Consider the following 69,912-nt stretch of genomic DNA (forward strand, 5'->3'; position numbering starts at 1 on the left):
GAGTTGGGGGAGGCCTGGCTGTGGCTTCCGTTCCGTGACAGGTGGGGGCTAATGGCCGATAAGTAGAATACTAGTCAGGTTGGCGCGCTACGCGCGCCTGTACCAAAAATGTGGATCTAAAATATTAATAGAAAGATATTATTCGTTACTATGTTCGAAGCAATATCGTATCGATGTATTGAGTTAGATATAAAAATTACAGTAAAGCGGGCATAGTAGTTTTGTGTCTGAGAGCGCGCAAATCTTAAGCATTGTAGTATAGAGGTACAGGTAATTTTTCCTTAGGAATATTTTTTTGGTGTCAGTAGGTATAGTTTAATTACTTTAGTAGGAAAAAAAGTTAGATTAGAAATGAATGAACAGTTTAATTATATTTTGTGGGTTTACGGAGGGAAATCGAAGCCCAATAAGTAGTACAACTACCACATGTAAATGTAGTATACAAAATTTAGTTATTATTTTTTGTATGTAGGAAGTAGTTAAATATATTTTGTATTGTCAAATAATGGAAGGAAAATATTTTTTAAGATAAAAAACTAACTTAATAGAATCGTGGGCCCCACGTGGGTCCCGCCTGAATAGTACATGGGTCCCGCGCGGGTCCTGCCTGAATAGTACGTGGGTCCCACATGGGTCCCGCCTGAATAGTACGCGGGCCCACGTGAATAGTGTGGGACCCGCGTGAACAGTGCACGTGCCCCCCGTGGGCCCGCAAACAGTAGCAGGGCCCCTGAGAGCGCGCCAATTCTTGGCACTTTAGTATAGGTACTCAATTCCAGGACGTGACTGGGCCAGGCCCAACTACTATGTTTCAATTTGACCATCGTCTTAGAAAATGGTAAGAGCCTAAAAAAAACTTAAAAAATTGTAAGTCCCGGCAATTAAACTCTCACCTGACTATGGCATAAATCCTACATATTTGGATAACATGGCAGATATCCTTTCATTAGCTTTTCTTTATTCAATTATCCTCTCTCCTTTTTATCTAAATCTTAGTGAGGAGTGTCATAGCACATAGCATAGCTACCAAGACTGTGAACTAGTAATCAAGCTGGACATGACAGAGTTATTACAAAGAGAGACGAGAGTGTCATCACCTCCCTAAAGTAAATTTAATATTTATGACGCTTCACCCATTAAGATTGCCAAAGAGCACACACGATCTATGTTGGAGGTGGCAATTGGTGATTAGAATGGGCAGATCCATTTGTGAAGCAAAGTAAGAGAAATTAGGTGATTTTCCGCGCATTGCTGTGGGATTTGAGAGAGTTTTTTGATAAGCTATGAAAGGCTGAGCGCCTTTTATAGTTGCATGAAGGGAACATAAAAGTCAGAGGATGAGCTGAAAAGTTGTCAATAGTGGCAGTCGAGTTATGATCATTATGGATGATGCTAGTGAAGGATTATAATCATTATGGTTGATGCTAGTGGAGGATGAGGGGGATGATAAATGGACGGATGGATTTTAGAGGACACCCTGACGATAATGAAAATAGAAATGACGTGACTTAACATGGTCATAGAGAAATAGAAGTAAATGACTTTTAGTGGGTTCCGTCTATATAGATTATATAAATATAAATTTTGGTCCTTACATACTACTAGTGAGGAAGGTATGTGTCATAGTCATGTATTTTTAAAAATATAATAAATAAAAGTTTATATTTACATTAAATTTATAAATATTGGATGTATTAAGGTAATATCAAGTAAACCTGCAACTCTTCAAATATTTCACCAATTAAGTAGGAGTTTTGTATTAAATTGGATCAAGCAACATTTGAACCAATTGTTTTCGAACGTTAATAATCATAAGCGAATCATTAATTTAGAAATTTAGAATTAAAAATTTTATTTTAAAAATCATTTGATGATATGACGCACAATAACTTTACAAAAAATCTCAAGCAAGACTTGAATCCATACTGTCGGTACCCTGTAGTAGGGGTACCCACTCTTATTGCAGCAAGACAGGACCCTCGTAGTTATCCGTAACTACGCGTAAGGACGGAGTAGCCAGGCTCCACCGGACAGGCTCTTCCCTCACCAGGCCAACGGCCCCGGACCCGTTCCCCGCCTGGGGATGGGTCCGGAGACGCCACGTGTCTCTAAGGGATGGAAGCTCCGAGCTGACAGCCAGGCCTCGGACCCCCCATAGGGGTCCGGGGCCTCCTGCGCCGTCCGGACCCCCTTACCGTGCGGGGGTCCGGAGACGCCACGTGTCCCGGGGGCACGGGCGCGGGCTTATGCGCGAGTCCTCCGCAAGGGGGACTCGCCCACCCACCACATTTAATGCGGATGGTTGACGCATGCTCTGCGCCCGCAGCACGCGGGACAGCCTTTGACAGGCCCCGCTGTGCACCGCGTATTACCAAGGTGCACAGTGCAGCCGCCTGTGCCGCGCCCGCGCAAAGCCCGTCAGCCGCATTAAATGGATACGACGGCACGGCACTTTTCCATCATACCGCCTACGCCGCTCCCTACACAGCCGTTCAGCTACGTGGCAGGCGACGCCGCTGGCTACGACGGGCGCCGTTCCGACAAGACAGCGCCTAGACATGCTGAACGGGAGACTCCAAGAGCAGGCAAAGATATCCAGAGAAAGATCTCCTTTGCCTGCAACGCCATAATGATGAACAGTACTATATTTTATACTGCATCGCTGGGCCCACTTGTCGGGGTCCCGGCAGCCATGTACGCGCCTCCCTTGAGATATAAAAGGGAGGCACTCGCTGTGTACAGGACAGCTCCAGACAAACACAAGCTCTCACACTCTTGTGGGGAGGCAATACAACACCCAATGGACGTAGGGTATTACGCTCCGGCGGCCCGAACCACTCTAAATCTTGCTGTGTTCATCGTGTTCTTGAGGAAGATCGTTCTGGGACTAGCTAACCCCCGAGTGCACACCCTCTGGGCTAGGGCGGGTGCCTTCCGCCACCCGGCCGTGGTTGCAGCTCCACGACATTTGGCGCGCCAGGTAGGGGCTTTCTTTAGCTGGTCACAGTTCCTCTCCTCATCGTCCCCATGGTTCGTGTGGACGACGTAGAGATGACGGAGGGTGTGGCGTCCTCTACGCCACACGCTCCTCGTGTTCCTGCTCCAGGGGCAACCGTGCCTGTGGAGCAGCCACCGTCGGCAGCAGCGCGCGCTGCTCGCCGGCAAGAGTCAGGGCGCCCATCAAAGGCCCCCTCACAAGCTGCGAGCGGCGGAGCGCTGACAGCGGCTAGGGAGTTGCTTCGCAACCCCCCGGCTGGGGCAGCCTCGCCAGACGCCCTGAAGCAGTGGCGGGATGACGTTGACCGTCTCCTCCACCTGGCTCAGGCCTCCCCCAGTTCTGCAAGGACTGGGCAACGACCTCCGCCCGGCAATGCGGTGGTACCTTACCACCAGCGTCAGGGTGGTGCGTCGGCGTCCGTGTGTTCCCCTACCGTGAGGGGTGCATGAACAGAGGACCTGCGGGCGGAGCTCAACCGCCGGCGCGCGGGATAGGATGCCTGCGTCTCCGTTGAGAGGGCGCGAGAGCGCCGTCTTAACATTGAGGGCCGTAACCTCAACGCCGACTTGGATGTGGTGGCACCCAAGCCCCCAGTGAACGCCCGGATCCAGCCAGGCGCACCAGTTGCCGGGGTGGGCTGCGCTGCACTGGCGGACCACCTCCGAGCGGTGGCATGGCCATCCAAGTTCCGCCCCCACCTGCCGGAAAAGTACGACGGTACCACTAACCCGTCGGAGTTCCTGCAGGTGTACGTTACTGCCATCACAGCGGCTGGTGGTAACGGCGCCGTCATGGCAAGCTACTTTCATGTAGCCTTGTCTGGGCCAGCCCGGACCTGGCTCATGAACCTCACACCTGGGACGATCCAGTCCTGGGAAGAGCTCTGTGCAAGGTTCACCGCGAACTTCGCCAGTGCGTACCAGCAGCATGGCGTGGAGGCGCACCTCCACGCCGTGAGGCAAAAGCCCGGAGAAACGCTCCGGGCCTTCATCTCGCGCTTCACCAAGGTACGGGGTACCATTCCTCGTATCTCAGATGCATCTATTATCACTGCTTTCCGCCAGGGGGCACGTGACGAGAAGATGCTCGAGAAGCTGGCGACGCACGAGGTGGAAAGCGCCACTACGCTCTTCTCCCTGGCAGACAAGTGTGCCAGGGCCGCTGAGGGTCGTGCATGGCACTCAGCCCCCCAAAGCGGAGACGCCAAGGCTGGCGGCTCCAGTGCTACCGCTCAGGGCAGTGGCAAGAAGAAGAAGAACAAGAACTGGAATCGCGGGGAACTGCAATCTGGTGGACCAGTCGTTGCAGCAGCAGCGCCAGCAACGACGCCGGCTGCGGCAGCAGCGGCTGGGGGCCAGAATGCACACGGCAAACGCCCTCGCCCGCAAGGTGGAAGTGGAGGTTCATGCCCAGTGCATCCCACCACTCGCCACAGCGCCGCTGACTGCCGCGAGATCCAGAAGCTCGCGAAGCGGGTCAGTGGGCGGCGTGAGCAGTCCTCCAAGGACGGTTCATCCCCTCCTCGCCAGCGGGCCGGCAAGGAGAAGGCCTCCGACAGCGGGGCCGCCGCCGGGGAGAAGGAGCTGGGGTACCAATCCCCCGCTCGAGAGCTGAAGGGTGTCTACCACGACAACGACTCCGATTCCGACAACGGCGACCGCCGCAAGAAGCTGTATGTAATGTACGGCGGAAGCTGGGAGCTTGTCTCCCGACGGGATGTGAAGACCCTTCGCCGGGAGGTCCTCTCGGTGAATCCGGGGGTCCCGAAGGCGGTGCCACATCAGAGGTGGATGAACAGCACCATCTCTTTTGGGCCATCTGACTGCCCGGAAAATATGGCCGGAGCTGGTGTACTACCTCTAGTCACCGCTCCTGTCATATCCAACGTAAGGCTCTATCATGTGTTGATTGACGGTGGGGCAGGCCTCAATGTCATCGGCTATGCGGCGTTCAAGCAGCTACAGATCCCGGAGTCCAAGCTGACTCCCTCTCGCTCATTCTCTGGAGTGGGCCCACACCCGGTGTTCCCCCTGGGGAGCATCACACTGCCGGTCACGTTCGGGACCGAGGAGAACTTCCACACAGAGAGCGTTCTGTTCGATGTTGCAGAAGTAAACCTCCCGTTCAACGCCATCATTGGCCGGCCGGCGCTCTACCGCTTCATGGCCATTGCTCATTATGGGTATTTGGTCTTGAAGATGCCTTCTCCTGCCGGAGTCCTCACCATACAGGGCGACCGCACCGCTGCCATCGCTGCAGTTGAGAGGCTGCATGCTCTGGCGGCAGAGGCTGCGCGTTCCGAGGAGGATCCGTCCACCTCGCAGCCCAAGGCGCCTGCAAAGGCTCCCAAGGTCCAACCGTCCGATCCGGACCATGTTTTCCGTGAAGACGGTGCAGATTGGAGCGGACTCCACCAGGACCACCCGTATCGCGGGGAACCTGGAGGAGAAATAGGAAGACGCGCTCATCGCTTTCCTCCGGGCAAATGTCGACGTGTTCGCCTGGGAACCGTCACAGATGCCCGGGATCCCCAGGGAAGTGATCGAGCACAATCTGAGGATCTACCCCGACGCCACGCCGGTGCGCCAGAAGCCTCAGAAGCAGTCCGTGGAGCGACAAAACTTCATCCGCGAAGAAGTCCACAAGCTCCTACACGCCGGCTTCATCGAGGAGGTCCACCACCCCGTGTGGTTGGCCAATCCGGTCGTCGTCCCAAAGGCCAACGGGAAGCTTCGGATGTGCATCGACTACACCAGCCTCAACAAGGCATGTCCTAGAGACCCCTATCCTCTACCACGTATCGATCAGATCATGGACTCCACCTCCGGGTGTGACCTTTTGTCTTTCCTAGATGCATACTCTGGTTTCCACCAGATTCAGATGTCTATAGAGGATAGGAAGCATACTGCCTTTGTAACAGTAGATGGGCTTTATTGCTACATTGTCATGCCGTATGGTCTAAGGAATGCCTTACCCACGTTTGTACGAACTATGAACAAAACCTTCTGTAATCTGATTAGAGATGTTGTTGAGGTTGATGTCGATGACATTGTGGTCAAGACTAAGATAGGGTCAACACTAATGGAGGACCTGTCCCTCGTCTTCGACCGGCTCCGCGCCACACGCACGAAGCTGAATCCCGAGAAGTGCATCTTCGGCGTCTCAGTAGGGAAGCTGCTGGGTTTCCTGGTCTCACATCGAGGCATCGAGGCAAACCCAGCCAAGATCAAGGCGATCGAAGCAATGAGGCCTCCTGGCCGCATCAAGTATGTCCAGAAGCTCACTAGATCCCTCGCTGCTCTTAGCCGCTTCATATCGAGGCTAGCTGAGAGGGCCCTCCCCTTCTTCAAATTATTGAGGAGGTCCGGTCCATTTACTTGGACCAAAGAGGCTGAACAGGCCTTCCAGGAGCTGAAGCAACACCTCATCTCGCTGCCAGTATTGGTGGCTCCAGAGCCCGGTGAGCCGTTGTTTCTGTATCTTGCTGCGTCTGCGGAGGCAGTCAGCATGGTGCTGGTCGCCGAGAGGGCGGAGCAAGCTCGCCAGGGGGACACCAGGGTCTCCCCGGCCAAAGATGGTGAGCCGGACCCCGGACACGGGGGCCCGTCAGCCTCACCTCTGCCTGAAGCCCCGGGCCCCGCACAAGGGGGTCCGGACGAGCCTTGCGCCAGTGGGAGCCCGGAGCCGCTGGGGGCCCAAGGACCTGATGTGGTGGATAAGGGCGTGCCGGACCCGGTAATCGGGATCCGGACTGTCCAAAAGCCGGTTTACTACGTCAGTGAAGTCCTCCACGAGGCGAAGGCCATGTATCTTGAGACGCATAAGCTTATCTATGCGATACTAATTGCGTCTAGGAAACTGCGCCACTACTTTCAGGCACATCGAGTTGTCGTAGTGATCTCTTACCCGTTAAGAGCGATCCTGCACAACTCCAACGCCACAGGCAATATCGCCAAGTGGGCGGCAGAGCAGGCAGAGTTCCAACTGGACTTCCAGCCACGCCATGCAATCAAGAGCCAGATCCTGGCCGATTTTATAGCGGAGTGGACACCCTCCCCAAGCAATCCTGGGGGTCCGGTCGTCAACGCCGGACCCCCGGAGCCGGAAATCAGGGCACCAATCTTCACCGAACCCCACTGGACACTCTTCTTCGACGGGTCCGCCCGTGAAAAGTGGGCCGGAGCTGGTGTGGTCCTCATCGACCCAAATGGAGATCAGCTGAAGTACATGGTGCACCTTGAGTTCAAGGCCACCAACAACATGGCGGAATACGAGGCGCTGATCTTTGGCCTGACGCAAGCCCTCTCATTGGGGGTCCGGCAGCTCCTGGTGAAGTGGGACTCCCAGCTAATCATCAAGCAGGTCCGAGGGGATTGCAACTGCAACAATCCCCAGCTCGCGGCATACCTCATACACGTGAGGAAGCTCGAGAAGGACTTCGACGCCTTGGAACTACAGCACGTTCCCCGCGAGCACAACTCAGCAGCAGATGATCTCTCTGCGAGAGCATCTACCTGGGCTCCCGTGCCTGAAGGTGTCTTCGAAAGACGGCTGCAGAGACCTACCGCCCAGCCTGTCGAGCTGGGTGAAGGGGATCAAGCTAGCACCTCAAAGCCAACAGTCCCGGCAGCACTCCACCTGTGGTGCCCAACCTGGGCCGTGTGCCCTGTAGAGGATCCTGGTGACCTCTCAGAGCCACACCCACCTTCTCAGGGAGCTCCCGATGCATGGATCTCCGAGATCCTGGACTACCTGAAAGATAACATCCTCCCTGATGACGATGTGTCCGCTGAGCGCATAGTCCGGTTGGCTAAACGCTACGCGGTGGTAGAAGGGGATCTCTACCGCCGTGGCGCCAACGGTGTCCTCATGCGGTGCATTTCCCAGGGAGAGGTCCGCGAGTTGCTCGCGGAGATCCATGGAGGTGAGTGCGGAAGTCATTCCTCCTCTCGCACGCTTGTTGGCAAGGCCTTTCGGCATGGCTTCTACTGGCCAACAGCACTCCAGGATGCGGCTGAGCTGGTAAGGTCCTGCAAAGCATGTCAATTCCATACAAAGCAAATACACACCCCGGCTCAAGCTCTGCAGATGATTCCGCCCTCATGGCCATTCGCTGTGTGGGGTGTGGAAATCCTGGGGCCATTCCCCCGGGCTGTCGGCGGGTACCGGTTCCTCTATGTCGCCATCGACAAGTTCACCAAGTGGCCGGAAGTTACGCCTGTGGTGAATATCACTAAGAAATCGGCAGTCGCCTTCCTCAGGTCCATTGTGTGCAGATTTGGCGTCCCAAGCCGCATCATTGCGGATAACGGGACCCAATTCAAAAGCAGACTCTTCCAAGAGTACTGTGAGGACATCGGCATCCAGCTATGCTTTGCGTTCGTAGCACACCCCCGCAGCAATGGACAGGTTGAGAGAGCGAATGCAGAGATCCTCAGGGGACTCAAGACCCGCACCTACAACTGCTTGAAGAAGCATGGTGCCAAATGGGTTGACGAGCTTCCATGCGTACTATGGGGCAACCGGACCACACCCAGCCGAGCCACCGGCGAGACTCCGTTCTTCCTGGTCTACGGGGCTGAAGCATGCCTTCCCCCAGAAATTCACCTGGGCTCGCCACGGGTTCAGGCCTTTGACGAATCCATGCAGGAACAGCTGCGGCGCGACGACGTGGACTTCGTCGATGAGCGAAGGTGGCGAGCAGCAATCCGAAATGCACGCTACAACCAGGCGCTCCAGCGCTATCATCAACGGTTCGTGCACAGTAGGGAGCTCCGGGCTGGCGACCTCGTCCTCAGACGAATCCTGAGCCGAGCAGGGCTTCACAAACTCTCCCCCAGCTGGGAGGGGCCCTTCAGGGTTACAGAGGTATGCCGGCCCGGATGCGTTCGCCTCGCCACAGAAGATGGGGTGTCGCTGCCCAACCCATGGAACATAGAGCATCTGCGTAAGTTCTACACCTAGGCAGAGCCGGAAATAATCCTTTCCTTTGTAATAAGATAGAGTTACCGTGCGGCCCAGAGCGGTTGGGGGCCACCCTCGTAAACCCGACCTCTGGCATCCATCGCACCGTCGGCTAACGCGCGGCCCAGAACGGTATAGGTCCGACCTCGTAAACCCAGTCTCTGGCATCCATCGCGCAAGCCATGTACAACAAGATTGCGAAGGAAATAAGTTCTCCCAGTTCTGTCTTGGTGTTAAAATTTAAATTCACATGCCGATTCTCAAAGTTTTTACCTCTCTAACCCCCGCGGGGACCTCTGCCCTTGTTGCTACAACTAAGATCTGAGCTGAGTTGCTGGACTGCCGTACAGATCCGGACCCTCTTGCTGCTGGAGAAGAGTCCAGACCCTTAGGGACCTACTCTGGAGAGCGGGTGCTTGTTTCCTGGGGTGGTCCGGAGTCCTGTGTAGCCGCTTAGCTGGTTCCATACCCAAAAGTCTACACACTCCACCACCCTGTAACAAGTACTCTAGTACCCGGAGTCAGGTAATTAAGGGCCCGGACCCCGTTCCAGCTCAAGAGTTGGTTTCCTAAATCCAACACGGCATGCCCAGTCCTATAACTCAAAAGATCGAGTACAGCGAAGTGATCTTGCCACTGCTGCGAGAGGCCTGGGATGATGAAGCCAGGTCCGGGAAGATCGTGCTATTTCCTGGAATGGTCCGGAGCCTTGTGTAGCGCCTTAGCCTGGTCCCGTACCCTAAGCCTACACACTCCACCACTCTGTAACAAGCGCTGATCAACCTGGACCTGCGCATCTAGAGCCCCGGACCTTGTACCAGCCTGGCACTGGTCACGGACGAGTCCCGCGGGCCTGTTACTAAGCTGTAAATTTGAAGTGGTACACAGGTTAAGCCCTGATTGGTGGTAGCCAGCCTCAAACCATTGAGCCTACCTACCAGGGGGTCCTAGCATCTGCTTCAAAGCCTTCATGCAGATCAAGATCCAGTCTCAATGGTAGACAGACTCAAAACAACTGAGTCTATCTTCCAGGGGGCCCGGAGCATCCGCTTTGTTCCACACATTACGAACGGATTCTGCATGCGTCAAGCAGCTAAGTTGCGATATCATTGCTACTGTATAAGTGAGCTTGATTCTTTTCTCTGTAGTCCTGTATACTACATAGGGAACAAGGCGCTTGCTCGTCTTACAGACTATGCAGCCCAATGCCAAGGAGGTCCAGAGCATCTCCTACGGCTCACGTGGCAGACAGGTCCAATCAATTGAACCTATCCGCCAGGGGGCCAGGGCGCCGGGGCGCTGCATACCGCAAATCAACAGACAAACAGCTAAGTTGAAGTTTCTTCTACTTCAAAAATTTTCAGCTAATACAATGTTTGTTGCATAATGCAAAAGGAAAAAGGTACAATGCCCCGCTCAAGGGTCCGCAGGTTCCCGCTTGAAGTAGGCGGCAACGAAGTCAACGACCTCTCGCACGCTGTCCCGAGCGGCGGCCTCCGTCTCCGCTACAGGGCCATTGACCACGGGCGCCAGTGACATGGCCAGGTCATGGCTCCGGAGGCAGGTCAAGATGTGCTCCGCCACCATTCGGATCAGCTCGCGACCCTCGGCTTCAAGCTAACCAGCAAGGGCTGGCTCCAGACGATGGAGCCTATCCGAAGAAGAGCTCAGCACTGGGAGAGCGTCAGCTATCGAAGCTGGCGGCTCCGCCACCTAGATCGGGCTCATCCCCAATGGCACCAGTGCGAGGCTCGCTTCGGCCGCCCAGTCAGCGATCCGCTGGGCTCCCGCGCGCTGGTCCTCCTGGTGCTTCCGGACATCCTCCTGGACCGCCTCTTGCACCCGGGTGTCCAGGGCCGCCTTGGCCACCTCCACCTCGCGAGACCTTTCCTCGAGCCCGCGGGACCTTTCCTCGAGCCTGCGGGACCTTTCCTCGAGCTCGGCCTCCCTCTCCTCCGCCCGGTCCCTCAACTTCTTGAGCGACTCACGCTGGCGCCCAAGTTCTTTCTCTATGCCGGTGGCGTGAGCCTCCCGCTTGGCGAGGGACTTCCGGCCCTCCTCCAAATCCGCCTTGTCGGCAGTTAGCTGGCGGGCTCTCTCCTGCAGTTGTTCACGCCATCCCTGCAGAGTCGCAGAGAAGACGTCGAGCTCCTGCCTCCGGACCTCGAGGTCCCCGCTGCGAGCCTCCAGCTCGGACTGTTGAGCTGCGAGGTGAGCCTCGAGGTCGGACCGCTGAGCAGCGAAGCCAACAACCTCCAGGGTGAAGTCCTGCTCCCGCTGCGCCAAGGATTTCTCTCGGTTTGACACTGCGAACTCTCGGTCAAACACCTTCTTAAGGTTGGCTCCGTAGGCCTCTTGGTCCGCCTTGAGTTTTGACCGAGTTTACGCAGCGAGGGAGGCTTCAGCCTTCGTGCGCGCTTCCAGGCGGGTGTGCCAGTCGGAGAGGCGCTGGCGTTCGCTCTCCAGGGCAGACCACTCCCGCCGGAAGGCCACCTCGGCGGAAGAGGTTGCCTCCTCGATAGACTGCCGAACCTGCAACAGCACCTGGGGAAGGGGAGTCGCATCCTCCTCCGGGAGTTGGAGCTGCAGGAGCCGCCGGCCAAAGACCACCTCCAACTCCTCCTCTGCAACCGGACCGGAGCTGGAAGTGGGGGCTTCCACTGTGGCACTTGTCTCCGGCGCCCCCGCTGCCGTCGTGTCGGGCGCGGCTGTGCCCAGCTCCGGCACCCCCGCTGCCGTCGTGTCGGGCGCGGCCGAGCTCAACTCCGGTGCCTCCGCCGCCGCCGCGTCGGGTGCGGCCGTGCCCAGCTCCGGTGCGTCCACCGCCGCCGCGTCGGGTGCGGCTGCGCCCAGCTCCGGTGCCTCCGCCGCCGCCGCGTCGGGTGCGGCTGCGCCCAGCTCCGGCGCCTCCGCCGCCGCCGCGTCGGGTGCGGCTGCGCCCAGCTCCGGTGCCTCCACCGCCGCCGCGTCGGGTGCGGCTGCGCCCAGCACCGGCATCTCACCACCGCGTCAGGTGCGGCTGCGCCCAGCACTGGCGCCTCCGCCGCCGCAGCGCCGGGGGCCGCGGCGCCTAGAGCCGGCATTTCAGCCACCGCGGCATCGGGTGCGGCAGCACCCGGCACCGGCGTCTCCACTGTCGCCGTGTCGGGCGCGGCTGCACCCAGTACCGGCGCCCCCGTCGCCGCCGCCGCGTTGTGCGCTGCGGAGTCTAAAAATGACACGCCAGTCAGCATCACGTCATACGCCACGAAGCTAGCAGCAGGTCGCCGTACCTGTGGGTACCGCATTTGCTGTCGCCGTCGCTGTCGACGCCGAGGCCGCCGACGCCTGGGCACCTGCCGATGTGCCGGCGACGGTAGAAGAGCCGCTGGGGCGAGGAGCCCTGGTAACAAAGCAGAAAAGTCTTCAAAAAACAAAACAGAGCACCAGCGCAAGGGAAGAGAGCAGGATGACACTAACCCAGAAGTACCGGGTACCCAGCGTCCCCGGAGCCCGGGCCTCTTCTCTTGCGGCTGCAGCTATTGCTGTTGCTGCTGCTGCCCTTGCAGCTGCGATGCAGGCGCAACCCGGGCTTGCTCCCGCTGCTACTGTCCCTGTGGCTGCGGCATGGGCGCAACCCGGGGTCGCACCTGTTGCTGCTGTTGCCACCCACGTGCCTGCTGCCACTGCTCTTGCGGCTGCTGCTGCTCTTGCTGCCGGCGGGAGGAATTCCTCGGCGGCGATGGTGGTAGTCCAGTCGCCCCAGAGGGCCCGTGGGGGCCGGCAACCCGGGAGCTACCCTGGCCTGCACCCTCAGAAGACCTCTGGCGCTTCGCGGCGGGCTCCGAGACCAGGGTCCCGTCGCCCCGGAGTAGCCTGCGCCGGCCTGCGTCGCCCGACGATGCACCGGAGCTGCCCTGTGCCCGGCTGGAGCCGGCTGCGGCCGCGCTGCTAGCCGCGGCCTGCTTCCCCTTCGTGGTGGCGCCGGGTCCCGCAGCGCTCAGCGTGGCCTGATCCCCGGATGCACCAGGGATCCGGAGCCCGCGGTTCGCGTAGCCTCCGGTCTGGCGTGGGGCCAGTCCCCCGTCGTCCAGAGTCGGCAAGGTTGCCAGCACCGCCACCCTCGCGGAGTCCTCGCAGAGGGGGACTACGCTCTGCGGGAGGATCAGGTTTTCCGGGATGAAGGTGTCCCCAGTCATGTTCCGCACCAGAACCTCCAAGGCCTCCTGAGTCAGGTCACTCCCCTCACCGCGTTGGGTCCTGCTGCAGTCGTTGAGGCCGGTGAAGTTCCACGTAGGACGCGGCCGCTGCTTCAGGGGAGCGATCCGGCGCTTCACGAAGTCTCCGAGCACGTGCCACGAGGTGAGGCCGCTCTCTGCCAGTGACCTAATCTTGTCCAGCACGGAGTCGAACTCCGGCTGCAGCGACGGCTTGGCCCTCCAGGATGCCTTGTCGGAGGCGGGCCCCTCGGTCGGCAGGGCGAGGCGCTCGTTGGCTTCAGTGGTGGCGATCACCCAGTCCCTGCGCCACTCCTCCCACTTTCCGCCAGCAAGGCCGGGAATGTAAGGAGTCGCCAGGTCACTCCTCACCTGGAAGTAGTACCCCCCCACCTCGTCCTTGCTCCTTCCGGACCTTACCAGAATGAAGAAATAGCGGAAGAGGATGACGCAGGGCCGAACTCCCACGAACATCTCGCATAAATGCACGAAGATGGACGTCAGGAGGAGGGAGTGCGGCGTCAGATGCTGAAGTTGGAGGCCGAAGTCTTCCAACAGCAGCAGCAGGAACGAAGAAATCGGCAGTCCCACGCCGGTGGAGATGTGCGAGATAAATAGCACAAACTCCCCGGCGCGGAGGTTGCCAAGGGGAACCGAGCCTGCTCACACCCCCCAGCCGGTCTCCTGAGCACTCCATCCCAGCAGACGGCGCACTGTGTTCAACTCTCCCTCGGTCTGGTAGCGGCGGGGATGAACAAGGGATGCCATCTCTCGGTGGAGTAAGAAGCGACCTGTGTGGGGGAGAAAGGGGCGAGGAAAGCTCGAAGGCAAGGGGCGCAAAGGTTGGAAGGAAGAAGGCGAATGCGGGAAAGTAACCGCGGAATGCGGATTCATCCCATTATAAGCCCGATTCAACCGACGCACTCCGGAACCGTCGCCAGAACCCAAGCGACGCCCGCGCCTGGAGTTAACCGCCCAGTCCATGACATGGGGGCCCAGGCCCACCTGGCGGGGTGAGCGGGTAACGAATAAGGGTGCGAAAAGACGGGATCTGAACCGTTGCCCACGCGCGCGCGGAGCGAGGCGGAAGCCGAGCTGACGTGCGCGCATTAAGCGCTGGCGTGGCCGAGCTTTTCGGGAACTGCGCCGGTGGTAAATGATCCGTTTACTCTGGCCGCAAGAATGCCGAGCGTCGCGCACATGACTAGGTGTACCACTGTGCGTGGGGGCCACGAGTCAATAAGCCGTTGCGATGTGATGAGGCAGCGAACAATCCGATGGATGGTCAAGGCCGGTCAAGACCTCTGCAGCAAGAAACTTCAAGCTATGCAGAGCCAAAACGCAGTAGTGGCCCCACCTGCGGGTTCGTACCTCCCCCAAGGTGGGCCCGGGGGCCACTGTCGGTACCCTGTAGCAGGGGTACCCACTCTTACCGCAGCAAGACAGGACCCTCATAGTTATCCGTAACTACGCGTAAGGACGGAGTAGCCAGGCTCCACCGGACAGGCTCTTCCCTCACCAGGCCAACGGCCCCGGACCCGTTCCCCGCCTGGGGATGGATCCGGAGACGCCACGTGTCTCTAAGGGATGGAAGCTCCGAGCTGACAGCCAGGCCCGGACCCCCCATAGGGGTCCGGGGCCTCCTGCGCCGTCCGGACCCCCCTTACCGTGCGGGGGTCCGGAGACGCCACGTGTCCCGGGGGCACGGGCGCGGGCTCATGCGCGAGTCCTCCGCAAGGGGGACTCGCCCACCCACCACATTTAATGCGGATGGTTGACGCATGCTCTGCCGCCGCAGCACGCGGGACAGCCTTTGACAGGCCCCGCTGTGCACCGCGTATTACCAAGGTGCACAGTGCAGCCGCCTGTGTCGCGCCCGCGCAGAGCCCGTCAGCCGCATTAAATGGATACGACGGCACAGCACTTTTCCATCATACCGCCTACGCCGCTCCCTACACAGCCGTTCAGCTACGTGGCAGGCGACGCCGCTGGCTACGACAGGCGCCGTTCCGACAAGACAGTGCCTAGACATGCTGAACGGGAGACTCCAAGAGCAGGCAAAGATATCCAGAGAAAGATCTCCTTTGCCTGCAACGCCATAATGATGAACAGTACTATATTTTATACCGCATCACTGGGCCCACTTGTCGGGGTCCCGGCAGCCATGTACGCGCCTCCCTTGAGATATAAAAGGGAGGCACTCGCTGTGTACAGGACAGCTCCAGACAAACACAAGCTCTCACACTCTCGTGGGGAGGCAATACAACACCCAGTGGACGTAGGGTATTACGCTCCGGTGGCCCGAACCACTCTAAATCTTACTGTGTTCATCGTGTTCTTGAGGAAGATCGTTCTGGGACTAGCTAACCCCCGAGTACACACCCTCTGGGCTAGGGCGGGTGCCTTCCGCCACCCGGCCGTGGTTGCAGCTCCACGACACATACGATAAAGAGTAAATTGCACCCATAATATATTAACTTATGTGGTTGTATCACTTTAGTCCAATAAATTGTAAATAGATACATGAACTTGTCAAAAGTGTGCACCTACAGTCACACATACACCACAGAGCGTATTTAGATCACAAGCTTTAATGTGGAGAAGAGGGAGGGCCCTAATGCAAATATCTCTTGGTTGATGTTGGTCTCCGCCATGTGATGATGCTCGCGCTATCCGGTTCGATCCGTGATAGCTCGTTACACATGATCATATATCTGTTGTTTGTTTTTGTGGCCACTCTTGATAGTGTGACATCAAAATTTAATGTTCTGAATTCTTGAGGCCTACAATATTATAAGCAAATGCACAACGAGTTGAAATAAAAAACAAACCAGAATATTGTAGTCCGAATAAACACTAACAGTACTAGAAATTCATGCCTGGTCCATAATAATCACACGATAAAAATAGATTGTTTCAAAAAAAAAAGACTCTCATAATGGTCTGGGTGCCTGCCTTGAGTTGGCGTGTAACATATATAAATTAGATACTATTGGCATTCACTTTTGCACTATTAAAAATGCGTTAGTGCAAGTAAAAAGGTACTAACCTCATTAATCAAATTGAAGATCATGCTCTCCGGATATTTTTTTTTTGAAAATAGCTATCTAGATGTTTTACTCGGATCATTTGAAGGCCGCCGATTAAAGGGAAACACATGTTTGCATTATGGTCCTCCCTCTTTTCCACATTAAAGTTTGTGATCTAAATACGCTATGTGATGTATGTGTGACCGCAGATGCACACTTTTGACAAATTCATGCATCAACTTGTACATTTTACAATTTGTTCAACTAAAGTGATACAACCACATAAGTTGATGTATGATGGGTGCAATTTACTCTACGATAAATGTTAAAACAACAGAAGGCCTACAAACCGTTGGGCGTGACCCTATTCACGGTGCAAGTTGGGCTAATCGGCAAGGCCTCCGAGTGGACGAGGATGAAGATGCAGGTGAGGGTGAGGACTATAACAGCCCAGCCCGTGTGGTTGTCAGTACTAAAAAACGATTTGAAGAAATACTATATTTTTTTAGAAACAGACCGAAATTTAATCTGTTTTTACAAATAGGTGAAGGTATTGTAACAGTTAACTCTCCTCTAACAATCGGACGGCCCCATTAGCCGCCCCCTAAAAATGAGGTCATTTTCAGGGGATCAAAATCCGGTGGCGATCGAGCAGCGGCTCTTGGTTCCAGATACACAGTAGTCCCACACAGTTATCTCTCTCATCCTTATCTCCCACGCATAGTCCTCTCCCTCATCTTTATCTCTTCGATTTCTCCACACCTAGCCTCTTCCTCTATCTCCTTCCCTCGGCTCCCATGGCGCATCCACAACTACTACGCTCCCACGCACGCCTGAGCTCCGGAGCGGGGGAGGAGCAGCGGTGCGCAACGGGAGCGGCAGCAAGCAGTGGCGGCGGGGCCGCGCGTGCGGCGGTCGGAGCGGCGCGTGCGGCGGGGCCAAGCAGCGGGGGTGGGAGCGGCGATGGCGGTGCCACGCAGCCGCGGCGGACGCACAGCGGGAACAGTGCCAAGCAACGGCAGATGCGCGGTGATAGCGGCGCCAAGCAACAGCGGTGGACCCACAGTGGCGCGCAAGAGCGACACATACGGCGGCAGCTTAATGCGCAGCTGGAGCGGTAGCAGCTCCACGCGGTGGCAGTGGTGGCGGCTTGGGGCAGCTCGTGGTGGCATCGGTCCCACCTTTTTTGTTTTTTAGATCGGTTTGTAGGGGCGGGTGACCCCTTCATCCGTCCCGATAAATCCATTTTATCCACTCTTATAAATAATATTTGTAGCTACGAGAAGTAGGTGTGTATAGTGCATCTGTCTCTAAAATTATGTTTCTACTCGTCCCTACAAATCACTTTTGTAGTAGTGTGTTGGGCCGGGTTCAATAAACGTACTAGTGCTGGACTAGCGGCCAGCCAAGGAAAATAATAGTGTCACACTGCTTAGGTAAGAGGAGCTAGACCAGATTAAATAGGTGGCTTGAGAAAACTATTAATTCTAGTTGTAACTTTTTTTGTGAGCGAGGACGAAAGCACAAGAGAGTTAATTAGAATGTGTGGTCCGGTGATAACAGTTTGAGGAAACTTATTCGGGTTGAAGCGGCAACGAAGAAGATTGGAGTTTAGTCTTTACTTTCTTTCTTTGTTTTACATCTTTTTTCTTGTATTTATGAAATTTTTTATTTGAGATTTAGAGTTTTATAACTCTTGTAACTCTTTTGGCTGTAATCATTCATATATGAATGATCAAGGCCAGAATATTTTTCCCTAATCTAAAATATTGGACCTTAGATGGTACTGCACGACAGAATGACGAAGGGAGGGGGCTGGTGTCTCAACAATTTTTTTTGCTAATTAATATATTTAACACTCTATTCTACTGGCTGCAGCTGGTGGCTGCGGCTGGTGGCTGGTGCTGATTTGTTGTGACAGAAACTTACTGCTGGTTGGCTAGTGGCTGGTGGCTGGTGCTGGTTTGGTGTGAGAGAAAAATACTGTTAGTTGGCTGGAGAAGTAGCTAGCACAACAGAGTATTAGCGGTAGAGAGATCTTACTAATAATATAGAGGAATATACTAATAATATAGAGGAATATGTGGTTGCTCTATTGTTATTTTGAACTGTGACTCTAGGTATTTATACATAGAGAGCCGCATGCACTCAACAGCCTCTATTTTATCTTAAGTTTAGAAGACTAAAAAATGCACTCTAGCAAACATTTTATTTTGGGGAGACCTTGGTATCTCCTTCTCCACCCTCTATTCCTAAATTCTCTTCTCCACCCTCCATTCCTAAAGGGTATGTAGGAGCCCTCTATTATAAGTTAATTGAGAGTTATTGTTGAAGTTGAAGCAATTTTTGAAGCCCCTATAAAATAGAGGCATCCCCATTTAATAGTTAGAGGGTCTAATTTAGGGGTCATTACTGGAGTTGCTCTCAATTATATGAATAGCTGATCGGAGAGTTCTATAAATATTTCCAAATAGATGGGATCATTATTATAGAAGTTAATCCCCGTACATGGTCGGATTAAAAAGGATTCATTGGCTGGTCATTCCTTTTCTAATTGAGATGAATGGAATGTTTATTTATCTGAAAACAGGTAAAAACCAGTCAAATTGCTTTGATTGCAAATATCATAACATATATACACTAATACAGAAAGTTCATGTTGTCCCAATTTCCCGGTGACTAAAGGGTCCAAGCTACAACCGGGACTAAGGAGTCTGTGGCACTTAAAAAAATTATGTACCTGGCGAGATTTGAACTGTATAGCTTCCTTGCCACCCCACCTACACAACACATTTAACTCTAGTAGGGATACTATTTTTGAACTAACCCGTGGAGGACCCTTTAGTCCGGATTGATAACACCAACTAGGATAACACCGATCCGGATAAAAGAGTAACCTTTTAGTCCCAATTGGAGCCAAAAGTCCCTCATTTCCAATTGGTACAAATGAGGGACTTTTGGTCCCAGTTGGTAGCTCCAATCGGGACAAAAGGTCCCTGACCCCACGCCCACCGGCCTAGCCGTTAGACCTGGAATTAAAACTTTCATGGATTCCGAACCCAACGACGGCTGGGATAAATGTGCGGACCAAAGACTGTTTGTGTAGCAGTGATATCCTTGCCTTACTTTTACAATGGCCATATCGCACCACTTGCCGGATCCATGATATGGTTGCTGCTACCTAATAAGACATGCTTTGTCTGTAGTTAGTTCCCTTATAATTTTTGTGTAGACTCCAAGCCAAGCTAGTCATCTCTAGACAGCTTTGCGGCTCAAACCGTCGCCACAAAGGGTGTTCAAGATCTCCAGCCGTTTCATCCTACTCAGCATCAGGCCCTCCAGCTCCGTCGTTGTATCTTGCAGATGCCTTCAGTACCTCCATCTGCACGTGAGCTTTCTCCGCAGTACTGGACTACCGGTACTGCACCTACCAACTGGGCACAGATCTCTATCCAGAATTCTACTTCCAGGGCTATAGTGAATTTGTGATCTCTAGTGAATGTCTCTACATTTTTACTAGTACATGCTGTTGCGTGCTGCTACACACGGGTCCGCGAATTCGACGTTATTTTCAGACATAGAATCCCAAGAGATTTTTTGTGCGTGTTATAGATTTTAATTTCACGTAGTCAAATAAATGATTTGGGAAGCCAGTACTAACAAAGAAACTTTTGTAATTCAGTTGGAGTTTGAACGGTCCAAATTAAAGCTAAACAAAACTACAAAAGAGAAAGAGACAGTAAAACTGTTGCTAGACAATGCAAGACCCTACGGGCAACGAGCCGACGACGACTATAGGGAAAATCGGGTACATACCTGCGGAAGCTAGACCAGGAAGGTCCACGGGCAGAGAGAGAGATACGATGCCGCCCCCCCCCCCCCCCCCGGGGGGGGGGTGCGCCCGGGAGGTCCCCGTGGCCGGCCGGGCCCCTCCTCCCCCGTGAGCGACGTTAAATTGGCGCCATCGCGCGGCGTCCATCACCTCCATTACTGCCCCTCCTCGCCGCTCCCCAGATCGGCAGGAGATTTTACCAGCTTGTCGCCAGCCGGGCGGGGTGATCGCGCGGGCAGGGAACCATGGGAAAGAAGCACGCCGCAGGTAGCGGCGGCTGGTTCGCCGTCGTCAGGAAGGTGTTCCGGCCGTCGTCATCGTCCTCCGCCACCACCTCCAAGGACAAGGACACCGTGCAACATGGGAAACAGGTAGGCGCCCGCACACGCCAGTGCGCGCGGTTGCCACGCTGGCAGCCACCAGGGCTGTTCTTGCCACGGCATGCTGCTGAGTGCTGATCGATCATTTCATTTCATCAATGGCGGTGGGTTGATGCGGTCATGGCATGCAGCAGGACAGCGCCGGCGAGGAGGCGGAGGAGGCCGCGGCCGGCGGGGCCGAGGAGGCGGAGGAGGTGCTGCTGCTGGAGCACTTCCCGGCGTCCGAGACGTCCGCGGAGGCGAGCAACGAGGGCGGCGACGCGGAGTCGTTGCTGGCGGCGCCACCGCCGGTGCGGACGGCGGAGCACCGGGGGGCGGGCAGTGGTGGTCTCCGGGACCACGAGGAGGCCGACGACGACGACATGGAGCGCGCACGGGCGCTAGCCGCCGCAGCCGAGGCCGCCGTGGCCGCGGCGGCCAGGGTGGTCCGGTTGGCGGCGCTCCGGCGCCTGTCGCGGGAGGAGCGCGCCGCCGTGCGCATCCAGGCCTACTACCGCGGGTACCTGGTACGTAGCACGCTCGCATATGCCCAGCCCAGCCACACTAGTCGTGTACTCGTGTACGTCGTCTTCATGTCTCGCTACTTGCATCTCTCGATCAAATTAACCTCGCAATGCTAACAATTACTCAAGCAAGTATATTTTTCCTTAAACTTACTGATCATGCATCATATAGAGTTGATGCGAGCATAGGATCCCGATATATTCTTTTATCTTAATTAAGAATTAACCTCGCAATGCTAACATTTACTAAAGTATACTTTTTCTTCCGCTGGTATATATACTACCTCCACCCAAAATTACAATTTATTTTAACTTTTCTAGATACATATGTTATGCTCCATCCTAAATTACAATCATTTTAGCTTTTAAAGATACATATATTATACTATGCACCTAGATATATACCGTAGACACGTTGCAAAAATTATGTATCTAAAAAAGTCAAAACGAATTGTAATTTAGGTAGTAGAAATGAATTGTAATTTGAAACGGGGGAGTATATACTAACATATCAATATTAACTTTTAGTCTCTCACTCGTTAACATGAATGCTCTGGATGTATTGTGTTAATCATCATCATTCGCAGCTGAGATTGCATTGTAATTAAGGGATTTTATGGTCTATTTGGATGGACTAAAGTTGAGTACTTAAATTTAGCATTTATTATCGTACTTTTGCTAACATTTTTTTTAGTTCTAGCTAAAGTTGAGTGCCAAACTTTAGCATCTATTAGTCCCGGCTAAAGTTTAGCCCATCCTTATGAGCAGCTCTGTTTGGACGGTTTAGTGCTAACTTAGTACTTGCACACATTCACATTTGGATCCAAATAGAACCTTAGCTAGCAACAACCTTCTCGCATTAATTGGTACACCGGCACGTAGAACTGTTAAACTAAGAAAAAATACTAAGAAAAAACAAGCAGGAAAAGGTGAGTGGTCAGTGAGTCCCGTCGCGGTAGGTGGCGAGCCCTTGTTTTTGACAGGGTGGACCGGGCAAGAAGTGAGATCCGGGGTTAAAATCAGCCGGTGACTTTTAAGGTGGCCGGTCTAGGCAAGGCAGAGCCCAGAGGGAGAGGCCGCATCATATCATCGAGGTCCAAGATCGCATCCATCGCTTGCTTAGCGTTTAAGCAGAGGGATTTATTTGGCGACGGGGAATGACAGCACGGTGACCAGACTAGCTTGGTGTGTGTGGAATGTAATCATGCATCATCAATTCCACGGGTGGTGATTAATTAATTAGGTGTGCCCGTACGTCGTGTACTAGTGCTAGTGTGCTTGTTGGGACCCAATACAATCACCCAACGCATACATGCGGCACCTACCGAACCAGCCCAGCCGAGCTCAGCAACTGCAGCGTTAATGGCGGTGGCGGGCACGGCCGCTTGCTTGTCCGGGTGGATGGCTGCTGGCCGGCGACGGTGGTGCCACCGCAGCTTTGCTCGATCTCTGGCTCACATGGTCTGCCGTTGCAGTATGCCGGGCCTGTTTTGGTGTGTCTAACTGATTCTACTGCATCTATAGTGTTTTCTTTTTTCTTTTTGCATTGTCTAGGCTAAGTCATGGATATATAGATTACTGAAAATTATTCATCCGTTTTAAAATGTAGGTCGTTTTGCCTTTTCTAGATTCATATATTTTGCTATATAACTAGACATATGTCATATCTAAATGCATAGTAAACACTATGAATTTAACAATGCCAAAACGACCTATATTTTAGAACGGATGGAGTACTTAGGATCTCTCTATATATAGGAGTGTAGGAATATAGTTACTAATTAATTAAAAACTTGATAAATTAATTAGTAAAGAGAAACACGTGCTTCATATACAAAGAAGTGCACCAGCAGGCTGATACACAAAGGGTTAGGTACATTAGATCAGTTGTGGCGACAACCAAACACTACCCAATTACAAGACTGTGCAATGTCTACTTTAACCTGGACGGGACCGATGAACAAAGAAGCCTGGATTTTCCTTGGCGATCGTACTGCTTATGTGTACCGAAAGGATGTGCTGTGTGGACTGTGGTGCTCGGTGTGTACCACATAATTAATTAACATGCCTTTATTGACCCAACAAATCCCGATCACTATGAACAAGAGGCACGCATGCTAATTCTGTAGATACTATTCCCTCCGTTCTAAATTATAATTTGTTCAACTTTTTTAACCCCAAATTTAACCACTCACTTTATTCAAAAATATATACAAAATATCACTTCTTTTTTGGCGTGGTTTGCTTTATTAATAAAAGTTCTTCAAGAATAACTTAAATTTGATTATATTTGCATAATTTTTTTTAAATAAGATGTCTCGTCAAATTTGGGGTTAGAAAAGTCAAATGAATTATAATTTAGAATGGAGGGGGTACTAATGCTATAGCGTAGTGCTGATCCATGATTTCTACACCAGCCTCCATTACGAGTGTGCAACGGAAATGAGTGCTCAAGTTGGTTCCTTCAATGCTCATTTATCCTCCTCCTTTATATTAGACTAAAATGCACTGGCAGTCCTTAAACTTGTGAGGGTATATCACATCCATCAACTCCGCAAATGTATTTCTAGATTCATAAACTTTTTAATTGTTCATCACAGGTCCATGTATGCACATAACGCTGACATGGTGCCCTTAGCTTTCTCCTTCACCATGCCACCTCCCATCTCTAGTCTTCCTCTTACCTGGTGGGTCACTGTTGATCCACCCCATTTGCTGGGGCGCTCGATAGCCCAAACAGGGTTGGATCAGAGAAATTGAAAGAAGAGGGAGATAAATGGGACGAGAGACGTATAGTCAGCATGCCATGTCAGAATTGCATGCACATGTGGATATGTATGGACCTGTAGTGAATAACTTTACAAGTTTGTAGATTTAGAAATGCACTTTCGGAGTTGGATCTAAATAACGTACCCTTACAAGTTTATTATGGACCGCCGATGCATTACTCTTTAGATTAAGGGATAATACAATTCCAAACTATAACGGCTTCCGTTTCATCCATCCTAAACTCTACCATCACATAAGACTAAGGCTCACTGTATCGCCAAACATATATATGTTCCTTGAAAAATACAAAGTTCAAAATTTATATGAAACTTCATTTTAATAAAAATTGGTCAGTGATCCAAAGAAAAATAAGCAGGCTTTTCAAGTTTTCAGTGGGTAAAATTCTAGACTGGGTAGTGTATCCATGCGCAGAACATTGGAAATATCAAATATGCATGTGCTCATTATATTTTTTTCGTCTGGAAAAAGTCATTTAATTTTGGACCTGTTTGAATAGGCAGCAACATTATGTATGTGTATACTACAATGGAGTTCCTTTGTTATAAGGGAGTTTTTCAGATGTGATAGTAGTGGTCGAGTATGCAAGTATTATGCATGTGTATATTACCAGCGTCTGTGTTAGTATGGTGTTTCACAAAAAGATAAATTAAGAGGGACCTTACAACTTTTCTTGGGATTGGGAATGCTATACACAAATCCCTTCTCAATTTAGTTATTATCCCCTTCAGTCAAAATTAATTGATGTTTTGGACACACCACTACCTCAACACTACCTTGCTTTGGCCATTCTTTTCTACCGTAACATATTTACAAATCTAATGAATTTATTAAACTAGGACATCATTTTTCAGGCAAGGATGCTTTTATGTATTTCCAAGCTAAATACGTTACAAAGTTTCAAACGTTTGGTAGACAAATTCTTAAAAGATTAGTAAGATCTTGTCTAGTGCCAAGTGTTTCATACCGGAAAAGAGTAGAAATATTAATTAGTTATAAATCAGTCTTACGATTAATCTGGCTGTAGAGCAGTGTTAGTCTAAACAGTAAACGCTAAATAGTTGGTCGCCTACCGTTTAGCTATTTATTCGGAGTAAACAACCGTTTAATCGGATTAAACTTTCATTAAACAGGATAAACAGCTGATTAAATGGACACGATTGGCCACAGTGAACCGTTTATACGGCGTGTACACAGGCTAAACGGCCATATAGGCGAACAGTGCTGCAGAGTTGAAAGTGTGTTTCCGTTTTGGATAGAATCCGACCACTCTTCCAAGAAAATGAAATCAGTTGAAAGTTGGATTTGCAAAGTAGTACAGTGATTTCATCCTCGAACAAAAGTAGGGATATTTTTTTTGAACAAACCAAAAGTAGGGACATGATTTTGTAGGTATCAGATGAGTACATCTAATGTTGTCTCTTTTGAAGAGTTTCTAATGTTGTCTCTCTCTGCACTTTTTGTTTGGGTCCTCCAGGCCCGGCGAGCCCTGCGCGCGCTGCGCGGCCTGGTGCGGCTGCAGGCGCTGGTGCGCGGCCGCCAGGTGCGGCGCCAAGTGCACCTCACCATGCGCTGCATGCAGGCCCTCGTCCGCGCCCAGGCCCGCGTCCGGGCGCGCCGCCTCGCCGAGCTCCCGCTCCTCCTCCCGCCGCCGACGCCTCCGGCCAGCCGCCCCTCCCTCTCCCACCAGCCGCGCCTCGACCTGGCGTTGGTGGGCGACCACCACCAGGACGCCAGCGACGATGGCGACGTGGCGGAGGACCTGCTGCTGCTGCAGCAGCGAAGCAGGAGCAGAGCAAGGCTGCGCCGAGGCGACGGCGACAACGGCGGCGGGAGGAGCCCCTCCGCAGGCTGGGACGCCAGCAGCCGCACCCTGGAGGACGCCCGGGCCGAGGGCGCCCGCCGGCACGACGCCGCCGCGCGCCGGGAGCGAGCGCTCGCCTACGCCTACGCCTACCAGCAGGTACGCCGATCGCCGATGCGTGCGGCCATGGCATCTCAGGGTTCCTTTCCATCTGACGATGTTTTTTTGCGGGCGTGAGCAGCGGCAGTGGCAGCGGCAGGAGGACGAGAAGGCCAGCCTGGGTTACCACTGGCTGGAGCGCTGGATGGCCGCCACGCAGCCGCAGCAGCGGCCGGACGCGCCGGACCACGTCAAGACGACGTACCAGGGCGCCGCCGCCAGGACGGCGTCTTACGCGGCGGCGGCCGCTGCTCTCCCCGTTGGCGTGCCGGAGAAGACGGTGGAGATGGACATGTCGTTCCGGAGTCCGCTGAACCAGGCCGCCACGCCCGCCGCGCACGGGCGGCCGCCGGCGATCCCAGGCTACATGGCCGCGACGAGATCGGCGCGCGCCAAGGCGCGCCCCGCGCCGCCTTCGCCGACGCACGGCAGGAGACCTTCCGGCGACGGGATCGCCGGAGACTCGTCTAGCTCGGAGCAGAGCGCGGGGCAGAACGGCGGCGCAATCGCCGGGTACAGCCCGGACTGGAGCTGCACGGGGGACTGGACGCCGCCGCGGCTCGGCGTCAACACGCGCACCAGCAGGGTGGCCTATACCTGAGCATGGCAGTGACAAAGTCCGGTGCATCGTCATGAGCGCGGTTGAGATGTGTTCGCGGCTCATTTTTGAACGCTTTTGTTGTTCACAATGTGTATAGCTTGCTATGTTTGCGGCCAATGCCTCTGTAAACGCCCGTATACTTGGCCAAAGGATTGCGAATAAAAACTCAAGAATTATAAATCTTTTGTTATGCCTGAACTGAGATCGAAGATTTTATTTATCTGTCCAGAAAAAATTGTATGCTAGTCTGTTTCCTTCTACTTTCAAATATTATTTGGAGATCAAAGTGACATCTTCTGAACCATTTTTGCTTTCGGTTGTTATGACTTATGCGCAAGCGAGTCAAAAGCGAAAAGCATTCTGATGAGAAAAAAAATGTGTACTTCATTTATGTTGAACAACAATACAACCTCACTGGATTGCAGAAAATGACTTGCCTCTCACTCACAAAACAAAGGGGGCAAGTTACAAAACAATTCCATGGAGGACCAGTCTGTCACATCCAGACTCTGCAACAGCACTTTTGCCGGAAGTACACTAGCCCCGTTTGGTTTTGTAGCGCGCTAGTAAATAGTGACACTTTGACCGCTTATTACGGTGTCAAACAAAGTCAGTTTACAAAATCAACTTCAGAACCCCCGCGCTAGTGACCCTGAAGGATCTAATGAGGCATTTGACGCGCGATTAGAGGATGATTACTGTAGCATCACTGTAGCAAATCATCGATTAATTACCGTCATTAGATTCGTCGCGAAAAGTTACACCATCCCTAAAAAGGTTTTGCAAATAGACTTCATTCAATCCTTCATGCGGGAAAGATTCTCTTCTAGCGCTAAGATTCTAGCTGCATCCAAACAAGGCCACTATCTCTGAATTCACACTTGTCCAAAGAACGAAGAACTTCCACCGTAATCTTTCACTGGCTATTTACTCTGCAAGATAAATTTTCTTGTCAATTCCTAGTTTCCCAATAGCAGCTTTATTCGGAAATTAAAGGAGTATCCCAATTCAAACGGTGTTTACCTATAGCGTGGAAGCAGAAACTCTGATAGGCTTCAAAACTCTTAGGGCCCTCCTTGCGTGCTCAAGAATAACGTAGAACACTCCAAACAAAAAGAGCAAAATGAGATGGAGCTTCCCGAGTAGGTTGTATGTAACTATGAGGTAATTCACCCCATCACCACCTCGCTTACGGAGAGAACCAGCTGATCCAGCAAACACCAGAAGTCACTTTGGTTATCTAGTTTAAGAAAAAGATTTATGTTGATGTTTTTACATTCATATCAGAGTAATCCAATATGCGATTTTCCATTAAGGACCTACCATCAGACTTCTTTGGAAGGTTTGACCACTCCTCCAGGTCTGTATTCGATTTTGATGCCTTAATCATCTCCATGAGGGACATATTAACCTGCAAGAAAACTTGTCAGTAAAAAACACTTCCACAAATTACATTTTTTTTGTGATAATCTGGAGAAGTTCTGTGAAGAAATCAACAAACGGTGAAGTCTGACAAATCTATGTTTACCTCAGCTGGTCTTTCATGACTCACTAGGTGGCCTCCATGTAGCTCAACCAGTTTGGCAGCAGGCTGGAGCTTTTCTGCAAGCATCCTTGCATAATACAACTGAGCAATAACATCATCCCTGGAGAAATGCCACCACATAGGTGATCAGTATTTTGTCGATCATCGGGCAATAATGGGATTACCTGAGCTTTCAGTTACCTTCCATGAATGATTAGAACAAGGAAACCTGCTAAGCGAATTCTGTCTAATTCTTTTGTTGAGAGCTTATGTGTCCAGCAAGCATTCAACTGCCCCTCAAATCCATGTCTGGATTGCATGCCACCAGATGACAAACCTTTCACGTATTCCTGAAAAGAACAAAAAAAAAATTCAACTTGTCAGATACGTGTATATGAAAAATGGCATGTGCAGTATATCTAATGGGTTATTTTGCATCTTTAGCTTCTATGCGTTCTTGTTCATGTTAGTGCTTCAGATATCATAAATGTTGTGGCATCTCTGTCACGACCTATAATCTATTATTTGAACAGATAGGGGTTAGCGCTGACCTCCTACACTGTGACAACCCATGCTACCTTGTCCTACAATGCTTCTAAATTTCTTACCTGATAAAGCATTTGTCTTCTGGTACTTGATCCAACAACTTCCTCAAGGTATTCCTGCAGTGTGATATAATTTGTAAATTAGTTTTCTTTTGCATATACAATGAGCAGGACTATTGGTAGAAGAAAAATTGGTGATCACCAACCCTCGTATAATGGACTTCAAGATCAAGAATCGCTCTCTGCTCAGGAGTTCTTGCCCGTAGAAAACGATAGGCGAGAGATATCGTGTGCCAATCGATCTGGAAAGGAAAATGTCATTGACATCGATCAGGATCAAGTTTATATTTTTTTTCCTCTCTCCTAATAGCCAGGCCAGTGCAAGCACAATGACAGGAACAAAAAAAAAATAGTTCTTCACCATACACAACTTCTGACCATGTCTAAACATAAACAAAAAGTCTGGCTGACCAACTTATAGAATAGTTCAATGGGCTTTGTTGTGAAGAACGTGAACAGTTTTGTTTTAGTAATTTGAAAAAAAATACAGAACGTACATGAAACCTTTTCCATGGCTATGTGGCCACTCTAACTTGGAGCAAAATGACAATGGGAACAAGATCGTTTCCAAAAAAAATCCATATGCTACAAAAAAGAGTCCACATGTAGATATCTCTGTCCAAGGTGCTCTATCCAAAAAATTGTCGAAAACTTTAAAATCTGAGTGGTGTACTCAAATACAGTCCAGATAAGTCGCAATCATATAGCAAAATATTTTATCCTTCCATCAAATATCAATAGTTTATTGAAATCACGAGGTAACTTGATTTTGCCTTTCTTCAAAAAATATCCAAATCAATTTTGATGTTTGTCCACCATCAAAGATGTCAATTGTACCACTGAATTCAAAGCGACCAAGCAGAAGCTTCACCCATGCTTCCCTTCCGCATGACAAAGTCATTACCAACTGTTGATTCTAGCCAATTTTGACTATTCCTTCCGTGCTAGCGATGTCTTGCCTGGAAGATTTTGATTTCACACCTTAATTTTATCGTATCATGTTTCGGTTGATTTTTTCAACCCAATAATAGGCAGTCCAGAAGCCGGAGAATGAATTGCAGAAAGCAACAGTGTACACACAACAGCAACAAAAAAAAAAACCACAAAAATATCCCCCGTCTGATTGCGACTGAAGTTTCAGACAAGCGGAGCTTTTTCTGAACCGGTTGGAAAGAAATGCTGAAAAGTGAGACGATTTGCAGCATGTGAATGGCTAGGCGACCACACCTACCTTTGGGATGCACTGGTAGCCTCCTCCTGTCGTGTTGAGCAGCGCCAGCGACGCGACCCTGTCCGGCGCCATTGCGGCCAGTTTGGAAGCAATCATGGACCCTGTTTCAGATACAGTTTGTCAGGCAGGCGACGCTCGTGGACTGGGAAATCTTCAGCAACACCAATGACGGAGGTTGAATGAAATGTGTCTCACCCATGGAGTGGCCGAAGACATGCGCTTTCCGCCATCCCAGGTGATCCATGAGCGCAAGCGCGTCCTTCGCCATGATCGCCGTCCTGCCAAGAAACATCGTCAGGAACATCGAGCCGGCAATGGAGGAGAGTAAGAAGAGGGAAACGTGGTGCACAACGCACGTGTACTGCGATTTCTGCTCCGGTACGGAGCTGCGGCCCATGCCGCGGTTGTCGTAGCAGCAGACCTCGACGCCCTCCGCCGCGCCGGAGTCGTCGCCGGCCGGGGCCTCCTCGTCGACGGGCTCCATGGCGCCGGTCAGGCCCTTCACCTGCGGGCCCCACGACTCGTACGTCCCCGCGAAACCTGCGTTTCGTCCGATTGGGTGGAATTCTCAGGAAAGTCGAATTTGGGACAAGAACAATTGGAGAGAGAGAGAGAGAGAGAGAGAGAGAGAGAGAGAGAGAGAGAGAGAGAGACGCGCCGTACCGATGATGAGGAGGACCTTGGTTGCGCCGTGGCCGTACCGCTGGTAGAAGATCTGCACCTCCTCCTGCGCGCCGGCGACGGCGGCCATCGCCGCCGCCGCGGTCACCACGCAGTACGGCATCCTCCTTCCTCCTCGCTCCCGGCAACAACAAGATTACAGGAATAGCCGGCGGGGGCTCTGGCTCGCCTCCTCGATCACTTCGCCGAGATCACCATCAGCCAAGCGCTCCGAGGCAGAGGGAGGGGCAGGGACAAGATTGTTAGTATTTGTGACGGCCCGTCCGGCCGCCTTGGCGGATCCAATCACGGATTCCAGGACGAGGCGGAGGTGGGGAAAGGCTTCTCTTTACGAAGCCCAGGCGGAGACGGAGGTGGAGAGGATTGGCGGGAGCGGGAGGAAGGAATGGCGGCGGGAGCTCTCTTTGTAATCGAAGAGAGAGGGGAACACGACGACCCGGTGTCCGACTCCGGAATACTGTAGTATGAGTAAACCCATTGTCTTGATGGGGGATACTGGAGTCAAACTATTATTTGACCGCGTGTGCAGCCGTGGTGGGTCCGGGTTCCCGGATCCTCTCTGCCTCTGGGATGTGGGCCGGAACCGGGTGGAGACTGGTTCAAGTCAAGCCCGACATGCCTGTTCAGGGCCTGTTTGATTTAGTAGTGGTAGGTTAGTGTAGCAAATTTTAACCATCATCATTTGGTGGTAGTAAATAAACGCAGTTTACAAAACTAACTCCACAATCCCTACACTACTTCGCGAGACGAATATGAGGCCTTTAACCGTATAACCAGAGGATGATTATTGTAGCATTACTGTAGCAAATCATAGATTAATTAGTCTCATTAGATTCGTCGCGCAAAGTTGCGTCCATCTGTGAAAAGATTTTGTAAACAAATTTTGTTTAATACTTCATGCATGCAAAATTCACTTCTAGCACTAGGTGTGCTAGCGTGAACAAAACAAGGCTGACAAAGTAGAGTACTTTTTAGAACTAGTGGATTGCCCGCGCACATAATTCATTTGTAATCTTAGTGGTAATTATCATTATATGATATAGTAGAAGATGTTTTGAAGTACATGAAGAAATTAAAAGTAGTATGTACATTTTATAAAATCTGATGAGGAAATGAAAAAGGAATGTCGAAGTTATAGTTTTAGAAATTTCTATTTTTTTCCAGGTGTAACCTAATAAAATTGTAACGGATCTCAGTTCGTGAAAACAGCCCAGATAGCAGATGTAGCCCAGATATACTTAGGGTAGTAGTGTGCATACATTGAACTCCCAAGCGCACACCAAAGCTAAGAAATCATTATACACATGAATTCTTCCAAGGAAACAAAATATAAATGGGCAAATGGCTTTGATACACGGGAGTCATTGCCTGATCTCTTGATAATAAAAGAAGAGAGGTGCACAATGTTTGATAGTTACATTTAAATTTAGAAATTATATCTCAATTTGGGTTTAAGAGTCCAAGTCATTGTATTTTAGGGGCTATATGCGTGTTATTTAACTCCATGCACTGGGCAAACACCACGGTTGATTATTTTCACCTACAAAGATGAAAAGATTATTTCCAGTACTCATAAATCGACCAAAAGATTAATATCGATTGAAACAACACAATTCAATAAGGACAATATGAAACTTTCTTTGCTTGTTTGGCACGAAGGACAAATGCTTGTTGCCATGGTAACTGTAACACCCCTGTGTTAATCGTGCTCGCTAATACCGAGTTAACCCGCTAATCGTGGACTCGAGTTCGTCGTTAGCGTTAATCGGGTTCGCATAGTAATCCTTGTTTTAGCGATGTTCGATCTCGTTTTTGTCCTTGATCTGAGCTCCAAATCAATTTTCGCCCAAAACAAAAGTTGTAGATCTTTTCTTCCTCTACAACTTTTATTTTGGCCAAATTTCATGTTCCCATATCAAAAATTGAGTTCTAGCGGGTCAAACTGGAGTAAAAATCATTCAAACGAGTCAATAGTGAGAGCTCCAGCGTTTTCACTGTTTTGCCCATACCGACACCGGCGACCGTCGGCGCCGGCGAGCTCCTCCACGCGTCGCTCATCCCGGCGTTCCTCGGCGTCTGGGCGCCGCCCTTATCCTCTCGCGAGCACGGGAACCTTCTCCTCCCTTCTAGCCCTTCTCCTTCCTCGGAGCTAGGTCGAGCTCGAGCGAGCAGAGACGAGTTCGAGCCGTCGTCGTTCGTCGCACCGGCCAAAGCTCATCACCCCGCCTCGATTCGTCGCGCCCGGAGCCGCGCAGACTCGCCGTCCACCCACCCCGACCATCCGCGAGCGCGGCCGTGCACAAATCCGGCCGAAATCAAGCTCAGACCGCCGCTCGCCATCACCGTCCGACCGCCGGAGTTCGCCCTCTCGTCGACGACCCATCTCCGGCCCTTCCCCGCCCAAAACGAGCCCCCGGTGAGATCCCCTACGACCTCCTCTCGCTCCCCGACCCTTTCCCCAATCGGTTTCGGCGCCGCCGCCGTCGAATCACCGCCGCGCCGCCGTGAACGCGCCGGCCGCCGCGCGCGCACGCCGTCCGCCCCCCTGCTCCAGCCCGCGCGCCGCTGCAGCGCGCCCTAGGGCCGCCTAGACTCCCTGAAGCCGCGCCGCCCGCTCCCGCCGCTGCCGAGCTTCGCAGCGGCCGGAACGCCGCGCGCCGCCAGCGCCACCACCGCGCCACCCCTGCTGCCGCCGCGAGCCGCCGCCGCCGTACCCGTGCGCGCCCCTGGGCCCCGCCCTGTGCGTGCCGCCTGCCGCCCCGCACCTCCGGCCGCCCCGGGCCACGGCTCGGCCAGCAGCGCCGCCGGCGGGGAGCGCCGCCGCGGCTGCCTGGCCGTGGCCCCGCCCCTGCGAGCAAAAGCAGAGGAGGGGGAGGCTGCTGGGCCGGCGCCCACTGCCAAGTGGGGCCCGGCTGTCAGCGCCCCCCTTTTTATCTCTTGTGTGTTCTTTTAATTATTTCGGATGAAAAATTCTTAATTGCCTAGAAATTCACAGAAAAATGCGAAAAATGCCAAACAAATTTTGTTAGGTTTCTAAAATCATGATCTTCAGAGGAAAAATGCTTAAGCATGCATTTTATCATTTTTGCTCTGCTGAAAATTCGGTTTGCGTTAAACCTAGTTTATTTATTGTCGGTAGTTCCATGGCTCTAAAAATTATGAAAAATTCGCAGTGGCTTACTCATTTCATGTATAGACCACTGTAAAAGTTTCATGACCAGTTGCTATGCACTTTTGGGTAGATCTATTTATACTTCGTTTACTTGCTAGGGTTAATTCAATGTTTTGTTAGCAGCTTTAAATATTGGGAAGGTTTGGGTGTCATGCCGTATTGCTTTCACGTTGAGCTGGTACCTGGTGTTGCTAGATCGTGTATGCAAGTTAGGGTTTTGCTTATAGTTTGCCCTAGCCATGCTCTTTTCTTTATAGAAGGTTGTTAGTAGTTGTTCTTGGAAGGAAACACTTCAGGCTAAAATGAGTTCTTGCATCGCATCATAAGCACTCATGCATTGCACTATATCCTAACTGTTGCATGGTGTATTTTTATTCGTGTAGACGCCGCGAACGAAGTCGCCTACGAGTTGATCGCTGAGCCGGTCTAGGAGCCACGAGTAGAAGAGCCGCAGAAGGACGCCGTTGAGCCCGCTCCAGAAGTCCTCATTAACCCCGCTGACCTGCAAGGCAAGCCCCGGAGCATAACCATAATTTAAATTATTCAATATTTATTTAAGTATTTGTGCATTTAAGTTTTAGGAGTTGTATGAAACTCTAGTATGCATGTTCTCCCTAGGTACCTATGAGTCCATACTAGTGTGCAGGTATCGTTAGCTATGCTCTGCTAAGTAGGATTTCGGTAGAAGTCGAGTGATTGCTGTCACTCGCGAGTTTTAGGATCTTGTTTCCTTAGCTGTGGCTTTGAAATGAGTTGTTGAGTAAAAGGAACTGGAGACCGGGCGGAAATGAGTTGGATGAATGGTATAGAATGGATGAAAAGAAATCTCTGCCTGTGTCGATTGAGGACCGTTCCGTTGTTGGCAGTGCTGATCGAGGATTGAACAGTACTAACCACATACCGGAAGTAGGAGGTAGTCGAAACCGGTGAGCTGTGTACCACTTTACAGCGGTGATTTGAATTCCGTCATGCTACGCTGGGCGTGGGAGTTGGCGGGTGTTGGATAGGATGCCGCCTCCGGGTTCTCCGGGAGTTCACCGCGAGGGGCCCATCACCTGGGTTTTAGCAGGCGTAGTTCAGATGCCGTGGTAATGATGGAAACAGTTGACGCGCGTAACCCGACGGGGTTTACATGCGTCGTGTGAGTTAGGTCCACCTTGCAAGGTTAAATCGGATCGATTCGCCGTCTCTCTCGGTTAAGAGAACCTTGGTCACTGCGTCACATCGTAGTAAAAGATTGAAATGAGATTGGAAAGTTGAGATTATGAGATATAACTGTGGTACTCTAAAAAGATAATATGATCAACCATGCGTGCTCTAGATATTCAGACAAACCTAGATGGTATTTGTATGATAAATTTGAGCTAAAATATTGAAAGTAAGGATCCACTATTAGTAGCTTTTGAACAAAATAACTCCAGAGCCAAAAAACTTTGCATGTCTAGATAGTGGGCTAAGTATACCCATAGTCGGGTAAGTCTTGCTGAGTATTAGTATACTTAGGGTTTGTTGTTACCCTGTTTTCAGGTATTTTTGTTGCTGGTTGGAGCTATCCAGGATTCACGTCGGTGGGCTCGATGTGACATCCTCACGTCAGCGTAGTTATCGTTGTTTGTCTAAACTAAACTTCTCTTTAATTTCCGCTGCATTTTGAACTCTGATATTTTACGTAAACTTGTTTGTAAGTTCTGCTTGTAAATGAACTTTGAGAACTTTAGTCTGCTTGTAATCATCTGTGCTCGTCTTCGTGCGAGACTTCCGGTGTTTTCGATCCTTAACCCAGCAGGCTGCCGGATTACACCGTTTTAAGTGCGCAGTGGCTTGATTAATACTTAAAATGATAGTTAGCGCACTTAAGCCGGTTTAATTTGGGCGGTTCTGCTACAGTAATAGAATATTTTTTCGTTAAACATGCACCATACCAACATTCTGAAAATAAAATTGAATCATATAGAGTACTAACACAGGGAGTTCATGTGATTAACCAAAAAAGGTGATTTACCTAGAAAAACAAATAATATAATAATTTGGTATACAATATGTTGACAACTAGCCCGTAATGACTGTAATCTGCTAAACTAAAACTGTAAATACATTACAAGAATAGAGCAGCTTGCAAAGATGATCGTTCATACGCAAAGATTAAGGATTACTCTGCAGGGCTCCAAAAGAATTAACGATGTCGAGGTGTGACTAACTCCAGCAGTGGTGGCTATAATTCTACATCGCATAATATAATCCGATCATCCCCAACTTCAGTAGTCAAAGATTTATGTGATAGACAGTACTCAGGGCAATCAGAACAGTTTGAATGCAAAGTATATTGATCCAATTATATTAACTTTTATCATGCAATCAAATCAAATTAGGTCAGCAATTAGCACAAAAAAATCTATTGGCAAACCTGATCAGTATCTTTCAGGTGAATGAATATCGGGCATCTAGCACCAAATTTGGATTCGCAAACATGGTCAGCATCTCTCGGAGTCTTGGGTGAAATAATTTCAAGCAGTAAAGAGCGATGTCACTAGATCTGATATTTCTCTAGAATGCTTTGCAACTGTTAAGATGAGAAAAATTGTTCAGGTAGAGCAAAACAAAAGAAAAGTAGCCCCTAATGCTGGCGAGTTATCAATTATTCTAATACATAAGCATGCTCCATTGGTTCATCTAAAGAATCTGAACAAAGGTAGTTTGTCAAGAAAGAAACATTTTCAGATTGTAAACTTAATGTAACAATGCATATCTAGATTATGAACAGGTACTCATCTAAACAAATAAAATCATCAAATTATTCATAAGGGATTATTCCATACTTTTGAACAGCAACAACTTGCGAAAAGAACTCAGCATACTGCTCCATGCATCTCTGTTAGTGGAAGAAATAAAACAAATATTGGCATAATATTACCTAACTCCGCATTTCACTGCTAGTACAACTCATGAAGCCAAGTTGCAAATGATTTAAAACGTTGGAATCCAAATGCAACAGGACAAATCTCAACTATCATTTACGTGTAGGCAACGATCTAAAACAGTTACTGAAAAAGGGGGAAAACACACATATGCCAAGAAGAATATTAATATGCTATACCAATAATAGCTAGCATCGCGTATAGGAAAATATATAGAGTCAAGTATAGTTTTTTTTAGCTCCCTTCATAGCTAATTACGTCGGCAAGGCAACACTGAAATAGTAGGTAGTAGCTGTAAAATATAGATCTAAATATGTAGACAGTAGTTTTCATCGGTAGTAGACCTTTTGGCGGAAGAGTGGAGCACAAAAATGTAGTAAGCAAAGGTTGAAGAGTGGAGCACAAATTATGATGAGGAAAATTGAGAGAATGACCTCTATGTCAGCAGATCCATCAAACTCTTTCATACATACCTTGAATCGAACGTTATTACTAAGCAGCTGCCTCTCATTGTTGCACTGAAGAGTTTGATGGATGAGGTTCATTTTGGCTGAAATAGAAACGTCGAGTGCAACAGTTTATTATTGCAGCAGGGGGGGCTTGTCCTTTTTCTCTGCATTCAAGCACTTCTCTATAGCCATTTTCTGAGTCTACCATTATTGTCTAGGCTCTTTATTGTGATCTGCGAGACACATAAGCAATTAAATTCTCAACTGCTCATCTTTGCAGCCTACCATTGTTTCAGCTCTCATGTAAGAACACATTCTTTTTTGAGATGGTGCAAATATTATCTTGCCCAGCAAAAATGGTGAATTTACAATTTACTATTGCGGTCTACCATATTAAGCATATGAACATAGCATGAATGGCGCGGCATGAACGTATGCTAAGATGGTGGCAACAATAGTTTATTTATATGCTAATGAGAAAAAGAAAAGTACTAACCACAATAAGGTTAGCAAAAGAAGAATCGTTCTACTTTTAATTTGTTGCACAAATAGTAACTCCCTGGACATGAGAAACGCACTAAGAAAATAATTGTTGGTAAGCAGGCCAAAATCAGAGTTGATAGTATAAACCAAATATGTGATTTGCATAATAAAGATTTACAAAAAAAATTGATTTCCCACAAAGTGGAGGAGCTTATTAGCAAGCTCCCTTTTCCCTTATCTGCCACATAAAAAACAATAGGAAACAGTTTTGTTGGAAAATACATCCCTTACCATACTGAGGTTTTCATGATTATGTTGAACCAATCGTGTGAAAGATACCTGAAGGTGCAGATACCAATCTGCATATGTATATATCTCAATCAGCTATAAAATTAGATGTAAACATCGGATATATATTATTTGCGATTTAGCATTTAACAAAAATCTTCATTAACAAAATATTTCTAAGTTTCCCTATGGACACAAAAAGAAATGTCACCATCTCAAGCTCTGCCGTTGAATCCCTAGATCTTCAGATGCTTCATCCTGCACACAGATTTTCCAGAGACGATCAGCTCACCAGAGAAAAACAAAAAGCTACAAGCTGGTCAGAACGAGACGGTGCTGAGCTAGTTAGCTCGCCGTCGAGGTCGGTCACACGTCGTACCTGTCGGCCTCGTAGCCGAGGGCGCCGGCGGTGGCCGCCGGGGCAGCGGTAGGCGGGGAAGGGCACCTTGCCGGACTCGATGTGCTTGACGTCCTCCTCCAGCAGCTCGTAGGAGCGCCTGACCTCCTCGGCAGACTTGCCGCCGATGGCGCGGGCGATGTTGTGCCACCGGTCGGGCGTGTCCTTGTCGTAGGGTGCTCATGCCAGGCTCCGTGACTGACATCCGCATCCCGCGGCTGCGCATATACCAGTGCACCCACTTGCCACGGTCCAGAGCACCAATTTGCACGCATGCAGTGAGCGCTGAGACCAGCGTCGCTTCACCGACGGCGGCACCAGCTCTCTGCATTTCGTCGAACAGCGTCAGTGCCTCCCTCAACTTGCCCACGTGCATGTACCCCGCGACCATGGCATTCCACGCGACGTGATCCCGCAGCGGCATTCCGTCGAACAGAACCCGTGCGGCGTCCACGTCGCCACCTGCGGCGAGCGCCCCCACCATCGCCGTGACGCACACTAGGTCCGGGCACGCGATCTTCGCGAACGCGGCCCGCGCGTCGGCGACGTCCCCGAGCGTGGTGTACTTGGAAACGACCTCGCTCTGTATGTGCGGGTCCGCCGCGTGGCCCCGGCGCACCGCGGCGCCGTGCACGGACACCGCGAGCAGCCTCGCATTCAGCTCACCCGGCACGGGCCGTTCCGTCGCGGCCGAGGCCGCTAGGGCTGTGGCGGCGTGGACGAGGAAGTTGAGGGAGTAGTGGTCGGGCGGGAGCGGGAGGTCGCGGAAGGCGCCAAAGGCGAGGCCCGGGCGCGCCCCGCGGGCGAGGGCGCGGAGGAGGGCGTTGTGGGCAAGCAGCGTGGCGGGGCGCCGCGGGAGGACGAGGCGCGCGTACGCGAGGTGGCCGGAGGAGGCGAGGCTGTTCCGCCGGTCGAGGCCGACCCCCGCCCGCCGCGGCGCTGGGAGCAGCGTGGAGGAGTGCCGGCGAGGGAGGGGGTGGAGGAGCACCGGCGCAGGGCGCGAGGTGGGCGGCGGTCCCCCAGGCCGCCGCGGCCGCCACGCCGTGGTCGCCTCGCCGAGGCCGCTCCGGGCTGTGCGCGCGCCGCCTTGGCCATGGCCCTCGCGAGCCGCAAACAGGGGAGGCTGACGTGCTCGAGCAGGGGCCCCCGCGCCTCGATCCGTTCCTCGCCAGCCGCGCACTGCTCGGAGGATGCCCCTGCTCGCCAGCGCGGGAGAGGAGGGCCGCGGCCGCTGGGGCGCCGGGGCGGAGGGCGTGGCCGCCGGGACATGGGGGAGCAAGGGCGGCCGTGGACGCGCGCCGGCGGTCCCGCCCCGCCGTGCCGCGCGCCGGCCCCCCGCCGTGGCCTCGTGTTGCAGGTTCTGCTGACTTGAAGCCTCGTGTTGCAGGTTCTGCTGACTTGAAAGGTCAGGAGGCATTGCTCACTTTACGACTTCACCGAACCGCTGTAAATGCCAGACCATGGTGTGAACACAGGGAAAAAGCCGATGAGCAGCTGTGCGCTGGTGTGAACGCTTCGACGCGGTACACGGTGCTACAGTTGCCACCACGAGAACCAATGTTTACCGTAAGATACATATCGAATGGACAATGGACGGTGGAATTTTTACTGTTGTGGCCACCCCCAGAGCTCACGGAGCGTGAGGGGAATCATATATAGAAATTTTAATGAGATGAACTGGCTACCTATTTGATTATATCGTTGGGGTGAAAAATAAACAGAAAATATAAGAATTGTCAAATATATCTAGATATAAATATTTACATCCGTTTCTAAAGTTCATGAATCTTTATTTGTTTTTCGGTGTCTGAATTCTATTCTGTGTTTCATACAGATGCGGATATATGAAGATCAGCATTAGCAATATTCGTAAAGAATAAAGTATATGTTGAGGCTATACTCTGACCTCTAGACTTGACTTTAGAGTCTTCAGTAATGTGGATACGAGACAATATACGTACCTATCCAGTCATTCTTACTACCCATACATTCTCTAAGTTACAAATACTAGTATAGATGTACATGCGACACCCATGTAATTTAAAAACCAAATTAGCTTTTAATTTGCATTATTGAATTATATATTATTAACCAAATTAATATTTAATTTAAATTTTAAAAATATGTATCATGATAGACGTCACTGCTCTCTTATAGCTTAGGTCGATGCAAACATACTGCAACAGGAACGAAGCTAAAACAATTAAGTGGTTGAGTAAATAGGGGTTTAAAATGTTTTTAACTCTATACATCAGAGGTTAGCAGGATGCACAAGACACATTGAATAGTGCTTGAGAATTGAAAAAAAAAACTTAGGTTAGTGATGCAAAAAGTCCAATGGTAAGAAGAAGCTGATGGAGCTTAAAAAACATATACCTTAACATATAGTGCTTAAAAATCTTAGGTTTAAAAAACCTTCACGCAGCGAATGGCGCAGCTGTAGTTTCTTGACTTCAATGAAACTACAATAAACATACATGAAATCATATCTTTATAGTACATAGCAGTTTTTCAAACATGTTTGTATTGTAAATCAGGAAATAATCAATATCATACCTGAAATTCGCCCAACAGTAAACATTGTAAAACTGCATGATAAATAACTGGAGTTTCATTTTGTATTGGGAGGTATTTTTTAAGGAGGAAGCATGCAATTCCAATTTCAGATTTTGAAGGCTCGATTTTGGAAAATCCAAAGTCATATGACTCCTGTAATTGAGAATCCATATCCATATCCGCTAAAACGTTAATATGGACATCCATATCCATTGCCGAATTTATTGTAGTGCTAAAGCGGATATATTCTAATCCAATTTTCGTTGTTTTTCTACATCTAATTCAACATTTGTATTCGATAATATCTGATACTAAGGCTAAAGTAGCATGTGAAACTTTCGAAAACTTATGTTTATATCTAATGGCAAATGCCATTAAACTTATTATTAGTAATAATGTATCCATTCAAACTATATAAATGTTAACTCAATTTTCAGTGACTAATATTATTAGTTTTAATAATTTTTTTGAGTACAGTACAACGCAGACGCTCACAACACGCATGCACACTCACCCCTATGAACACACGAACGCAAACCCTACCCCTATGAGCACCTCCGGAGGACTGGACCAGCAGATCTGGAGATTCCCGAAGTCACTATTGGCGCCTCGTTATCGACGGAACGTCGCTTACCACTTAACGCATAACGCCGGAAAATCCTGGAATACACAGTGACTGAGAAGGAACACACAACCTTCTTAAATCTTTGGCTAGAGCACTTCATCTTCAGTGGCCCTTCTTTAGCTCCAACTAAGAACTATCATCCCTTGGCCTATCACCTAGCCCATGGCAACCACATCGGCCTAGGCAAACTTTTTCTTAGAGAAACCTACATATATCTCCATTTGATGACATCTAACTTGCTTAACCAAAAGAAACTGAGAACCGGAGGCCTTTGGTGGTTTATTCAATTGTGGGCACAACTGTACTTTCAGCACCAGATTCCGAACTTCCAAGGCCTAACCAAGAACTCTTTTCCTGATGAGAGTGGCAAACCAATTAGATGTGCTAGCTATGGCCAAGTTTTATTTAGTCTTCCTGGCAGTAAACTGAATTCAGCAGATGCAGCAAACTGGTTCAGAATCTTCTACAAGGGACTGGATAATCCACTCTATTTCCCATTCACTGAATCTGAATCCTTTGAGAACCCAACTGCCTTTAGACTAGATAATTTTGCCGATGACGACAACACTCGGCATTTATACTCTTTAATGATCCGACCTGGTTTCCTTCCTGTTGGCATTAGCACCTCTAATAGAATTATCAAGCCAGGTTATGAATCTTACCAACCAGTCATAGCAGCTCGGCAATTTGGCCTACGACAGGTCCCTCCCCACTTCCATATTCACCACTTGGTGGAGAGTAGAGCCGATCTACCTGATGGTCTCACCAGCTCAAGATGCTACAGCATGTTCGATGACCTCCACATTCCAATACCAGCCGATCTATCCTTTGATCCTTCATCGATCGATTTTAGCACATGGTGGGGAATATGGAAAACACATGTATTCAGGAAAGCTCTAGGTCCTCGACTGCAGCAAATTGATCCTGAATATGTAATCCCCGAGGAAGAGGTACTGAATTTATACATACATCCTTTCTAAGTCCTTCATTCCTTTACTTGATTAATCCTGCTCACCCTGTTTGCAGCAACAAGATGGTCCAGAACATATGACCAGTAACGGGGAGCCATTCCACTTTCTTCCAACTGCCCCTGATGTACTCTTCTGCAAAGGATTGCCATCAATGAAGAAAGTGATAATGACCATTCAGCCAGACTTACTTCAGTCGGCTTCCAAACGAAGACAAGTTTCTGCAATTGTTGCCCCTCGAGTCTTAACCAAGAAAAGAAAGATGATCACGAGGCGCGTTATCAAGAAACCAGCACCAGCTTCCCTGAGTCCATCAGAGTCCAACACCAACCAGGTAATTCATCTTTCTAAAACTTCTTCTTTATTGCATACGCACATACTCTGGTTGACTGTAATTCTATTTTCAGGACATGGCTGAAGACATCTCCAACGCAGAAAGCCCAGCACAACATGAGATAACTGGAAATCCCAATGTACTGATAGAGGCAAGCGAGGGGCAAGCTGACACAGTCAATGTTCTTGATGACGACACAAGCTCTATTAGGACGATCGCTCTTGAACCGCCCAACGCTTCTTCTTTAGAACAGGTAACATTACAAGAACCAATTCTGAACCAGCCGATAGCTTCATAAATGTATCTTGTTCTAACTTCAGATATGTCCACAGGGCTTTGACATTTCAAGTTTGCTTTCCTTCGACCCGGTATCAATGGGTCTGACTGCCCCTGGAGCAAAAACACCATCTTTGCAGCAATCGGCTAATTTGGCACATCAGCTTCATCTCATCAAGGATCTACTATCTGCTCCACTCACTGCTCTAGTCGGTGATTCTAGCGAGATAAAGAACATTTTCGAGCAAATAGAATCCCAACTCCCGGAGCCATTGCAAATCAAGCTTTGGTCAGCCAGCAATCTTCCATTCTTCCGGGTAGAAGTGAATAAAGCACAACAAAGAATAGAAGCACGTCACTCTCAAGCTTCTCTGAAAACTGACATTGCTCAAAAGTGCAAGGCCATCAACCAGAAGAAAGCAACTCTAGATATCAAAGCTGACGTGTCTGCCAACACGAACCGACTCGACCTCCTGAAGAAAGAACTGGCAGAACTCGAAGAAAAGGTTCGTACCACTAAAAACTCATCCAGGCCGAGGAAACTTCCATCGCAAACTCCAAACAAGAAACCCAGGAAATGGCCGAGCAGATAAAAACGAAGTTTGCAGAGATAAGCACCTTGAGTCGGCAGATAGTAACAGGAGATGACAAGGATGACGAAGCAATCATAGCACGAGCAGACGCCGTTCGTACAGAAGCCATCCATGCCATAGTAGAATTCCTGAACCAATAGATAGGCTCAAGAAACAATTAGTGTTGCCCGTTAACCTGAAACTCGTAACTATTTAAAACATCTTAAGTCGATGGTCGCACATCGGCTATCTTGCTTCTCATATGTATTTTTACTGGCCAACTCAACGTGTTGGCCTTCTCATTCATTTTTTTTACCGGCCAACTCAACGTGTTGGCCTGTCATGATTTTTTTACTGGCCAACTCAACGTGTTGGCCTATTACACTGCAGCCAGATGGGTCTCATCGGCTCTTGTTACTCGCTTTCAGCCAGATGGGTCTCATCGGCTCTTGTTACTCGCTTTCCCACATGCTCGGGAAATACTTCTTGAGGTGTTGACCATTGATAGCAACAGGAAACTTGACACCGTCCAGCTCCTCAAGCATGTATGCATTCCCAGACAAAACCTGATCAAGCTTGTACGGCCCGTGCCAAGCTGGAGACCACTTGCCATATTTTTTCTCTTTAGTTCCCAATGGCAATACTGCCTCCCAAACCAAATCTCCAACCTGGAAATTCTTTGGCTTGACCTTCTTGTTGTACGCACGAGCAACTTTAGCCTTATTTTCCTTGATCTTCTCCAGCGACCAAAGCCTTAGCTCTGTCAGATCCTCCACATTATCGTTCATCAAGGCTGCATACTGTTCAGCAGATAGATCATTCTGAAACTCAACACGCCTTGATCCGGCCGTGATTTCCCATGGTAACACAGTGTCTTGGCCGTAGACTAAATGGTACGGCGATGTCTTGGTGGACCCGTGACATGAAATACGATACGCCCACAAAGCTTCTGACAACACCTCATGCCAGCGCCTAGGATATTCATCGACCTTTCTCTTTATGAGCTTGATGAGGCTCTGGTTGGATGCTTCAGCCTGTCCATTAGCTTGGGCATAATATGGAGATGATCTGATCAGCTTAATCCCCATGTCATCAGCAAACTTCCTAAATTCCTCTGATATAAAGACCGATCCTCCATCGGTCGTAATGGTCTGAGGGATCCCAAATCTGTGAATGATGTGCTCTTTGACAAAGCTGATCACATCTCTTGACGCTACTGATCTCATGGGCACTGCTTCTACCCACTTCGTGAAATAATCTATAGCAGCTAAGACCCATTGGTGACCCTTGCTAGACGACGGGTTGATCTGACCAATCATGTCCATGGCCCAACCTCTGAATGGCCACGGTTTGATGATAGGATTCATTACTGATGCTGGCACTATCTGAATTTTGCCAAACCTCCGACATGCCTGACATCCTTTGTAATATTTAAAACAATCCTCAAGCATAGTGGGCCAGTAATAACCCGATCGCCTAATCAGCCACTTCATCTTATGAGCCGATTGATGAGTACCGCAGGCTCCTTCATGAATCTCATGCAAGAGCCGATTTGACTCTGAAGGTCCCAGACATTTAAGCAGTAGTCCTTCCAAGGTCCTGTAGAACATGTCATCCCCTATCAGAACGTACTTCATGGCCTTGAGTCTTATCCTTCTGGGTGCCCCCCGAGCCGAATCCTTCAAGTAATTGAAGATATCGGCTCTCCAGTCTCCGGGTTCTAGAAACTGAACTTCTACATCGACTCCATCGGCTATTTCTTTGTACCCAGAAGCCATCTGTGCCAAATCATTGGCTTCATTATTTAGAGTTCTGCGTATCCAGTGGAAATTGGTGTACTTGAATCGTGACATCAACTCACGGCACTGCATCCATATCGGAAAAGAGCCTCGCTCTCACATCTATATTCTTCCGTGAGCTGAGAAATCACCAGCTTCGAATCTCCAAATATTTCCACCGCTTCTGCACTAGCTTCGAGGAGCAGTTCCATCCCTTTGCGAATGACTTCATATTCCACCAAATTATTGGTGCATGGGGCAGTCATTCTGATGGAAAAAGAGTAAGTCGCCCCTCGAGGTGACACCAACAGAATTCCCACACCGCATCCATCATCACAAGCCGATCCGTCAAAAAACATAGCCCAAGCATGAATAAATAATGCAGCAATATCAGTGCTGATCCTGTCTGCAACAAGATCCGCCAGTGCCTGTCCTTTGACTGCTTTCGCAGGCTGATATCGGATATCGAACTCCGACAATGCAAACATCCATTTTCCAAGCCGGCCTTTCAGGACTGGAGCCGACAGCATATGCTTTATGACATCCGATTTGCATATGACAATTGTTTCCGCCGAGAGCAAAATATGACGAAGCTTTGTACACGTAAAGAATAAGCAAAGGCAAAGCTTTTCGATTTCAGGGTACCTGGTCTCGGCGTCTAACATGCGCTTGCTGAGGTAGAAAACCACCCTCTCCTGGCTATCGTGCTTCTGGATTAACACCGAAGCAATGGAAGTGTCACCCACGGATAGGTACACATAGAACGGCCTATCTTGCTGAGGAGGAACCAACACCGGAGGCTTTGATAAATATTCTTTAATTTCATCGAAAGCTTGCTGCTGTTCTGCCCCCCAGCGAAACTCATCATCGGATTTGATCTTCACTAAACCCATGAACGGTTCGATGCGCCCAGACAGATTAGAAATAAATCATCTGACAAAGTTAATTTTACCGATGAGCTTCTGCAACTCTTTCTTTGTGGTAGGTGGCTTCATCGTCTTCACAGCTTCTTGACTCTTCAGGCCGATCTCGATTCCCCGTTCATGCACCAGGAATCCCAAAAATTGACCAGCCGATACGCCAAAAGCACACTTCTTCGGGTTCATTTTGAGCCCAAACCTTCGAGTCCGCTCCAAAACTTGACGCAGATCTCCTAGATGCCCCCAGCTGATTTGGACTTGACCACAACATCGTCGATATAAATTTCTACCAGTTTGTCGATGAGATCATGAAAAATGTAATTCATGGCACGTTAGTACGTTGCACCGGTATTTTTCAGTCCAAAGGTCATAACCAAATATTCGAACAAGCCGACTGCGCATGGTACTCTGAACGCGGTCTTGTTCACGTCTTCAGGGGCCATGAAGATCTGGTTGTAGCCGGCATTACCGTCCATAAAACTCATCATTTTGTGGCCGGCAGCTGCGTTGATCAATGTCTCTGCAACAAGCATCGGGTATTCGTCCTTTGGCGTCGCCCTGTTGAGATCTCTAAAATCGACGCAGACACGCCATCGGCCATCCTTCTTTTGCACCGGTACCACGCTGGAGATCCATTCTGCATACCGGCACGGCCTGATGAACCCGGCATCCAACATCTTCTCCACCTCTTTCTTGACTTCTTCTAGGACTTCGGCCTTCATCTGACGTGCTCGTTGCTGAAACGGCCGAAACCCTTTCTTGAGCGGGAGCCGATGCTCGACGATGCTTCTGTCTAGACCGGGTAACTCGGTGTAGTCCCATGCAAAACAATCCCGGTACTCTTTCAGCAGTGCAATCATCTCCTTACGCAAGACCGGATCCAACTTCTTGCTGATAAATGTCGGCCGTGGCTTATCCCCAAGGCCGATGTCAACCTCTTCCAAATCATCAGCTGACGTGAACCCGTATCCTAGCTTGCCGTCGTCTGAAAAACCAGCTGCGAACGCAGGTGAATCCTTGTTATCCTCAAGATCAGCGGCGAACACAGGGAGATGACAAGAAAAATTATTTGGCCAACCGCATGGGCTGGCCATTTCTATACCCCCATCATCATTCAAAACCAAATAGTCAATGAGTGGCCAACTGCTGGAGCAGGCCATCGTATGTACATGATGTAACAATTCCGACCCCAAACAGGATTTTTCTATTTTTCGGGGCCGGTCGCTGGGACCGGCCTCTCTATCTCTATTACACCCCATAGCATGCCAGGATGCGTTTACTCTGTGAGGCCAGTGGATAAGACCAGCCTCAGTCCGTTTTTTGTCGCTTCGATCTGATCACAATCTTCCAGGGCGATCCCTGAGATCGGCTCTTGTCCTTCTGCGTCCCAGGCATTCATATCTGCAAGCGAGACTTCGCTGGAATCGTCCGCAGGGACCACTTCCACTTCATCGCCATCCCATTGGACGAGATACTGATGCATTGTGGAAGGGATACAACAGTTGGCGTGAATCCAATCCCTCCCAAGCAGTACCGTGTATGTATTCTTGCTGTTGACGATGAAGAACGAAGTCGGGATCGTCTTGCGACCCACTGTCAGCTCCACATTAAGAACCCCCATTGCCTCTGATGGTTGTCCGTTGAAGTCATTGAGCATCACATTGGTCTTGATTAGGTTGGCAGAAGAACGCCCCAACCGGCGCAACACTGAATATGGCATCAGGTTGACTGCAGCACCGGTGTCAACCAGCATCCTGTTGACGGGTTTACCATTGATGAAGCCCTTAAGATACAACCCCTTCAAATATTTGTAGCTTTTTTCCTTTGGCTTCTCAAAGACGATCGGCTGGGGGCCAAGATCCAACTGAGCAACAGGCAAATCCTCCGGCTAAGGTGCCCGAAACTCTGACGGGAGGACGAACACCATGTTCACATCAGCCGATGGCTTCTCATCGGCTTTTGTCTGCTTGAGGCGCCACTCTTTCCTTGGAGGGCGCCTTTCCACCCTTCGCGGGCGCCTAACCTGTTCCACAAGATCCGGACGTGCCTTCCTCAGCACGTCGAGGTACCTTGCTTCTACCTCTTCTAGATTGCGCAAGCGCTGCACTCTGCGCTTCTGCGAGCGATTAAGCCCGTCTGGGCACCACCATGGGCGATGGTACCTGTCTTCTGGCTCGGAATCACCCTTGGTTGGCCGCTCAACATGATCGTCGTGACGCACTTTGGGACCCAAGCGCCGGAACACCGAAGTATCGCTTGACTGGCATGTCCGAGGCCTGCACTCCAGACAATCATCTATAGTGGGCAATCGGCTCATGCCGGAATTCCAGCAGAACCTGAAGAACGGGCAATGCCAGTGGTCGCGTACAGCCTGCGCCTTCCCAGCATCCTCCCTGTGCGGTACTCGTACTCCTCTTCTTCCGATTGATATCGGCGACGCAGCTTGTGCTGATATTCATACTTTTCCAGAAGCCGATCGAAAGCAGGAAGCTGATTACGGATGTGACGCACTTGCTCTTCAGTAATATGCTGTCGCCCTGGCTCATTTTGATCTTGGGGCCGTTTGCCAGAAACGGCCTCTCTCCTTTGCTCGTCACGACGACGTACAGGCCCCGCCATGTTGATCTGGAATGAAAAATTCTGGCTCGTAGGAGTGAAGTCTGACAACTCTACCACGTTGGCTTGCGGGAAGGGCTTCGTGTCAACCTTCATCGTGTGTTGAGCCAAGATTAATCGGCCTTGCTCGATAGCCGATTGAATCTGACGACGGAGCTCCTTGCATTCACCCGTGGCATGAGTGAACGAATGATGCCATTTATAGTATAGCCTCCCCTGCAGCTCTTGTGCGGTTGGCAGCTTGTGATTCTCTGGGAGCTTCAGCTGTTTTTCTTTGAGCAGCAGATCAAATATCTGTTCTGCTTTGGTTACGTCGAAGTCGAAGCCCTTCACAAGCCCTTGCTGTTTGATCCATTTGCACGGGACGGGGTTTGCCCCCCGAGTCCACTCTGCCACGGCCACTTCTTGCTCCTCGCTAGAGTCATCAGATTCATCCGCCTGGGCCATGTTTACATGGCGCTTGAACTTGTCCTGGTACAGCTCAGGATGGTAGTGTTCATATGCCGTAAGCTTATGCACCATGTGTGCCAGAGAAGTGAATTCCAACTGAAAAGCCAGATCCTTGATCGGCTTAGCGAGTCCCAAAACTGCCAGATCGACTGCCTCCTTCTCTGTGATGCATGATGAGTAGCATCGATTCTTGACCTCTCTAAAGCGTTGTATGTATTCTGACACAGTCTCTCCTCGCTTCTGCCTGACTTGGGCGAGGTCGGCAATTCCAGCTTCAGCAGCCTCTGAGTGACACTGGGTATGGAACTGGTCTTCCAGCTGCCTCCAAGTCCGAATCGAATCTGGAGCCAATGACGCGTACCATCCAAAAGCTGGGCCTGCAAGAGATTGGCCGAAGAACCGGACCCTCAACGGATCCGATACTGAGATCATCCCAAGCTGCATTAAGTATCGGCTTACATGCTCGATGGAGCTGGCTCCTTCTGACCCGTTGAACTTGGTGAACTCAGGGAGCCGATACTTGGGTGGCAATGGGATCAAGTCGTAGTCACTCGGATACGGCTTGGAATAGCCGATCGCTTTTCTCTTGGGCAGGATGCCAAACTGGTCTCTCAGTATTGCACTGACCTGCTCCACACTAAGAACTCCTGGGGCCGATGGCTCAGCAGTCGGCCCGGTAGCGTACTTTGCCAGCCACGCTTGTTTCTCCGCGTCTGCTCCAGAAGCCACTGGGTTTGCCAACTGCACCGAGCGTGTTGGATTGATGCTGTCAGGGATGTATGCGCACGTGTAGCCGTGCGGGACCTCCTTGGGTGGCCCGGTCAAGAACTGGCCTTTTCCAGGATCACCGCCGATCTTGTGGATGACGTAGATCGGCGAATTCTGCTGTACTGCTGCCGCGAGCGAGTAGGACACTGGCGGCTTGGTTTGCAATGCAGCTTCCCCCCTGTGACTCCCCAGAGTTGGTCCCGATGGGGAGTACTGGTTCTTGATTACCTCCTGTACAACGCGATGTGCCACGCGCTCAAGCTCGTTCACCAGGCTTTCTGAGTGCCGATGGAGCGTGTGAGCCACCATGTAGTTCATCTCTATGCGTAGGGCCCTGGTACGCTCCTCTGACGGCACAGACAGATCAACGTTGTCGAGAGCGCCTTCTGGTGAGAACCCCTTCCACCTGATGCCATGGTTGCGGGTCCTCTCAAAAGAGCCGATAAGATCGGCTTCGAACTGAGCTTTGATATCATCATATTTTAGTTTGTGTTCTGGAGTCAGCTCTTCATACGTGATGGGCTTGGGAGCGGGTTCTTGATCTTGAGCTCCTGCCATCTCTACGGTGGGCGTTGTTGTTGATGAATGTCCCACCGGGCATGCCAGAATGTGTTGTCGGTCGAAACCCACCGGCGAGCAGCGACAGGCAACACGAAGAGCCGGGAGGTTGCCGGGGTGCTGGCAGGCACTGCTCCCTCGTCGACGGCCCGCAATTCCAGCACACGCCGCGGCTTGTGAAGACGCAGGGCGTGCCACCTGACCTATACCCGATCAGGAAGGTGCGGACGTGCTTGCAATGATTTGCCTGCATGGCTGCATACACAAACACGTGGAAACATAAGTTCGAGCCGTAGTCGGCTCCCCGGGACGACTCTTGCTTCGGCTTTAAAGAGCCGATCGAGTCCCGGTGTCAGATGGGATCTGTTTGCATCCGGATATTGATGATTAAAGCAAATAACTGTAAAGCTACTTCAATTAAATCTAATTGATCTAATCCACAACGGTAAAAACTTCACTACTAGATCGGAACATCCTACACGTGATTGGGCCTAACAAACGTAACAGATAACTAAACCATAACCAAAACAGAGGCCTAAGAACTAGCAAGAGCCGATTCTTGGATCAATTCCCTATTAAGACTAGAGCAGAGCATCTAACACGCCACCGGATCATCCAACCCGTTTGCAAGGCCTAACCTAGCAGATATTACGCCAACTCTTAAGAAAAAAAGCAAACCATAACAGATTAGATCTACCAGACGTAAAAGAAGCAGGGTGTTGCCTTTACGCAGCTAACTCTATGCAACAAGAGCTAGTATAAGATGATGACATGATCGCATCAAGGCAACATGATGTTCGTAGATGATAAGCAACAAAGCACGATAGATCTATTAAAAGCCATGCTATGAACATCAAGATAACTAGTACTACTCGCCATCAAAAACGTTTCAGTACGAGTAATACCAAGGTAAAGGTAAGAACAACGCTGCCCTGATCGCGAGAAGCGATCAGGGCAGCATGGCGTTTACTTAGATGAAACCCTAGAATTAGGGGTGGCGATACGCCGAGATTGTTGTTTGTGAGACGTGATGGCGTTCCCTTTTTTTTCATGAATAACAAAGAGTACATATTTATAGTCCGGAGACTTGGGAAATAATCTAAACTAATCTTGTCCCGATCAGACTCTATCTCTAATCTTGAACTAAATCTAAAGATACATGGCCCATGTAGCCCAAACGCTCACGCAGGAGCCGATTTACAAGCCTTCTTCAATCTCCCGCTTCAAGCCCATCTTACTTTCGGCCCGTAAATTAATCCTGTTAATTTATGGCGATAACACAACGATGTGAAGCAATCTCCACCACAAGGTCCCAGAAGGCACAACCTTTTAAACTCATAAAAAGCTTGTGGATGTCTGGCAGTAACAACTCTGCAATCTGCATAGTCTTGTATTGCATCCTCATTACATTTTCCATCATTGCCAACAATTCCCAAGTTTCTCAGCACACCGTGATTTGCAATACAGGCGCTTCGACAAAGTGATGATCTATCGTAGGACTTATGCCGACGTCTTGTTTTCGTGGTCGGTGTCGAAGGGGGAAGTGTAGGAGTACAGGCAAGATCCTCACCCTTCCTAACTACTGCAGTTGGAGAAGACTCATCCTCTATCAGTGGATCCTCTAACTGTTGTGGTTCATGCGCCATGACCTCAATTGTAGATTGGGTAGAGCTATCTTCAATGGTGATGAGAAGGATAGGGTCCTTAATTGTAGATTGGGTAGAGCCGTGACCTCAGCTGTAGATTGGGTAGGGTAGAGCTATCTGAGTGAAGAATCTTGATTCTTGAAGCTTCGTGATAGCCCTTGTGTGCATGTAGCGGGATTATTACCCGACTTGTCTTTGCGTGAAGAGTACCCGGGGCAAATAAAAGGAAAAAGAATGGCAGTACTAGTACAAATCAATAGTGGGGTGAAATGATCTTTTCACCCTGAAGTTAACATCTTTTTAAGTCCTCAAACTGATGGAAGTGCTAGATAGGGAACAAAATTTTCAATTATTGCTAGATAAAGTTTTCAAGTTTGGATGTTAAATAAGAGAAACATTTTTTTTGGTGCTAGATAGGGAATTCTCTCTTAAAACAACTTAATATCTGCCAGTTGATTCAGTAAGCACGACCAGCTAAGCTCCTGTAAGTAAGCAGAAAGCAGTTCCACTGAAAGTTCAGTAACCTACCCCCTCTTAATTTCATAGTTCCATAAGATCATTATTTCTCACACCTCAGGAGTAACTCGGCAGAGTTTAGTCATGTTCCTGCAATGACACGATTACTTTTTATACCTTCCACCCTTTCCCGTCTTTGATAGGGCTGTTGATGAAGAATTGGAAGCAGATTCCTGCTTCCTAGTCCTTCCAAGATGCTTAGGAACCAACTCCGCAACCTGGAGCATCAGCTTCTTCTCTGCAATGCGGATGAGTAAGATGAGCAACTAAAAAATAATCATTTATAGCGTGCATGAGGAATATATAGTGAAGCTTAAGCATGAAAGAAACTAAAGGCTAGATAAACAAAGATGAAGAAACAACGGCGGCAATCAGTATACTGAGGCCTGTTTCTTCCAGATACTGCAGCGAAACACAATAGAACCATACCACATCCATCATTGGAAATATGAAAATATAACCTTTCCCTGTTAGGTACAACCATATTTTGTATATCAGAACCTTGTAAACAGCAAGCTAACTAGACTACAGTGTGACAATTTTTTGCTGAGACCCTATTAAAAAAAAGATAAAATGAATATAATTGTACTGTTATGCCCCTTCCTTCAATTTATACTGGCCTATATAGATACAAGGCAGGCTACTGACCCACAACAATTTATCCAGACAATAGTCTTTCACTTTCATGGTTAGTTTCACCAATTTTGGTGCAGAAAATCTGTACACTCAATTTTCCTTACGGACAAAACACTAAGCAGACTAAATGGAAATGCAGTTTTTTGGCATTAATCAATGACAGGCTAGCATTAATGGTCAAAAAGTCCTAACATAATCAGACTACTGGCTGGCCAAATTTCTTTCTATTATAAAGAAACATTTTGATAAACAAGACATACTGACCAACAACTCTTATACTTAACATTCATTGTTCTAGGAGTGCTCAGGTGGTCCAGCAACTCTCCCAAAGTAAGTACAGATATATGTTTCACCATAACAAACATCAAGAACTAGCTAAAATAGTCTGAGTTCAAAAATATAGATGGAACTTAACCTATGTCTACAACATGAATCTGTAGCTTAATTTGAAGGCTAGTAAAAAAAGTTGAACAGATTGAATGTATTTCCAAAGAAAATGAAGAGGCAAACAAATAGACTGAACAGAAATTTGTATTAACAATTTGATGATGCAGAAGCACTAGATTGAGCATACTTCCATACAAACAAAAAAAAGTAATTGCACCACTTCACAGAATGCACATGTGCACTATAAAATTCAGTAAGACAGCGACTCAGTAAGTAACATTACAGGAACATAGTTTCATAAAAGGACAATTACATGAAATGAAATGATTGAATTACTGATTTCTTCTTGTGAGACATTCCATTGGTAAATTTCCTTTTGCATCTATCTAGAGCTGATGATGAGGTGAAGGATGGTTATTCACATATCAACATATCGGTGTATATTTAACTTTAATAAAAATACTGCATCATAACACATAACAGAACATATCGGTGGAAATTGATGCAGTAAAGGCAAATTTTTCTTAATGATACTGACAAAAAACCGACTAGATACTAGAGGTAAACCTAAAACCTCATTCTATGAGGATTACTACATCGAACCCAATAGTATATTAATTATGCAACATCAGTTTCAACTTAAGCTTTGCACCTTGATTCCTGAGGCTTGAGTTCATACTAAGCAATTGAATAATTTACAATGTTTGTTCGAGAAACTTGCAAAAGCACAGCTATGTTCAGTTCATACCAAGATAAGACAATATCACAGCTAATGCAAAGATGCCTATAAAAAGAAAATTAACAATCAGTTATTTATAAACACGGAATGCTTAGTGAGATACTTGGAATTTAAGAGTGCATTTGGTAGTTTAGGTTAGTACATCATAACAAAACTGAAAGCCAAGTAAAGAGAATCCACAAACACAATGTATCATATCAAACGGTTAGCAATTCAAAAATTTTCACAAGCTACTTTAGTTTTCCAACTAAAAGAAGTGTTCCATCTATAGGTTTTTGGTATATGCACAAAACTAATTATTTTCGTACAAACTAAATACTGAGTACACACTACACATGCATAGGACCATGATTGGACCATTACTGTAAACTGATATCGAATGCTCTAAGTCTAACTGTGCTTACACAGTGAAAAAATTCCTCCAACACATAATATTCTAAATGCCTCAAAGAACACAGCAAAACAGAATTTCAATCACAAACACTACAAGAGGAATATTCAAGGACCGTTGATACGCATGAGCTGTCATCTGGTATCAGCCTTTAGTGTCTTGCACAGTTGCACTGGGACCCATGGCTGGCAAGGTTGCCACCGATGTAGAGCAAGTCGGTTGTCAGCCACAGGTTTTTACGTTTTATCAAGATTAACAATATATTAGCCTCCTATGTGTTGTGACTACAGGCAATACATTCAAATTATGTCCTTGTCGGGCATACTATCCAAAATCTTCTAGGCAGATCACAGTATCACACACCTGATCCGCAGGCAATCTCTTGGATGCCGTTGCAATAATTTGCCATCGCTATCTCAATGACACTGACACATAGGGCCCACCTGTGTCACTGACAGTGGCAAATAGGGGTTTGGGGGAAATTGCAATGGCAGCAAAGGGATTTTCCGGGACTAGAATTATCATTTTTAGGTTTATGCCAATTATCATGCTTAAGCTCTATTGAATGTCTCCTGAATTTTGCATTTCAGTCATCATTACAGCAATGATAAGCATCTTTATCTCCAAGAAGTACAGTTTGGCCACGCAAATCATGCACTCGTTTCTGGAAACCACAGTCCCTGCATTAGTGTCACATAACCCAGATATTTTCGACTACATTTTGTATTTTCCCCACCTTTTACCAAATCAAGGCACCGCTTCTTACTGTCACAAATACTGAAACAAGAGGAAAGAAGAGCACGAGGGATCAATGATGCATACTTGTAACAATCTCTGGGTTGACAGGGGAGCCATCATCCCTCTTGAGCTGCACTCTCACCCTCCCCACCTGCAAGAAATCCCTCGGGTACGATTTATCCGGCTGCAAACACAGGCAAACACCGAGTTAAATAGAAATCAATAATCAAGTTAATCAATCTATGGATGGGAGGGTAATGTGGGATTTTTGTGGGTTACCTCGATATGGCAAGGGATCTTGAGATGCGAGCAGCAATCGGCGATCTCGCCGCAGGTGGGGTCGGGGCAGGCCTTGCCGGCGGCGACGTGGCGGCCCTCCGCGACCGTCTTCCTGGAGTTGATGTACACAGGGTAGAGGATGCTCCACTTCTTGCTGCTGGTAACCCTCGCCTCGCCGGCGACGTTCATCTTAGATTCTCACTCAGTTCCTGCAGCCCTAACCCACGAACCCCAAACAAGAATCAATGCAATGTGTTTCTTGCTAAATCCCGCCCATCGGGAAGTAGATTGTACAAGTTTCTTGTTAGCTAAGATTCTAGGAGAAGAATCGCCCAGGAACAAGGGAAAAATTACCTGCTGGTGTGGGCGAATTCCGGTCGCTGGCGTTGCGAGAGGGTTGGGGCGTTTTTTTTTTTTTTTTTTGACTAGGGGTTGGGGCGGATTGGGGAAACAGCGATGATGGATTGGAATGAGGAACGATATTACAGTGGAATATAACCACACCAATCCTCCAATATGACAATTTTTAAGGGACAGTCTATTTTATTTACAATTTTAAACAATTCATGTCCTCCAAACTGTCTAAATTGTAACATTTTCTGAAATTTTGGTTTGGTCCAACCGACGGTGGACCTCAAGCGTTTTTTTTTTGAATACAGTATAGTTTTTTCTTTTACAAAAATGCAGACCTCATAAGCACATGTACACTCAACCTAAATACATATGCAACCCTACCCCTGTGAGGCTGTGAGCATCTATGAGAAAATGAGCTATATCTTTGAAATTGACGAAGTCATCATTGGCACCTCGCTAATTCTGAAATAAATTTTGGAAAATACGAGCACCGGTGTCGTGTCGATGACTCAAACTCTGATCGGCAGGTTCCACAACAAAAAATCACATAAGTTGAGGTTCCCTCAATTTGCAACCCAAACAACAATACTACATTGTAAGATACGGAGTAGAATACACTGTAACCTAGACGTACCCAAATATAATAATAACTAGGTGATACCCTGCGCGTTGCTGCGGGAATTTTCTAAACAGAATTTTAAGTTGAAATTTAAAAATAGAAATACTAAGATAATTGTATGGCAATATTCTTTTGCTAATGACATTATATATGAAAATATGTTCATTTTGTTGAGAACGTCTCTTAAATTATTGATCATCCGTGTAGAAATTTTGTAGCGTGATACTCGCAAAGACTAATAAGTTGCATGTATGGATGCTATTATTCACAGAAAATCGATCTAAGAAATAAATAGATGGTCTTAGTGGATGGTGACGTGGCGTCTAATGTGGATAGCTTGCAAGTTGAGAGAAATAGAGTTAATGATTCTCAGTGGGGTGCATCTATATATGTTATATAGATATCTACAAGTAACAAAATCATGTTTAAGAGAACCTATTGCAATAAAAACGAGCCGTGAGCAACGCACACGCGTAGTAGTTAGGTTCGTTTACTAGCTCAAAGTTTGACATTTAAATATGAACTTACGAAGTGATAAAGACATTATAACTTTGTTACACTGCATTAAGAGTTTTTATAATTATTTTTATATGTTGGGGCCTGGAACTTAAACAACTTGAGATACAAAATCTCATCAATCTATCTATATCTATCTATTATGGGTCTATTTGGTTAAGCTATGGCTGTGGAAAAAAACTGCTGTGGGCTGTGAGCAATAAAAAAGCTAAAAGCCCTATAGACTGTAGGTTTGATACAAAATGTCTTTAATGCTCTTAAGGTCTGTCAGACTATTTATATGCAGATTGATTATAAAAGCACTGATTCGCATATAATAGATAATATTTGGAAGAGGAATTTAATTATTTATAAATTTTGCATCCACCATCAATAGTAAATATATTATTGACTCCATTCATGGAGGAGCCGGAATTATCTCAAAGAGATTGAGATAAGCTGCGAAATCCTATATAAACCATGATTTCTTCCACTATTTGCTACACAAATGGAATAAATGCCACACAAATCGAACGATTGCTACACGAGTCAAATGATTACAACTTAAATCCAATTGATTTTGGTCACTAAGAGAAGGGAGGAATCGATTTTACAGATGCTCTAGAGGAGGAGAGCCGGCGTCGAGGTGCTTAGGGAGCGCTCGCTTCTAGGCATCCTCTGGGAGGAGAGCCGGCGTCGAGGGTCACAGGAGGCGCTGGCTTCCAGGGCGCAGAGGTGTTGGCGTCGACATCGAGGGGCGCTGGTTCCAAGACACAGGGGCGCTGGCGTCGACGTCGATGGGCACAAGGACGAAGAAGGGTCAGGCGTCGCCGCCGGCTAGGGGCGCCGCCGGCCAGGGGAGCCGCCGCAAACCGTAGCTGGCACACGCAGAGGGGAACAGGCGGGAGAAATTTGGATTTTTGCTACCGCAAACAATGAGCTTCATAGAATTAGCACTCTAAAGATGGACTTCGCAAAATCACCACCCAAATCATTAACATCCCGTTTCCCTTACAATTTTCTCCCTTTTATTTATTTTTAATTTTCTTTTCCATTTACAAGCGCAGGAAAGGGCCAAACTGCCCTTGATTGCACGTACATGCAGAAGGAGCAGTTGCATCTTATCAGGGCCGTACCGGCAAATTCGGGGGCCCTGTGCGAAACAATGGACTGGAGCTCTGGTGACCTAGTGAAGGATCATGAATACCAAGCGATACCAGTCGGCAAGCGCGATATGCTGTGTGAAAGCACAAATGTTAGAAGTCACACGAGCGCGATGTGCTGTGTGAAAGCACAAATGTTAGAAGTCACACGTGTGATTGATAGTTAAATCATCACATAAGGCCCAATAACTATTTTTTTGTTCCGGAAATTTTTTTTGTTGCTGGAACAATTGTTATTGTTTGGGCAACAAAAAATTTTTTCCGAAAAAAAGTTTGTTCTAGCAACAAAGCATTGAGGGGTCTGGTTTATTAGGCCGATTTTATCTCCAAAACACGAAATCTTGAAGAGGTTGGGGTGCTGTGACAGGTACACTTGAGATCGCACACGTGACCCCAAACAACACCCATGTAAAAAAAAGTAGCAAGTGATACGCCTACAATGATTTATCTTTTAGGAGCAATTTGGGCCATGTTTTGTCACAAATTTGGTCAAACAATCAACTAAATTAAAGTATTTGCATGACTATATCTAATATATACCTAATATTTTGGGGGCCCTTCGAATTCGGGGGCCCTATGCGGTCGCACGGCCTGCACGTGCCCAGATACGGGCCTGCATCTATCTTCTTCACCTGCAAGAGCATGACTCCACCTCTAACCAGCACAGCATCAGTTCCAAATCCATCCTTCGAGGGAGGCAGCTAGAGGAGGCAGCAGCCTGGCCATCAGGTGGCAGTGCCCAACAGGATGTTGACGGCGCCCAACACCTTCCTTCCATAACGTATCATCCATTTGGCCAGTGGTTTAGCGCTCTTAGATGCTGACTCTGAACCCATGTTATGGTTCTTGTTGATAGGCATCGCTTCTTCTTGGACATGGATAAAGAATCCCAAGCAAAGGCTTTGGCCGCGCTGTCATTATCATCATCTTCAAGAGACACAGAAGCCCCGCCAAAGAATAAGCTGCTTGATGTGCTTATTTTTTAGTAACACTAGAAAGAAATAAGGTCAAAGGATTGAAGATAGAAAGAGGAAGAAGAGAAAGAAATAAGCTATCTAATAGAATGAAAGCTATCCTTCCTGTTATTATTAGTGGGCATCAGAGTGCCTTTGTGCCGGTAGACTAATCACTGATAATATTTTGATTGCATATGAGTGTATCCATGCCATCAAGAGGAAGAAGGGGAAAAATGGGCTATGTGCAATTAAGTTGGATATGCATATGGCATACGACAGGGTGGAGTGGGGTTTTTTTGGAGAAATTATGTTAAAACTTGATTTTGATGCAAGATGGGTAAGGCTGATCATGGCGTGTGTTTCTTCACTTAAGTATTCGGTCAGGTTTAACTCCATGGAAACCGAATCCTTTACTCCAACCAGAGGCATTCAACAAGGGGACCCACTATCCCCTTACCTCTTTTTGATGGTTGCTGAAGGGTTATCCTGCCTGATACAGAAGGCTAAGCAGACAGGAGAATTAGATGGGATAAAAGTTTGTCGAGGAGCTCCGACAGTATCCCATTTATTATTTGCAGATGACTCGCTAATTCTTATGAAAGCTGACAAACAAAACGCAGACTGCCTGAGGAGCATACTTGATAGGTATTGCCAAAATTCTGGGCAATTGTTAAGTGAGAATAAATCAAGCATATTTTTTTCTGAGAACACAACACCAGATGTGAAAGCTGAGGTGAGTGCAGTCCTGAATATTACTGATGAATCTTTAAATGATAAGTATTTGGGTTTGCCGGCGTTGGTTGGGGTGGACAGGAGTGATTGCTCCCCTTCATCTCATTGATAGAATAAGCATGAGAGTAAATGGCTGGAAGGAGAAAATATTGAGCTCAGGAGGTAAGGAGGTCTTAATCAAATCTATTGCTCAGGCCGTGCCAACATATGCGATGATGGTGTTTAGAATCCCAAAGAAAATATGTAAAGGGATGACAGACATAATATTGCAGTATTGGTGGGGTGATGATGATGGAAATAGAAGGATCCACTGGCAGGCATGGTGGAAATTGTGTTTACCAAAGGCAAAAGGGGGTATGGGGTTCAGAGATTTTGAGAGTTTCAACCTAGCATTGCTTGCAAAACAGGTGTGGAGGCTACTATGCGAGCCGGACTCGCTATGTGCAAGAGTGTTGAGGGCAAAGTATTATCCGGATGGGAAATTCCTACAAGCAAAAAGGAAAAGCGGCAGTTCATACACGTGGCAAAGCGTGCTGGCGGGGCTTGAATGTTTCAAACAAGGTTATATTTGGCGTGTTGGCGATGGATCACAAATTAATATTTGGCATGATCATTGGATTCCCAATAGCCATAACATGAAGGTTTTCGCACCGAGAGGCAATACTCTGGTATCCACGGTAGATGAGCTAATTAGCCCAATTGATGGACAATGGGATGTACAGCTGATCCGTTCGTTATTTTGGCCAACTGATGCTAACCGTATCCTCCAAATCCCTATCCGCAATGGCCGCGAGGATGTGGTAGCTTGGCACCATAATCGGAATAGGTTATTCACAGTTAAGTCGGCCTATCATTGCCAATGGAACCAGAGGTACCGTGCTAGAAATAATGCCGCTGCTGCAGGTGGTACAAGCTCAGTTTCAGTATGGAAAGATCTGTGGAAAATGTTAGTACCGAGCAAGATTAAAATATTTGCTTGGCGAGTGCTTCATGGATAGGGATAAAAACGGATCGGATACGGACGAATATCACTGATATCGTATTTGTTTTTATATTTATGTTCGAATACGGAGTTGGATACGGATAGTGTTAGTTTTTATCAGATAAGATTGCAATAGATATCGACATCATAAAATGTAAGTTTTGAGCATTCGGATACGGATCGGTTACGGATAACAAATAGTCGGAATCGGATACGGACGGATAAAAATCCTTTCAGACCGGATCGAATTCGAATACGGTCGGGAAATATCCGTACCATTTACACCCCTATTCATGGATGTATACCATGTTTGGTGATTTTGGCCAATAAGCATATATCAAATACTGGAACCTGTCCTATGTGTCCATCGGGTGTAGACAGGGTTTTTTTTACCGACCGATCGGCTGAAACCGCCGCCCTCCGGTTCCGGTAAACCGAACCGGTTTGACCGGTTACCGAAAAAAAACCAGTCAAATTCAAATTCCAAACAAAAAACGGTAGTTCAACCGGTTTCGACCGGTTAGCCGGCCGGTTTACTACTCAAACCGCTCCGGTTTGAGTGGTAACTGGGGCGGTGAACAAAAAAACCGACAGTTTTAAAGTGATTTCCCGGTGTGAAATAAATGAAATTTTTGGCTTGAGCTATGCACATATTAATGTAAAAGACCACACCAAAGCAACAATTTATAATCATGCATATAAATACAATAGTAATAAGCGTGCATACAAATAATATAGTCATAATTGTGCATACAAATACAGTAGTCACTGATACACATCAATAAAAGTTCAACATAAGAATGGGAAGACCCCCATTTGGGACGCCATTTCGTATTCGGCGGTGGACATCACATTCAAACCTCGCACTCTAAGCAGCTCGGCCTTGTAGTCTTGCCAAGATTGCCCTATCCACGCCGATGTTGTCTCCCATTTCTGAACTAACATAGTGTAAAAATGGGGGTTTTTCCATTCGTATACCCATCTTGTCGGTGGCTGTATGCTGATGTCAGGTATCGGATAGTCAAAAGAGTGCGAGGTATCGCTGTAGGAGGAAGAAGAATACTGTGGAGTGTCGTAGTCCGTCGGTCCAACCGTTCTCCTCTGCGATTCCGGTGCTCCATGGTCGGGGTCCCGAGTAGCATGTATGAACTAAGTCTCCCCTGCAATTAACCATATACCATAATTAGTACTCATAGTCAGAAACATTTGTGCATATATAGGTGCAATGTATACTTGTGAAACGAATGGGACCACCACCACCACTACCACCAGCACCACTACCACCAGCATTAGCACTATCACTATCATCACCATCATCAGCCGAGCTGCTATCCCCAGTCTCCTGATACGGTGGACTACGCTCACCATCGCCATCATCAGTGGAGATGTCGCTATTAACTGATTTTGCTGCTGCTTTTCCTTTTCGTTTTTGACGCTTCGGGTCACCCTTCGTAGGCCCCTTCTGGAACTTCCTCTTCCCTAGGTGAGTGTCACCCACATGTTTACGTGCCCAATCGCTGATGCAATCATTCCCCGTAGCCTCACGTAGATCTGAGAGGTTTATTTGATCCCTAACAATGTGGGATGGGAGAGGGACGTCTCCGTCATCATCATTCTCGTCCAGAACTGGAGCCCGGTTAGATCTACCATATTCCATCAATTCCCGCACCAGATTATTCTCATCGTAGAATGAAAGATGGGCCAGCTAGTCAATAAAATCACCTTTTTCACGCATCGGTGGGCCGGAGACCTCCTCAAGTCGCAGACGAAGGTTGTAGTTGACATAGACCAGCTTGTTAAGTTTCTTGTGCGACAACCGATTGCGAACCTTTGTATGCAGCAAGGCAAAAGTACTCCAGTTCCGCTCGCATCCACTGGATGAACAACATTGTGAAACAAGCCGCATGGCAAGGTACTGCAGCTTTGGAGTGCTTGATCCGAACATCGTCCACCAGGACGCTGCATGTGCAACCGAGTATATAAGCAATATATTGGAATACAGAAAACAACAATGTCTTACGGACTAACTCTTACATGGGGATGTCTTTGGGTCCATCGCCATTCTCATTTCCATTTCACTACCAAACTCACCAAACTTCTGCCGAAACACCTCAAGCTCTTGCAATGCCTGCACGGCTCTCTGGACATCCGTCATGTGCTCAAATGTATCCTTGAGTCCACGAAACATTTCTTGAGTTGGATCCATCGTATATGCATACCTCGGATTTAGGACAGCAGCTGCAAAATATAAATCACTTCAAATAAATATAAGGTCAATAGAGCTTCAAAATAGATGACTCGTGTATTCTTACCTGGACCCACATACGTGCCTATGAACACGTCACACATCCTACCCTCCAAAACCTTAACATACTCTGTCCGAGTGGAAATATTGTTTCCAAAGAAAGACTCCAGCTCCTGTCTCGTATTCTGGTAGGCCATCACGACTTCGCACATGTTGGGCCGCTTGTCCTGATTAGCGAAGCGAAGGAACTTGTATATTGGTTGAACTGTGTCGATGATATATTTCAATCCCTCCTACCACTCGATACTTGAAAACCTAGCATGAGTAAATCTACCATCTTCGGTATTCGCCCATTTGCTTCGTAAAAACTCAGTAGATGCCATCCACTGCATGAAACGATCACGTTTCCGATAGATGCTCTCTAGGAACATGTAGTTGGTTCCAAATCGAGTGGCATTCCACTTGACCAACTCACCACCGATTGCGTTCCTCATCATTGCATTCAACTGACCATGATTGTGTAACCAATTTGAAATTAGCTTGCAATGCTTGATCGTACCAGCATGTTCGGGCCTTGGAGCTATATCCTTCAACATCAAATTGACGGTGTGTGCTAGACAAGGTGTCCAAGAAATGTGTTCATACACCTCTCCTAGTGCCTTGCATGCTTTCTTGTAGTTCGAGCCATTGTCGGTGACTATATGCACGACATGCTCCGGTCCAATCTCCTCCACCACCTTTCGAATCTCCTGTCAAAATAGGCAGAATCTTTAGTACCCTTCAAAACATACTCAATGTCAATGAAACATGTTTAGGGGTTACCTTAACCAAATATGCGGCATCTTGAGTTCTTCCACTCGTATCAATAGACTTGTGGAACCACATGACCCCATTGTAATATATCAAAAAGTTGATGACACTCATCCTCGTCGGGCCAGTCCATGAATCACACATCAATGTTGACGCCAAATATGGGCCAGTCTTTTTGAAACTTTACGTATCTCGTCTTCAAATCTTGCTCGTTCTGGTCAAGGTACTTGCCATCAATATCCCGTCCAGTGGGTGATGAGATACCTTCACCTGCAACCATATGGAAATCATGAGATACAGGAATGTAAGCTCATAGGTGTCAATGCATTCAAAGAAAACTTACCCTACTTCTGTATCTCCCTGACCGCGGTGACAAAGTATAGATTGTCAGCCTATCTTCCAGGTACTCCCGCAATATAGAAAAACTTTGACCAAACTTTACCAATAGCTTCCTTTGCATTACCCTTCTCCCGCCCCCAGCCTCCCATTCCCTCTCCCGCCGCCACCACGCCCTGACTGGCGCTCACCCCCGGCAAGCCGCCCCGGAGACCACGGCTAGCCGGGCGGGTAGCCCCGGTAAGCCAGCCCGACCGCGGATCTACCGGCCCCCAACGTTAAACCGCGCGCGCAGCCGGTTTACCGACCCGGAGCGATGGTAAGCCAGTCCGGTGAGGCGGCTAGCCGGCACAAGGTATGAACTCTTTTTTTTTTACCCTATGAGTTGATTTAGAATATTAGATGATTTGTTTTAGGATTTAGGTAAGATTTAGGTATATGACTTAGGTGTATTTAGGATTTAGGTGTATGACTTAGGTGTATTAGATGATTTTTTACACTATGACTTAGGATTTAGGTAGATTTGATTTAGGTGTATATATGATTTATGTAGTTTTTATTTAGGTGTCTATATGACTATGTTTTTATTGTCCATTTATGCAGATAGACAATGTCAGGCAGAGATAAAAGATGTTGTATGGGAACATGGTGAAAATCTTTATCCCGGATGGCGATGCTACTATTGTCATACGCAGAAAGGAGGTGGTGGTGCGACTAGATTGAAACAACATTTGGCTGGGCGCGGGGCGCAGGTGATCCATTGCAGGAATGTGCCACCAAATGTGCGGGAGTACTTTCAGCGTGACATTGAGAGGGCTAAGAAGGCAACTGCTGACCGGGCTCGAGAGAGGTTGAGACGGCAGAAGACTGCAGCGGAGGAAAACAATCCCGGTGAAGAAGAAGATGAGGAGGCTCAGCTGCAACGTGCCATGGACCTATCGAGAGCGGAAGCAGAGTACCAACGGGGGTGGAACAGAGAGGAGGTGCATACGAGCATGGAGGGGGTAGTGGTTCGACGAGGGGGAATCCTATGCAGAGGATGTTTCGAAGGGCAAGTTCGCAGAGGGTGATTTTATTGACCAGCTGGCCCATCTTTCATTCTACTATGAGAATAATCCGGTGCGGGAATGGATGGAATATGGTAGATCTAACCGGGCTCCAGTTCTGGACGAGGATGATGATGACGGAGACGTCTCTCTCCCGTCCCATATTGTTAGGGATCAAATAAACCTCTCAGATCTTCGTGAGGCCATGGGGGACAATTGCATCAGCGATTGGGCACGTAAACATATGGGTGACACTCACCTAGGGAAGAGAAAGTTCCAGAGGGGGCCTACGAAGGGTGACCCGAAGCGTCAAAAACGAAAAGGAAAAGCAACAGCAAAATCAGTTAACAACGACACCTCCACTGATGATGGCGATGGTGAGCGTAGTCCACCGTATCAGGAGACTGGGGATAGCAGCTCAGCTGATGATGGTGATGATAGTGACGGTGCTGATGCTGGTGGTGGTGGTGATAGTGGTAGTGGTGGTTCTGGTGCTGGTGGTAGTGGTGGTGGTGGTCCCATTCGTTTCACAGGTATATATTGCACCAATATATGCACACATATTTCTGACTATGAGTACTAATTATGATATATGGTTAATTGCAGGGGAGACTCAGTTCACACATGCTACTCAGGACCCCGACCATGGAGCACCGGAATTGCAGAGGAGAACGGTTAGACCGACGGACTACGACACTCCATAGTATTCTTCTTCCTCCTACAGCAATACCTCACACTCTTTTCACTATTCCATACCTGACATCAGCATGCAGCCACCGACGAGATGGGTGTACGAATGGGAAGACCTCCATTTTTACACTATGTTAGTTCAGGAATGGGAGACAACATCGGCGTGGACAGGGCAATCTTGGCAAGACTACAAGGCCGAGCTGCTTAGAGTACGAGGTTTGAATGTGATGTCCACCGCCGAATACGAAATGGCGTCCCAAATGGGGGTCTTCCCATTCTTACGTTGAATTTTTATTGATGTGTATCAGTGACTACTGTATTTGTATGCACGATTATGACTATGATATTTGTATGCACGCTTATTGCTATTATATTTGTATGCATGATTATAAATTGTTGCTTTAGTGTGGTCTTTTACATTAATATGTGCATAGCTCATGCCAAAAATTTCATTTATTTCACACCGGGGAACCACTTTAAAACCATTGGTTTTTTTGTTCACCGCACCGGTTACCACTCAAATCGGAGCGGTTTGAGTAGTAAACCAGCCGGCTAACCGGTTGAACTGCCTTTTTTGGTTTGGAATTTGAATTTGACCGGTTTTTTCCCGGTAAACGGTCAAACCGATCCGATTTACCGGAACCGGAGGGCGGCGGTTTCAGCCGACCGGTCGGTAAAAAAAAACCCTGTTCTGGGGGCGTCGGGGGGGGGGGGGTGAGTGATGAAGATGCTGGCGCGATAGGCCAAAGTGGGCCTTAATGGGCCGGCCTATTTTTTTATTTTATTTTTTGGTTTAACTTCAAATACCCGCAAAGTATACTAAATGAACGAATATTTGAAAAAATTTGACACAATTAGATTCGTTGCATCTTGAAGTATTTTTAGGAATTTTTTTATTTTTTTGAATTGAAATTTGAATTTTGAATTGGGTTGGTTTGAAACCGACCGGTACCGGAACCGGTCCGGACCGGTTTGACCGGTAACCGCGGTTTCCGGACCGGTTCCGGTCGGGAAAAAAAATCTTGGGTGCAGAGGATATAAAACATTCTCTATTCTCGTGCAACCGAGCAAGGGAGGTATGGAAGGCCCTTGGTATTTGGGAGGTCATTGAAAGACTACTTTCCACGGACAGATCAGGCTCGGTGTTAATACAGGAGATCATTGGCAAGCGGGGAGTGGCCACGGGGCTAGCTAATGTTGGTATTGCTGAACTTATACTTACAGGATGCTGGTATATTTGGTGGCAGCGAAGACAAGTTACTCATGGAGTGAAAATTCAGAACCCGGCAAGGTCGGCTGTTTCAATTGCTGCTATCTCTACAAATTATGCCCTTGCAATAAAGAAGACAGCAGTGGTGAACAAGAATTGGAAGAGACCTGCTGAAGGGTTTCAAATGATCAATGTTGACACCTCCTATGATGCAACGAAGGGGGCAGGAAGCACAGGTGCAGTGATCAGAGATGCAACAGGGAGCTTTATTGCAGCGGCGCACAGTTACATTCCGCATGTGGTGGATGCTGCTATGGCAGAAGCTTTTGCTCTGAGAGGTGGTCTCCTGCTGGCTCAACAAATTGGCTGCAACCGAGTTGAAATACAAGCTGATTGCTTGGAAGTTTGTTACTACGATGAATGAAGGAGGCTTCTCAGCCACCGCGGCAGCTCCTATCTATGATGAATGTTGCCAACTTTGGATGGATTTTGCTGCCATTTCCATTAGTCATTGCAACAGGGAATGCAACTTAGTAGCTGATGAACTAGCAAGGCAAGCTTTGGTAGAGAAAAATTCCTTTGTGTGGGTAGATGATCCCCCTAATTCTATCCTTCAATTGCTTGTAAACGATGTAACTATCTTATTGAATCAATAAAGCACTGCCTGATTTCAAAAAAATAAAGAGGAAGAAACTGACCATATTGGGAAAGGGCCTATAGCCTAGTGGTTACAAAAGTCTCAGTAGCACCTAAGGTCCTGGGTTCGACTCCCTATGGGTCTGAATATTCTGGGATTTAACGGCGTTGTACATTCAGTGGTAGACGACGTCCACGTCGACAACGAGGCGCCTGTGATGACTTCGTCAATCTCGAGGATTTGCCGGCTCAGTCTTCGAAGATGCTCATAAGGGTAGGGTTTGCGTACGTGTGTTCATAGAAATGTGAATGTGCGTGCGTTGTGAGTGTCTGTGTTGTACTGTGTAATCTCAAAAAAAAACAAAAAAGAAACTGACCATATTTTTATCACTTAGCTGGCTATAATAGATGAAACAGCTGGGCACCTGCTATGCTAAGTCGTAACGACCAAACTAATGACAGCGTGTGTTGTAAGCAATTCTTCAGATAAAGCAAATGCTGTTGTTGAAATTGTAACTTTGCTGTCAAAGAAGTTGCTCAGTTGAATGTGTGATCTTCGCCTTAAGTAATTTTAAAGCAATGATAGGTGTGAGCAGATCTGCGTGCTCTTGGAGCTATTCCTATAAGGAGGCTAATTTTCATTCCCAATTGATAGAGGAGGCAGTCATATGCATAAGTTAATTTTTTTTCTTTTTTTGTTATTGTTCTTTCTGTTTTGATTGCCGAAAGGTTGAACCATTGAAAGTGTGTGGAAGGTAGGCTAATGCACTTTGATTGAATAAATGTGTAAACATACCTATTTTATTTTGATCTCTGACATGTCTATTATGGAATTAGTCCTATATATATACTAGGCGATTCCCCGCGCGTTGCTGCGGGACTTGAGACATAGAAGAAAGATTATTTTAGCTAAATAGAAAATTAATGAAAAAAATAGCACTCGTAAAGTATGAGACAATTTTTTTTTGTTTTTATTCTTTTATACTTTTCTTTTTTTTTTCTCTCATTTTATTTTTTTCTGTTTATTTTCTCTACTTTTTCCTTTTCTCCTTTCTTTTTTTCTTCTTTTTATTTTCCCCCTTTAATCCTTATCCTTGTATTCTTATTATTGCATTATTCTTTTCCCACCTTTTTTCCTCTCCATAAAAAAATCATAAAAAAGGAGATTGAAAACCAAACTCCTTGAAGATGAGTTTAAACACCACCAAAGACCTTTCATATCCTTTTTCCTAGATGCTGCTCTGGTTGGAGAGCGGACGGCGGGCATGGAGGTTGCAGCCCTGCAGCACGGCGGCGGCGTTGACGAAGATGAAGTCGACGGTGCCCTTAGCTACAGCCATGCCGAGTAGGACAGGGCATGCCGGAGGTGAAGTGGAGTTATTTAAACCCGATTGTAGGGACGATCTTCGGGTTTCTTCGTATTGCAGTGACGGCCTTTGGTTTTCTTCAGCTCCTTTCTGGTGTGTTTGTTGTGGTTGAGGAATCATTTGCGCTAGAATTGATGGCTTATAATAGTGACTTGCGGTTGTGCACAGAAAATCGGTAGAAGGCATAAATAGAAGTTTTTAGTAGATGATGACGTGGATAGCTTGCATATTAAGAGAAATAGAGTTAATGACTCTTAGTGAGGACTAACTTTATAGGTTTTATAGATTCTTTTTAGAATTTTAGTGAGTGTGAATCAATTTTGGCTCCAACTTTGCTTTTGTTACATCAATTTTGAATCTCATATTACTTTTAAATATAATATTGTTATTTTTAATCATGCAATATTTTAAATAATTATTCTTTAAACACTTGCCCGAGCCACATGCATCTCCACTAGTAGATTACAAATAATTAATAGCTCTTCTTTACTCTATACAATAGATTGATAGGGAAGCTGC

At 48.2% G+C, this 69,912-nt stretch overlaps 5 protein-coding genes across 10 annotated transcripts in view; 1 reads left to right on the forward strand and 4 right to left on the reverse strand.

Moving 5' to 3' along the window:
• The window catches only part of LOC120699075 (cysteine desulfurase 1, chloroplastic-like), a 10,658-nt gene extending 10,634 nt beyond the window's left edge, over nt 1-24 (reverse strand). For 2 of the 3 annotated variants that reach the window (XM_039982946.1, XM_039982938.1), the window contains exon 1: nt 1-23. This exon is cut by the window's left edge and continues 199 nt beyond it. The gene's annotated coding sequence lies outside the window, so the exon portion shown is untranslated. The other variant, XM_039982955.1, reaches the window with a different exon arrangement.
• Nucleotides 25-20,046: 20,022 nt separating this feature from the next.
• Nucleotides 20,047-26,498, forward strand: LOC120699097 (protein IQ-DOMAIN 1-like). 2 transcript variants are annotated; one of them, XM_039982971.1, is made up of 4 exons: nt 20,047-20,390; nt 20,534-20,905; nt 25,167-25,652; nt 25,735-26,498. In XM_039982971.1, exons 1-4 carry the CDS (start codon nt 20,265-20,267, stop codon nt 26,251-26,253), a joined length of 1,503 nt encoding a protein of 500 aa, XP_039838905.1. In that variant the 5' UTR covers nt 20,047-20,264; the 3' UTR covers nt 26,254-26,498. The 2 variants fall into 2 exon arrangements, with proteins under 2 accessions (XP_039838905.1, XP_039838898.1); XM_039982964.1 differs by having other exon boundaries at nt 20,073-20,390; nt 20,531-20,905.
• Nucleotides 26,499-26,822: 324 nt separating this feature from the next.
• On the reverse strand, nt 26,823-30,756 carry LOC120699111 (putative aminoacrylate hydrolase RutD). Of its 2 annotated transcripts, XM_039982979.1 has the most exons (11): nt 30,278-30,755; nt 29,971-30,154; nt 29,810-29,892; nt 29,615-29,715; nt 28,530-28,625; nt 28,387-28,440; nt 27,980-28,128; nt 27,782-27,899; nt 27,577-27,664; nt 27,277-27,458; nt 26,823-27,185 (listed from the first exon to the last, which is right to left on the reverse strand). In XM_039982979.1, the coding sequence occupies exons 1-10, from the start codon at nt 30,396-30,398 to the stop codon at nt 27,277-27,279; spliced, it is 1,176 nt and encodes a 391-aa protein (XP_039838913.1). In that variant the 5' UTR covers nt 30,399-30,755; the 3' UTR covers nt 26,823-27,185. The 2 variants fall into 2 exon arrangements, with proteins under 2 accessions (XP_039838913.1, XP_039838917.1); XM_039982983.1 differs by lacking the exon at nt 28,530-28,625 and having other exon boundaries at nt 30,278-30,756.
• A 6,080-nt stretch (nt 30,757-36,836) lies between these two features.
• On the reverse strand, nt 36,837-39,416 carry LOC120653741 (pentatricopeptide repeat-containing protein ELI1, chloroplastic-like). Its single transcript, XM_039931422.1, has 2 exons — nt 37,982-39,416; nt 36,837-37,860 (listed from the first exon to the last, which is right to left on the reverse strand). Exons 1-2 carry the CDS (start codon nt 39,414-39,416, stop codon nt 37,856-37,858), a joined length of 1,440 nt encoding a protein of 479 aa, XP_039787356.1. The 3' UTR covers nt 36,837-37,855.
• Nucleotides 39,417-52,389: 12,973 nt separating this feature from the next.
• LOC120699122 (signal recognition particle 19 kDa protein-like) lies at nt 52,390-56,227 on the reverse strand. 2 transcript variants are annotated; one of them, XM_039983000.1, is made up of 4 exons: nt 56,107-56,227; nt 55,753-55,961; nt 55,558-55,657; nt 52,390-52,820 (listed from the first exon to the last, which is right to left on the reverse strand). In XM_039983000.1, the coding sequence occupies exons 2-4, from the start codon at nt 55,939-55,941 to the stop codon at nt 52,687-52,689; spliced, it is 423 nt and encodes a 140-aa protein (XP_039838934.1). In that variant the 5' UTR covers nt 55,942-55,961; nt 56,107-56,227; the 3' UTR covers nt 52,390-52,686. The 2 variants fall into 2 exon arrangements, with proteins under 2 accessions (XP_039838934.1, XP_039838927.1); XM_039982993.1 differs by having other exon boundaries at nt 55,753-55,969.
• Between the last annotated feature and the right edge of the window lie 13,685 nt (nt 56,228-69,912).

Source organism: Panicum virgatum, chromosome 1K (genome assembly GCF_016808335.1).
Source record: "Panicum virgatum strain AP13 chromosome 1K, P.virgatum_v5, whole genome shotgun sequence".
Lineage (NCBI taxonomy): Eukaryota > Viridiplantae > Streptophyta > Magnoliopsida > Poales > Poaceae > Panicum > Panicum virgatum.

Bases quoted from the DNA above. Each gene is read 5' to 3' on its own strand.
- LOC120699122 (XM_039983000.1), bottom strand. From the start codon at position 55,941: ATGAACGTCGCCGGCGAGGCGAGGGTTACCAGCAGCAAGAAGTGGAGC. The intron at 55,658-55,752 runs GTAACCCACAAA...CTGTGTTTGCAG, and splicing joins AGATCCCTTGCCATATCGAG to CCGGATAAATCGTACCCGAG. The intron at 52,821-55,557 runs GTATGCATCATT...TCCGCATTGCAG, and splicing joins CAACCCAGAGATTGTTACAA to AGAAGAAGCTGATGCTCCAG.
- LOC120653741 (XM_039931422.1), bottom strand. From the start codon at position 39,416: ATGCCTCCTGACCTTTCAAGTCAGCAGAACCTGCAACACGAGGCTTCA.
- LOC120699111 (XM_039982979.1), bottom strand. From the start codon at position 30,398: ATGCCGTACTGCGTGGTGACCGCGGCGGCGGCGATGGCCGCCGTCGCC. The intron at 29,716-29,809 runs GTGAGACACATT...TATCTGAAACAG, and splicing joins TGTCTTCGGCCACTCCATGG to GGTCCATGATTGCTTCCAAA. The intron at 28,441-28,529 runs GTTGGTGATCAC...ATCACACTGCAG, and splicing joins TTGAAGTCCATTATACGAGG to GAATACCTTGAGGAAGTTGT.
- LOC120699097 (XM_039982964.1), top strand. From the start codon at position 20,265: ATGGGAAAGAAGCACGCCGCAGGTAGCGGCGGCTGGTTCGCCGTCGTC. The intron at 20,906-25,166 runs GTACGTAGCACG...TGGGTCCTCCAG, and splicing joins CCTACTACCGCGGGTACCTG to GCCCGGCGAGCCCTGCGCGC. The intron at 25,653-25,734 runs GTACGCCGATCG...GGGCGTGAGCAG, and splicing joins ACGCCTACGCCTACCAGCAG to CGGCAGTGGCAGCGGCAGGA.